The 55444-nt window shown below is 32.1% G+C and overlaps 4 protein-coding genes and 2 long non-coding RNA genes across 11 annotated transcripts; 4 read left to right on the plus strand and 2 right to left on the minus strand.

The window, feature by feature from the left end:
- Window positions 1-2337: 2337 nt before the first annotated feature.
- On the minus strand, window positions 2338-3573 carry LOC122604092 (protein ALP1-like). Its single transcript, XM_043776992.1, has one exon. It carries the CDS (start codon window positions 3571-3573, stop codon window positions 2338-2340), a length of 1236 nt encoding a protein of 411 aa, XP_043632927.1.
- Window positions 3574-4130: 557 nt separating this feature from the next.
- On the plus strand, window positions 4131-11418 carry LOC122606143. Of its 5 annotated transcripts, none has more exons than XR_006324813.1 (5): window positions 4131-4454; window positions 6893-6930; window positions 7573-8184; window positions 9370-9485; window positions 10730-11418. It is a non-coding gene; the product is annotated as an uncharacterized LOC122606143 (long non-coding RNA). The 5 variants fall into 5 exon arrangements; XR_006324812.1 differs by having other exon boundaries at window positions 4131-4450; XR_006324814.1 differs by lacking the exon at window positions 4131-4454 and having other exon boundaries at window positions 4796-6930; window positions 7573-7678; window positions 7777-8184.
- Window positions 11419-30373: 18955 nt separating this feature from the next.
- Window positions 30374-36706, minus strand: LOC122605120. The gene is made up of 4 exons (XR_006324553.1): window positions 36358-36706; window positions 34333-34426; window positions 32116-32300; window positions 30374-31636 (listed from the first exon to the last, which is right to left on the minus strand). It is a non-coding gene; the product is annotated as an uncharacterized LOC122605120 (long non-coding RNA).
- On the plus strand, window positions 30523-32628 carry LOC122605119 (LRR receptor-like serine/threonine-protein kinase FLS2). The gene is made up of 2 exons (XM_043778000.1): window positions 30523-31672; window positions 32016-32628. The coding sequence occupies exons 1-2, from the start codon at window positions 30523-30525 to the stop codon at window positions 32399-32401; spliced, it is 1536 nt and encodes a 511-aa protein (XP_043633935.1). The 3' UTR covers window positions 32402-32628.
- A 4603-nt stretch (window positions 36707-41309) lies between the features above and the next one.
- LOC122604061 lies at window positions 41310-46487 on the plus strand. Its single transcript, XM_043776961.1, has 4 exons — window positions 41310-41681; window positions 44922-45024; window positions 45128-45289; window positions 46157-46487. Exons 1-4 carry the CDS (start codon window positions 41410-41412, stop codon window positions 46316-46318), a joined length of 699 nt encoding a protein of 232 aa, XP_043632896.1. The 5' UTR covers window positions 41310-41409; the 3' UTR covers window positions 46319-46487.
- Window positions 46488-47778: 1291 nt separating this feature from the next.
- LOC122603784 (RGG repeats nuclear RNA binding protein A-like) lies at window positions 47779-53731 on the plus strand. Of its 2 annotated transcripts, none has more exons than XM_043776592.1 (9): window positions 47779-48023; window positions 50091-50221; window positions 50571-50651; window positions 50741-50829; window positions 50936-51010; window positions 51380-51441; window positions 51524-51616; window positions 52455-52646; window positions 53348-53731. In XM_043776592.1, exons 2-9 carry the CDS (start codon window positions 50099-50101, stop codon window positions 53434-53436), a joined length of 804 nt encoding a protein of 267 aa, XP_043632527.1. In that variant the 5' UTR covers window positions 47779-48023; window positions 50091-50098; the 3' UTR covers window positions 53437-53731. The 2 variants fall into 2 exon arrangements, with proteins under 2 accessions (XP_043632527.1, XP_043632526.1); XM_043776591.1 differs by having other exon boundaries at window positions 50099-50221.
- The last annotated feature ends 1713 nt before the right edge of the window (window positions 53732-55444 follow it).

The following is a 55444-nucleotide window of genomic DNA, read 5'->3' on the forward strand; positions in this document are numbered from 1 at the left end:
ATTTGATTATGTTGATCTTTGAAGATTTTAACTACAAGTACGTGAGATACTTTATGTTTAGAATCAAATTTGCTTATGTAAGCTTTACATATCTATGTCTGTGTAGTTTTATGCTTAAAATCAAATTTGATTATGTGCAGCTTTGTAGTTTATAAGGTATCTGTGTTTGTGTAGTTTTATGCTTAAAATCAAATTTGATTATGTTGAGCTTTGAAGATTTTAACTACATATATGTACGATACTTTATGTTTAGAATCAAATGGATTATGTATGATTTACGTATCTATGTTTGTGTAGTTTTATGGTTAAAATCAAATTTGATTATGTGCAGCTTTGTAGTTTTTAAGGTATTTGTGTTTGTGTAGTTTTATGCCTAAAATCAAATTTGATTATGTGCAGCTTTGTAATTTTTAAGGTATTTGTGTTTGTGTAGTTTTATGCCTAAAATCAAATTTGATTATGTGCAGCTTTGTACGTTTCAAGGTATTTGTGTTTGTGTAGTTTTATGCCTAAAATCAAATTTGATTATGTGCAGCTTTGTACGTTTCAAGGTATATGTGTTTTTGTAAGTGTTTATCCGTGTACAATCAAATTTGATTTTGCATTGCAATATGTTATTTACTATAAGAATCAAATTTTATTTTATATATATTTTCATACTTGTTATGCCGATTACTGTTTTTGACATATATACTTTCATACAGTTCCTCTGCTGAAAAAAACACCTAAAACAAATTTTACACAAACATTTAAACACCATATGGATCGCAGTTTTTTATGCCAATAGTTGATTATAAACGATACCCAATGCTTGGAAAAAACTATGAAACACTTGAAAACTGTCAGAGAAATTGCAGCAAGTGCTAAGGTACAAATCACAACAGCGGGACATGTGAAAAGAAGAACCAAAAAGTAGATGAAAACATGGATACTGAAGGAGCTGCAAACAATTACACAAGCATTTTTTCCCGTTATAATACATGTTTGGAAATAAATAATGTTTAGCTATTTGCAGATTTTATACTTGGATGATACTTTTCTATTTGTTTACACATTGTGTTCTTCTTTGACAAATCAAATTTGGCTGTGAAATATTATCAATTGTGTTTAGTTCTATTCCAGATTTAATTTTGTAAAAGGTTTCTTGATGTGGACTCCATTTATTTTTCTAAATGTATGCATAAAATCAAATTTGATTTTGTATAGCTTGTTAACAGTGTCCGTAAAATTTGATTTTGTTTTGGTTTCATGATATTGACCTATTTGTTTTTCTAAATATATGCATAAAATCAAATATGATTTTGTTTAGGTTTCTAAATGTATGCATAAAATCAAACCCTAGCTTTTGAGGGATGATATTAACCAAATTATACATGTTTTGCATATTAATTTCATTGGCTAATATCCTATATGCGAGTTGGATGATTTCGAGATCAAAAGCTAACTAGAATGTGTGAATAACAGCTTGAAATGGTAATCAAGTAAAGTGACAATATTCGGGTTAAAGTTAGTTCAAGAAATATAAGTGGGACTAGTTGCTGATGTCGAGAACTTCATGGTGGACTAATGTTGTTGACGTTGATTGGACCAAAGCATAGAAGCCGAAGTTTTGTGTGGGCTTCCTGGACGAACTACACATCACAGTATCACACAAGCATTTCACAATTCAATTTTTTTGAAAGATCTATTATGTTGACTGGCCAATCAAGACGCCACCCTAATTGTTTTGGAAGACATGAAACACACAGCCACTTCACTTGCATTTGAGCCAGCCCAAAAACGAAATGAACAAGGAGCGCAAGCACAAGAGCGCAACTTTTATATTATTATTGTTTTGCTTTTGAGAAAAAGAACTGAGCAGAGCCAAAATTCATTTGCAAAGTCGAAACTAGTTTGAAAATTTAGTCATGGTTGACCAGCCAATCATCTCTTGCCACAAAGCCATATATTCAATCTTGTTTTGCGGCTGAGAAAGAGGCACCTTAGGGGGGTGGGAGTGGTTTCCCCAACCCCAAAGTTTCCCAAATATCCACATCACCATCTTCTAATAAAAACTCTCCACCTCAAGCTTCCCCAATTCACCCCAAATCATCCCAAAATGGTGGCGCTACTCACCCCAACCCCAATTTCCACATCATCTTTTTTATTTCCATTTATTTTTACTTAACAAAATCACAAATTATTTTAAAATTAAAAAACATACCCTTTTATTATATTAAAACAAAGAAACATTACATAATACTTAAAAAAAAATAAACATTACATAATACTAAAAAACAATAAACATTAAATAAATACTTAAAAAAAAATAAATAACATAATACTAAAAAAAAAAAACTAATCATCGAGATACGCCAAATCTTGAGCCCATACGTGCTCCGTAAGATCATATCGAAGGCGATGGTGAACTTCTTCGTCAATCAACTCCGCATACACACTTTCATCGAACACCGGTTGCACTGGCGGGTCCATTATATGGACCGGTGAGATTGCCCTCCCGTCCCTCTTAATGATCATGTTGTGTAAGATAATACATGTATGAACATACTTTCCAATTTTGTCTTTCGTTAGAGGTCGAAGAGGTCGTTGAAGAATTTTCCATTTACCTTTGAGGACACCAAAAGCTCGCTCGACATCTTTTCTGGCCGCCTCTTGCAATTTCTTGAATCTTTTTTCCTTAGGGTCGGTTGGATACGGGTATGCTTTAACAAGTGTTGACCACTTGTTGTAGATCCCATCACTAAGATAGTATCCACGTTTATAATCTCGCCCATTTACGTGGAATGAAGAATCCGGAGCCGTTCCGTTACGCGCTGTGACATACAAATCGGATTGGTTCAACACGTTGATGTCGTTGTTCGACCCCGGGACACCGAAAAAAGCATGCCAAATCCACAAATCTTGTGACGCGGTGATTTCAAGCATAATAGTTGGACCGTTGTGGTCACCCCTCGTGTATTGCCCTCTCAAACGTCTAGGACATGCCGACCACTCGACATGTGTGCAATCGATGCTACCAAGCATCTCAGGCATATGATGACGAAGCTCGTGGGCCGCGAAGATGCGTGCAACGTCGTGTGACGTCGGCCTGCGTAGGTACTCTCGGCTATACAACCGAATGATGGCGTCACAAAAATAATCAAGGGTCTCTCGTGCGGTTCTGGCTGCCATGCACAAATACTCGTCTGGTGCGTTACCCGTCGCGAGTTGCCTAACGGCGGATGTGCATTTTTGTATCGCCGTAAAACTTTTTCTTCCTCTTGCATCGTAACGTTCTTGGAAATACGGGAAGTTTGCTTCAATGTCGCGCACGATATCTAAAAACATGGTCTTGTCCATTCGAAACTTCTTTCGAAAGTAATCGTCTTCGTATTTTGGTTGTTGAACGAACCAATCGTTCAAAAGAGTATCAAGACCAATTTCCCGATGCCGGTCCGTATACTGTCGAGTTTGAGGAGCACTAGAAGTTGTCGTATCTTTAAGAAAGTGTAACGCGTTAACAAAGAATTCCATAGAGCTATCATTTGACTCGTCGGGAGAGTCGCTCGAATTATCCAAAATACCGGAAGCCATATTTTTTGGTGTTGGGTGTAAGAAATTAGTGATGAAAAGGTTGGGGTGTTTGAATTTTATAAAAATGTAGTGAAAATGAGAGTAGTTGTGTATTGTTTAAAGAAGAAAAAAGTGTATATATAGAGAGAAAGAGGTAAAAGAAAAAAAAAAAAAAGCAACGGTTAGAAACACGCTCCCTCTCGCCACGTGTCCAGCCACCACTGGCTCTTTTCCTGCGCGCGGGCCCCACTCCAATTTCTCTCTCCTCGGTGAAGTCTCTCCGTTTTCTTCCTCCTCTTCCCCACCCCGACCCACCGGCGGCGGTGTGCCCGCGCGGGGCCGGGGTTCACCGCGTCTCACACCGCATGGACTCCCACCCCCCTTACATTTACTCGAGCAATTTTATAATTCCTCTTTTATTTCTTGCGGCTGGGAGTGTGACCACGACATACCCTTTTCTTTATGAGGTGGAGATATTATTTTTGGGAAAATATTAATCACCCTATTCCATATATTTAAAAATTAATTTAAAACTTTAATAATAATTTTAGGTATACCAATTAGATTATTATTGCATATTAGAGATGGCAGAAACATATTTCTGGGGAAACTGCACATTCTATCAGAAAACATACGCAGCAGCAGCTCGAGACACCAACACCATTTCTCTTACTTTTTTTTTTTTTTTTTCATCCTCTATCAACGCCCACATCTACAAAGCCCATATCATTATCATCCATCACCACCACCATTTCTATCCTAAATGTAAACTCACCATTTCCTTTTCCTAAAATTAAAGAGTGACATTTTGATTGGAAAATTTGGAGCTTTTTGTTGGAGTTGAAGATTGAAGATAGTTGCATTATCATTCATTCATCCATCTATTGTTTTTTAATTTGTGGGTTGTAATTTCTACTCTTATTTTCACTATTATAAATATGATTTGCATATGTCTATGTGTGTATATGTGTGTATTTGATTGTTTATGTTATTGATATGGAGTATAGATTTTTATATGTTTGCTTAGACAATTTAATGTTTTTCCCTTGATTGTTTATGCTTGATTAGTTGATAAACATTTATTTGTGGGTTTTGACTTTTTATGGTCAAACTTTAATTAGTTGATAAATTTGGTTAACATGATATGTATTAGTACTTTGCAAATGACCGTTTGATTGAACTTGTATATGTTGGTGATTTTTCACCATGATGTTTATGAAGGTAAAACCATATGTTGCCTTTAGAGTCGATTGATCAAATAAGATTCGTAAATTAATAAGTTATAATTGCATTAAAAGGGTGATCGTCTAAGTGTTTTTATAACTTTTTAGCTTGGATTGGATACATAAAGGGACACCAACTTGTATTTTAATTGAAGCCTCTTAGAGTCGTTTTTCATGTCAAACAACGGGAATGGGGAATACTTGTGATCGCAATACTTATTTCCATTGTTTCCAGTTATTTCAACGTTTGAGTCTTTATCGTACATGACCGTCTAGGCAGTTATTTTAGATTTATGTGTCATGCTGTTGCTCAAGCAAATGTCAAGTCCCACAAACAAGTGTTTGTCAACCCGGTTTCTTTATCTATATAAATCAACAATGAACATTGCATGAAACATGTCTAAATAAACATATATGTTGATATCTGATTTCTTGTTTGTTTTATTTGTTTATTTGCTTAATTTAGTTGTAATTCACATTTTATGCTTTATTTTCATAGTTTAAAAATCAAATCTCAAAAATCCTTTCTTTTCATTAACAAAGTGCATTTCAAAAGATTTTATAGTTCACTTAAGTTTTCAATTCACCACCTTCTTGTCGACACTCGATTCATACTTGCCATATACTTTTGTATTTGGTCGAGTTTTTGACTTTCTTTCCATCATTTCATTTTCCACATCCTCTTTTATTGACCGTGGCCCGTTGACTTCCCGACGACGTCTTTCGGGCCCGCGTCAACGGAAGAATTCTGAAACCCTAAAAAAGGCACCCTTTTGGGAGGAAGGACGCATTCTAAAACGAGGGTTCCCACTATAGGGTTTGGGGTTTGAAAGCCGAGATCGACCTTCAAACCCTAAACACTAGAGTGGGATGTTGGTAGGGGAGGGACGTGCAAAATAAAATTTGGTTCAGAGGGGGAATCATGACAACGGGGCCTTCGGCTAAATTCGGCTACCGCTCCTAAAAAGGGCACCCTTTCAAGGGAAGGACGCATTCGAAAACCCTAAAAAGGGTGAGGGTTCCCATTTTATGGTTTAGGGTAGGCTAACCCTCGGCCTTTAAACCCTAAACACTAGAGTTAGATGTAGTAGGGGAGGGATGTACAAAATCAAATTTGATTCGGAGGGGGGGATCATGACAATGGGTATCCGGCCACCGCTTTAGGGTTTGAAGGTCGAGGGTTAGCACGGCTAACCCTCGAGCTTCCTTTGTTCCGTAAGAAGCTTACAATCATTAATTTTATGGTACGCGTCTATATCGTCTTTACATCATTGCGCTTTCAATGCATATGAAATGTTACCATAGGAGGTGCTGATGGGTCAGATTACGACAAAGAAGCCATAAGTTTTAAAAAAATGTATACCAAGAATGATAACGTTTGTTAAATATTTGTTTCAAATTGTTATAGTATGTAATATACACAAATATATATATATATATATATATACGACATTTGAGACCGGGGATCCCAAACCGGTTCTCATTTCTTGCGCCTTGGACAAATGTCGCATGTCACATCTTCCAGAAAATCTTCTGTACACTCTGCGAGAAAGGGCTTGGCAACCCCGGTCTCAATTTTCAAGTTTGAGACCGGGTTTGGGAATAGCGGGTTTGACCCACTTTTTTTAGATCGGGTTTGCCAAACCCGGTTTACCTTGTTCCACAAATTTTTTTTTTTGCAAAAACTTTTTTAACAAAACATCCGACAAAGATGCCCGTTTCAAAAAAAATATTCATCATACTTGTTCTCCCAAACTAGAAGTCTAGAACGCTTCTCCCCAACTCTGTTGGAAATTTTTTGCTTGAGTAATGTTGGAATCAAAGTTGATATAGGATTTTCCAGCTGAGATTCTACATACTTGATTGTTATTCTTGTATTAGGGGTGGCATAATGGGCGTGTTGGGTAATAAGTCAAAATAGGTATCATTGATCTGTTTGTATTGCCACCTCTATTATGTAACATTGATAGACATAAGCAAAAGATTTGTACTTTCAGGCATCTTAGATTTCATTTAACCTGCGTATCTTGTTTTTGGGCTTGGTAACTAGTCAACTTGGCTGATAAACCACAAAATCTTATTCCATGATGTTCAAGTTTCAAAATATAATGTTGTAGGTTTCATTGGAATAGAAGAAGGAAGAATTGTTTGACAGGTATGTATCAACAGATAGTTATTAGCAATCTTTACAAATTTTCTCTTATGATATCTTGGGAGGGTAGGCATTCCTGCATGGTTCACTGCCGACACTAGGCTTGGGAGCTTGTCTATACATTTGGATACGTCACGGATGACAAGGTGCACATAACTATTGGCTAGTGTATTGCTATATAAAATAATTACTTCATAACATCGAGTGTGCAAAATTATGGAGGTCTGAGTTCGCCTTCGCTTTTGACAACTATGGTTGTGGGTTCAAGTTTCACTTTAGACAGTTGGTGTAAATGAGAAGTGTTAGCCTTGCAAAATAGTATGGTGGACGATAAAAATGGGATGGGGAGAGTATATATTTACAATTCGCAGGGTGCAGTGTTTGTATGTATGAACTAACTTTGTATGTTAACCCATCCAACTTTGTTTAGAAACTTTCTTGTTTTGAAAGATTATTTATCTAATAATTGATATGAAAAATGGCAGTTGCTGTTTCTTATTGCTTCTATACTACTTAGTGTTCCTTTAATGCTTTTGCAAAACTATACCATATGCCTTTAAATGTCTTTGGGTGGGGTATTAAAAACATTTGACCACGTACTTAACTTTGTTCATACAATTGAATAACACTTTGTCTTTTTTGCAGGTCGATTTGGCTCGAGAAAAAACATAAATTTGGGTTCCACCCTCCAGTCATGGAGAACTTACACCTGTCATAGATATATTCTCCAGGAGTATAGAACTTTTAAGAGGTGAGGTAGACGGTGATGCTGACAATAACTCTGTGGTGTATCCACCATTTGTCCATGATTCTAATATATAAGCTTTTTAATTGAATTTATTACATTAGTTTTTTTGTGAAGTTCTCAAAAATGAATCTTTTGGAGCAAACCTGACTGCACGCCTTAGTGACCTGTTAACTGCACGTCTGTTTTGAGGACCTCTACCCTAACAAAAGGGGATCAGATTATCAGGGAAACCTTTGTGCCACCCATCCCATCTTGTTAGAACACACGCAAAATGATAGAGGGAGCATCGTCCAAGCTCAGTTTTTATTTTACTCACATGTGAACGTTGATGCTAAAATTCCGATTGCTACATTTTCTTACCCGCTGTTATTGGAAGATACCTCACTTTAAGCCTTTAAGGTTATCCCTATTTCAGGTGCAGTTTCTATCTACATCCATGTGAAGGTTCAACTGCCCAGATCTTGGCGCAAGGGAAACTGAGTGCATCACGTATTATAAAAATACACAAGGTGTGTTTGTTATCAATTACCTTTTTGTGTGTTATTACAGCTCCAGTACACGAATGCATATATTTGTCATTTTGTTGTGCACAATGCAATGTCTACAGGTGGTAAATCAGGATTGTCAAAATAGTTTAGGTAATGGGTTTAAACAGTTAATTTTTATATGGGCTGGATCAGTTAGACCCCTAACAGTTTTTGTTAATATAATTTGAGTAAAGAGAAATGCTAGACTACAAAAGTCTTGCAAGATTTGTCTTAACAAAACGATGTGAGTATGTGCTCTTATGCACATCATATTGTAAGAAATTTCTTTCATTGTAGCATATCTCTTGAATATAATGATTTAGAAGGACTCTATCATCAAAAAGTTTCAATCCGGTTTAAGTTATTTTTTAGTGGTTTGACCTTTTATAGATAAAACATAACCCGAAACAATATTTAATTAAATGAGTTCAAATTAGGACCTGGTAATAGTCCTTACCTTGCATCCCCACCCTGAATCTTTTGGTCAGCTTCTTTAGTTTCACCCATATGTAGCCCATGCCATCAGTGTGGGATGAGCATGTTTTCAGGTCTTGCCTTCGCCAAATGATATATTTTGATGTCTCTTTTTTAGTTTCTCTCGAGAAAGTCTTTATGAATCCATACAACTTTTCCCATGTTCCTCGAAGGGATCTCTTAGTTGTTGAGAAAGTTGCCCAAAAGCGGTATATAAGGCGTACCCAGTGAAACTTACAAGTAAACCAGATATAAAGATGGCGACTAGGGTTGAAAAATAAAAATTTGCCTGACCAAATAAATACATAAATGTAAAAATGCTAGAACATCCCCTATATCTATGTAATCCAATCAAAAATCCCGGTATCAAAGCAAATCCAACGAACCCATCATTTGAATCAAAAGTAAAAGTAAAAAATAAAAACCTATGGGATGGAAATAAATAGATATGCTTATCGCGATGAATTATATTTGTTAGAGGGAACAGTTTCACCCATTAGTTTTTTTTATTATCTGACCAGTTTGTAGTAGGAACAACTCAGATTAACCAATGAGTTCAAACTTTCCATCTCTAGCTTCATCGACACACTCGATTTATATTAAAAGGATCATATGCCTAATGTCGTTATCTTCAATTATTGATCAACCTCATATCCAATTTCCAGTTCTCATTTATAGTGTTGCTTAATGCAGATCCTAAAACACGACATGGGCTTAGAAACTGTCCGAGTTTGTCCTGTAGACCTGAACTACCGGACTGTCTCAGGAAGATGAATGACTGAGGTCTTGGATGCAAGTACTTTGGCAAGGTCTGTATGTGCTATCTCTAGTCACTTTGATTTTGTTTTTCTTATCAGATTACTCTTATTGCCCTTGAGTTAGTTTCTGATCAAATAACTAGTTTTCTCTTTCAATATATTACTTACCATATGAGCAACAGAACACTTGATTCATCACTGGTAATATACTGGTCTTGTGGACCGGAACAGTTTTCGTGTTTGTGATATTGATTTTTGAGTCTCATGAACAACTCGAATGTTAAATATGGAAATCGTCAAAAATAAAAGTTACCTAAAGTTCCTCCAAAAAAATCTGGTTAAGTCTTTAAAAACAGTTTCTGTCAAATAAAGTCATGATGTATTTTATTTTCCTTCATTTTTTTCTTATTCAAAAGTACATAAATAGTTAGACTCTTAAATTTTTGTTTTTTTCTTATAAACTTTATCTTTTTGACCCAATAGCAAATATAACCAAATTGACTTATATTTCATATTGAAACTACCCCTTATTATGATGGCATTTGAACAATTTGATCTCTCACACAGAACTAGGTCAAACTTGTGCCCCCAAACTCTGTTAGAAAATTTTTACTTGACTAATGATGGAATCAAAGTCAATATTGGATATTCCTGCTGAGATCCTACATACTTGATTATTATTCTTTTATCAGGGGTGGCATAATGGGCGTGTCGGGTAATAAATCAAAATAGGCATCAATGGGCTGACCTTCAAAGTTCAAACGCTTTCAAGTTCTGTATAGTCCGCATAATGGTAGCCTAGTGGTAAAGAAATGCATCATAGAAACGTCAATTCTCGTTCTCATAGTGTTATGCAACTTATCTTCTCTTATGCATGCAGTAGGACTGGTCGGTGGCCCATAATGGGTTGACGATCCATTTTTTTAAAGTGTTATTAATGGTTTTACAGAAAGTTAAGAACACTACTTTTATAATTATAACAATCAACTATATATGTTTTGATGCGATTTAGTACATTTCAGATTACTTTTGCCTATTTGTTCCTGCTCGACCAGTTTGACCTGTTTCATCTCTATTACAATCTTCAAGCTCAACCTATTTTACCGGTTAGATAACCCAAGCCTGTCGCATATAAATGGGTCAAAATTTTGCCGTCCATCTCACATAGAATGATAAATCTGTAATGGAACTTTTGCATCTACATCTATTTGATTCAGTTTTTGTAGCTAGCAATGCTGTGTCTAAGTTTTTAGAGAATACTAAACAACCTCTTACTGATCCTCCTTCGGTTTTAGGTTCAGTAAGCAACCATGAGTGACTTTTGAGGCCTTTAGAATGTCCAGAAGTCGTTATCACACAAGACAGGTGCTGTATTATGTATTGTATCCATACTAATCCGGTACACACAGAACTCGGTTATCAGATTGAAGGCTTGTACTCTAGTTATTGATCATGAGAACTGTTGACTTCAGAGAACGACGAGTGAAAACATAAGAAAACATCTCTCCTGAGTGTTTTCTTGTTTTGTTTTTAACGTTCGATGGTCAGAGCCTGTTCATCCTGTTACGGTCCCTACACCTACAATTTGATATCCATTTGTTAATTTGTACTAATGGGGGGTTATTAATGTAAAACCACAAAGTTTAGCATGGCGAATACAATCAAGTACTTAGGCAAATATATCATTGTCATACTTACCAAACCTATTGAGTTGGTGGTTTAGTACTTTAGTTTTGTTTTGCCTTTTCCCATTTTCTTGTATTTTTAGGATGTGTCGTGTCCACTGTGTGTTGTGTTCGCAACTTATTGACGGTATGATTTTGCTACAGAATAAGTCATGGGTGCAACTTTTTGTAGATAATGTATTCTGGACATTTGATTTGTAGCTTGAAACAGTTTTATTATGTTTTGTAAAGTATAGTGAAAATCGCTATCTAGTGAAAACCCAATTAGATGGTAAATGTTATGATTTTATATCCGTAAATCGCAATCTTTATTAACTAGTGCTATAGTGGACAAAGAATATATGTTTGAACTTTGCAGTGGAGATGTGACCAACTCTTTTGTGATACTAGTAAAATAAAAAGCCAAAGCTTAAGCTTTTGCTTTGTGACTAAAAAATTGTGGATTTTTAGGTAAATGATGTACTGTATTCTCTTAAAGACTTGTCTAAATATAGATTCAATTGTTTTTCTTATCATAACAAATTTATTATACATTGTTGTGGATATGAATGACTATTTAGCATTGTAAGGAATAATAGTATGGGCATCTTGTAATGTTACAATTATGTTTAAAAAAATTAAAGGTTTGTTTTTTTTTTTTTTTAATTTCATTTTGTTGATGAAAGTATGGGAATCTTGTGATGATTACCATTTTCTTTAATTATGGAAATACTAATCCTTTGAAAAGGAAAAAGTAGACATGGTGGCATACAACAAAATTCATTTGAAATGGAAATGCAAAGAAGTAGAAAAGTCAAAACACCATTTTCAAATTGGAAGGAAAAAGAAACCAAGGACATCTTGGATGCTTGAATTTGCCAAACGTTTTGAAAGGACAGAATTGGAGTGCTTAAAGACAAGTAAAATTTATAAACTCTCCATCTAGCTATTATACATCTTCTAAAAATAATTAATTGTTACAAAAACCTAAGGTTTCTAAGAAAATTATCAAGACCATCTTTTGCAAGAACTATTGAACATATTCATTTGGTAAAAATTAAATCACCAAGATACTCGTGAGTGGTATTCTTTTTTGTGTACGGTTACCACTTTGTAGTTTGTACAAGACTTTGACATGCAAAAATTTTTAATTTTTCAATTTCAGGCGGCCGCTTGTGGGGTAGATGGGTCAGGTGCCACGGGTGGGTCGCATGAGTCGTGGGTGGGGTAATTGTCTCAAGAGTACGTACATATCATCTCGCATTCATAAATCTTTGCGGGCAGATTAAGCAGATGACGGGGTAATTGTCTCAAGAGATGTGCTAGTCATATTATCATATTAACGGATGAGTAGATGGTAGTGGAAGGTGATCAGTGATCACACATACCAAATGTAAAATTTGTAATTGATTTTATAAAACATGTTTTTTTATATTGTGTGAATCATATACGAAAAATATCTGTGGGTTAAAAAACTTTTGATGCGTTTATGTTTAATTGAAATTAAATAATAGACAAATCTTGTAGAAAACATAATCTTATAATTGTTTTTTTTTAGATAATCGATATTTTATATATACTAAAAGGCAACTGATATAACTTTAATTAACCAATCACAAGTCTTATTTCTTTTAAAATATCGAAAACATTTGATTTAAATCAATTTATTAAAATTAAGTTATGTTATTTAAAATTAAAATTAATTGTCAATCAAAAAGAACCTTTAGATATATACAACTACTAAGTTATAACTATAGATAGATAAATATCTATAATATAACTAAAAGAGAGGGTTGAGGGTACATTTGACACCCCTAATCTCCTTTCTTTATCCTAATACTCTCTTCTTATTAATCCTTTATTTTTTAAATATTTATTTAAGAAAAATGGCCGAGCTTTAATAAAAAATCTTATAAAAAAATCTTTATTATTATTATCTATATATATACCACCTAGAAAAAACCTTCATATATTCTCAACACTAAGAAAAACATTTACGGCAAAAAAAAAAACTACGATTGACTACCAAAAAAGGTTTTTTTATTTATATATTTTGTTCATATTTAATCATTATTATTATTATTTAACATTTTAATATTGAATTCTACCGTCAATATTTTGGTTTTATTATTTTAATAATTGAATAGACGGAGATGACAGGTGGTGGTGGCGAGCGGCGGTGGTGGAGGCGGAAATGGGTGCCGGTGACGACGGTGACGAGTAGTGTAAAATATTGATTTAATTTGGTTTTGATTAACTGTTAAAATTTAAAATGTTAAATAACAACTATTTACTTTATAAAAGTATACATGTTTAACACTTCTGACAAGTATACATATTCAACACTCTGTTATGACATCTAACCAACCTCCAACTATTGAATTATCTATTCAAACTAACATATGTGGATTTTATATCTAACCAGACAAGCTCCTAGATTATCCTCTGGTTGTCTTTTACTACTCCGTCCTATTTTAACTATCTTATTTTGACTGGTCAAGTCTTTTTTTTCCGACTTTAACCGTAAATATCTTTGTTTGTGTTATATATTATTTGACGAAAGTTATATCAATGAAAAGTACATTTAAAACTCAATCAATTCATATATGTTACATCAAGTGTTATATAACACAAACAAAAATATTTACGGTCAAAGTTGAAAGAAAAAAAAGACTCAAAAAATCAAAATAAGACACTTAATATGGGACGAAGAGTATATAATATAGTTAAAAATGACAAACTATGGATAAGGTGCAATTGGGTTGAATTTTTTTTTACCTTTTATAAGTAAACGCTCGATAGAATGGAACACTCAATATCAATCTTTATGATACCCACAAAAACAAGTTGTTTATAGATTTGCAAAATTACATAAGTGAAATATCTAAACTATAATCATTCATATTTATTTACATAATCTATCTTTTTCAAGTTGTGCTAATGATTGGAATTGTTGTGGTTAAGTGGTGCCAAGTGTTGGGACAATTTACAAATCCTTGAAAAGAGAAGCATTAACTGGAATTGAAAAATTGTACACGGAAAAGTACATAAAGTGAAGGCACAAGAGAATTAACATAGTTAAGGCCGGTGCTTATAACGTCCATAATGGTGCATCCTTGAGCATTTGGACGCAGGACACTATAGACAACGGGAGTTTTTGGAGGGAGTCTTTGGCCAAGAGTCTTCACCAAGAAGTTGAAGGACGCAAGGAGGTGGGGTCGACAACCTTTTTTTTTATATGTGTAGTGTATATATGTGTATTAACCAACTCTTCATAGAAGAGTTGGCTACCAACTGCCACTTTCTAGGAGCAATCTGGGTTCGAATCTTGCCAGATGCGGAATTGAATTTAAGTGGTTGAATTACGTTGACACTATCCCTGCTGGGGGTTATGTGGGTACCAATTCGATACATGGGATCAAGCGGTTCCTATCAATCTACCATTTTTTTTTATATATATGTGTATTTGTTTATGTGAGATAAATTATAAAATAATTGATGATGTGGAAAGAATTTCCAAGAAGCTTTTGTTAGACAGGGAGAATCCTGAAGGAAGTGCTGGGTGATGTGATGCTGATGTAACAGACAAGCAATTAGAAGACTCTCATCTTAATAAGCACCGGCCTTACTAGTGTACTGAATTGGAATTAATAATAATTTAATAAACATTAAAATGATGGATGCTTTGCTCAATGTTATCTTCCATCAATATTTTTAATTCAACAAGAGAAAAGATAATTGCAACAATTGACGAAAAAGTTAACAAAGATTTTCATAATCTAAGTTAGTGCATTACGTCTTCCATTCATAGTTTGATGACTCAACTACATTTACGAGGTATATGAGAAAAATAAAATATAAACAGTCTTATCTTAATTAAAAGTAATGAAAGTATTTTTAAAAAACTTGACTATTTTACAAGAAATAAGAGACCTATGTTTTTAAATCAAAGAATTTTCCAACTAATCTAGTGTTGCTTGTTTTATAACTCAACTTAACATTGCTTGTTTAGCTCAAACTATATATAGTACTAGCAATAGCAATACTAGATATAGAATTACTAAGGTTTCAAGAAACAAATATATTATATATATATATATACATACTAGTCCTAATACCCGTATGATGTAGATAGTTATATAGATTTTATCATAAAGAAATTCAAATATGCCTCACACATGATTCGTGAGTATGAAATAAATTGTGATTAAAGTAATCAATGATCAAAGTTAAATTATAATAAACATTAATGATAAATATAAGATATGTTTTAATTAGAGTTTTGGATTTACCTTAAATTTTTAGAATCACAACAAAATCGGAACTTGCAAGCATAGTGGATGACGACAAATAGCCTTGTGACTACGGAATATAAACTCAAAATTTTGAAGTCTTCATGTTAATTACTTATTATAAGTAATATAAGTAATAGGAGTCGAATAATTGAAAAATAAAAAAAGACAATTTATTAATGATAAAACGATCAATCAAATAAGGTTATAATGTCTTTTGTATTAATAAACCAACAGTTAGAGTTTAATTCCAAGTCTAAGAAGGAAAATGAATTTATATACAATTTAAAAAACTAATTTAATTAAATTAATTAATTAAAAAGACACGTGTCGATCAAAGATTACATCACGTGTCGTTTAAAAAATATCTCAATTTTGTTTTAATTTATTGGTAGATACGGTATATACAATGAACCATTTAATTATATGTTTCCGTATCCTTAGTGGTTAACCAAGTATTGATACTTTACAAGTTAACTTGCAACTAGTATTACTATTGAGTATCTATGTTAAGACTTTTATATAGGTCGTCTACATATGTGTGTTTGTTTTTATAAAAGTGTCCACGAAAAGTATATTGGAGTTCCGTGACACCATAAAAATGTCATTCCTTCTTAGAAATATACACAAATGATATAAGTCACTACTAATTTGAGCAATACATATACTATTTCTTCTCCTTGTTCTTCTAAAATTGCTGTGGATCTTTTTTAATATATATATTTTTTTCTGAAATGTAGATTGTGGATAGAACATTATAATAATATTTCACCAACACTGATTTAGATTGAAATAGTGGTTGTATCATTACTATTACTAAGATAATGTTATTATTGAATGTCCATTGTCCAACAAACAAACAAACATACCCCAGTCCGAAGGAGGATTTAGTTATTATATTAGGATAATTCGAAAGATATTTGAATGGAGTTTCTGTTTAGATCTATGCCTATCCTTGCTCTTCTACAGTTGAAATCTCATCCGCAAAAAAGTTTGTCAATTCTAGAAGAAAAAAAAGTTAGAACCCTATGTATATGTATTAATACAACTTGACAAATGGTTATTCGTCTTTGTTAAGTGCGGATTAGGATCATTGACGAACTACTAGTCCAACCGATTATTTCCACTCCTTACAAGACTCAGCACACCTCTCCTTCCAGACTTCCATTATTAAAGTCATTGGATAACTCACCTCAACCAATTCAATCGGGGGTAAATAATAGGACAAACAGCTAAGTAAATTAGAGGTAGAAAAAGGCTCTCTCTTTGAATCAAATAAAGTTAGTAATTGTAGGATTGTAATTTTTGGGTTAGTTGTGGATCACGTTTGCTGTAAGGTACTTTGATCATATTGTTTGGTTAATAACCAACAATTCAATTATGTTTAGAAGATGGCTAAAAATTATCGTATGCTAGGTAATATTTCCACATAATGTCTCCAAAACTTAACCAATAACTTGGGACATATTCTATTATGTTTTGATAATGAGTTTTGGAGATTGGTATTGAATCACTAACTTTTAAATAAACCCTAGTGCTTCTATCAACAATCAACTTGATTACAAAAAAATTCATATTGTATAGAGACTATGGCAATAAAGATGGTCACCATTTGCAAAGAATTTGAATTTAAAGACCAACTTTCTAATGTGATTCTTTAAGATTATATAATAACAATTGTTTATCGTAGAAATATAGAATCTACCAACAAAAGTGTTTATATGCCGCTATCTGCCTTGCAAGTTGTCCAATTACAAAGTATTTTCCAATTTAATAGCCGTTTTCTTCTTATGTTTTGTTAAACATTTTCATCGAAAGATTATCGTTTATACGCTTTTAGAAAAATTGTTGTTTTATTTTTTTTTTGTAGATACCACATGCCAAAAGTCTACTCGATCAAAGGTTCGCAGAATTGGATTTGTTGGACAAGGGACAATTACCTATTAGGAAACCTTCATGTTAGGGTCCAGCTAGCATTATTATTTGCAATCTTTAAAGTTGATATTAGCAGATCCCTTCTTAATAAGAGAGAGAGGATATGGATGAATCCCTTTTATATCATAAGAGATCTTATGCCCATATATTATATCCATATTTAGATAAGACCCACGACGGGGTTTCGGGTAATTATAGTGTTATTATAGTGTAAGGTGGCTAACAGAGACGGGTCAGGATTTTGGATTGGCAGAGACTGGATTTCTTAATATACTTGTGACGAGTATCATGTGCGTATCGTATAACATAGCCAGGTTGTGATTCTAGGTTATAAACGACTACGTTTTCTAGTTTTAAGAAAATAATCTAAAAGTTTTGTCTAATAATTCAACCTCATTTGTACACTGCAAATTAATAACTCTATGGTTTTGCTCTGATATTTCTTATAAATTTATAAGTTGGGGTTGTCTCATTCATATGACACTCCTTGAATCAGTTAGATACAAAAATATCAATTCCCAATAACACAATGCAGGTATAACGTAAAAAGTTTTATATAACCATGATATAACAATAAAAGAAGGAAACGTGACTAACCAGAGAAGATGAACCAGACGGTTGTTTTCGGCATTAGAACGCAATATATTATAAGAAAATGGTTGTTTAATGCCATTACTTGATTTCCAAGGGTAAAGCTTACTTTTCTAGGTAGCTAATCCCAAAGATAACCTTCGTGTTTAGGAGACCAAGGCTTTATGCCAGCGAGAGTTCGTGGAGACAAAAACGAGGCACATATGTTCAGCCCATTAACATATACAAACTTTTGAATCTTAAATTTGGGTCATGTAATTGTGAAACCAAAATAGTTAAATTTTATATTTGGATAAACAAACTTCTGTTCAAAATTTTGGAAATTTCTATCACAATGGATTTGAGATTAATCCAAAGTTTTCTAGTGGATGAGGACTCTTCAAACATTGGAGCTTACATTTTGATAAGTAGAAGTCATTTACAATAGTATAGTTCTTTATAACAAGAAATATTTGGTAGCCATATCTTTTTGTTTCCGGCAACTTCGTTGGAGCCTTTTTTTTCTCTTTTATCTAACCGTTACCCGAATCTTATATGAGATTGCATCAAAAACACTAGCATAATACGGTGCGAGTATTTTTCTCATACATTAATAATGTATACTCTAGTCAACATGAGTTTTTAGCCTATCTAAGTTTTAACAGTTATATAACCGGAAAGAATCTAGTTTAGGATTTTTGTACCTTTTTCCTTCTAGCATCTTGCTAGTTAGCTAGTTTTTTTTTTAATATATATAATCTGCTGTTTTTACAAATTTTTTGCTATCCATTAAAGTTTTTATCTTGTTGTTTCCCACTACTTGTTCGAGTTACGTCTTAGTTTGCTACTTTTATGTTGTTTAATATGCCCAATATGGTTGCTTTCGTATTTGTATTTGTATTGTAAGATATCGGTAGGACGCATGAGTGATAAACGTTAGACCCGTATAGTAGCCGGACCCAGCAGACAGGTATTTCTTTTTTTCAGATTCTCGGCAGACAAGTATGATTTTCTAAATATTTCTCATTTTCCGTCTTGCACTCCTTTATGGCCGGAGGTCCCTATGGAAGCAGTCTCTCTACCTTTATGTAGAGGTAAGACTGTCTACAGCTTACTTCTCTCATACCCCGCGTAGAGATTAGGTCCTGTTGTTGTTGTTGTTGTTGTGGCAGTCTTTTGTGTTTCATGAGTTACTCGACCCTTCGGAAAACAAAATTCTAACGACTGACACTAACTCGCTATTTCTAATTTGGGAAGTTTTATAAAGGTATTCCATTTCTATTTTTTGACGAAGATTTAAGGATGGGTTCATCAGCTCTTTTAAAAGTTAGTGTTTTCTAAAAATGAAATATCTGCTTTTGGGTAAAAAGTTTCACCCTCTAACGAACTGAATTTATGTAATATAACACTTCTGTCCACAATATACTTATTCTCGTAAAAAAAGGTATTTACGATAACTAAAATTCAAAATTCACTCAAAATATGATTTGTTAAAAATAAAATTACATGATGTGTTAATTTTCAGGTGCATTCACCGAAAACATGAATTAATGCGTAAAATTGGAGCGAATCGTGGTTCTATACTTACGTTGTTGTTTGTATCAAACAATTTATGAAAAATATCATTAATGAATATCAACTCTTTTAAAATTTATTACACAAAAACCATAATCCAAACTGTCATAAATTTATAAAAGATAACGATTAATATGTCTAATTGTTGTGCTTAAAAATATAGGCTTGAGAATAAGATGACGATACATTGCATAATGAAAATACTAATGATACATATATCAAACATTTAGGCATTAGGTACTAAAAGATGATTGATAAACTTAAAACATTACTTAAAGAGTAATGATCTGTACACCACCAATTTTTTACAATACACCACCAAACATGATTCACATTATTATACTGTACAACACCTTAATGCATGTTTGGTGATGTACGGTTAAAAATTAGTAATGTTTTAAGTTTATCAATCTTCTAATTTATAAAAACAATAATCCAAATTCTCATAATTTTTTTAAATGCTCCTAAAAGCTTTTTGTATATCAGTATGTTAAACAATGTAATTTGTGAATTTTAGTTAATAAGAACCATACTCAGATTCTCATAAGTTTTTAAAAGCTCTAAACCAATCATACCTAAATCAGTATCGTTACCCGTTATTCACCCGCAATAATGTTCCTTTTATTAATAAAACAGAAAATAATTTATTTCTAATGAAGATCTAGACATATATAACTGATTTGTTTAAGTCCATTAATTAGTACACCTAATTGATCTAAAAATCAAATCAAAATAATAACAGCATTAAAGCTAAATATTACTCGTACTTCTTTTCTATTTAGATCAATCGTCCTCATAAAACAATAATTACTTAAACTAGTAAATTACTATTTCTTCAAAAGTTAGTTATATTGTTGAGTTCTTTAAAGGAAACGTGCAACAAAATAAAGTTGAATAACTTTCTGACGGTTTTGTAAAGTTATGGATTTTGGTACCTAGTTTTTAAAATCAAAAACGGCTAAAGTCTAAATATATACATAGCTATTTATTATATTTATTTTATGTATTTTGTTTTTTTCCCGACAAATATAGGCTCAATGCTATTTTTAATCTCCAAGACATAAATAACACGTGGTAAAAAACTGTACAAAAAAATTATTTTTTATCATTATGTATAATATTTTACTATTTCTTATATATGGCTTTTAAGGTTATAGATAACAAATTCTTTTATTTTATTTCAAAGTCTTATAAAACTATGTATGTTAATAAAAAGCATCAACTATTCTTTTTTTTTTTTCTTTTTAAATTACTTGTTTAATTTAAAATATCTCTTAACATATATAGTTTATCAAAAATATCTTAATAAAATAATTTACAACAGTTATCCTCCAACTCATAAAATTACTAAACTATCTCATTTTACATCAATTACCTTTACATCAATAACATAAACTACTTGCGACCTTTGTCACCAATAGTCGCCACTACCACTACCAACCGCCGATACCATCAAATCATCACATCGTATTATCATGAATCTATTATTCTAATGCTTATAGACGGTTATTTATTTAATACTTTATATATATTCATGATGTTTACTATTATCATGGCCTCATCCTTAATTAATAGAAAGATGTTCTAATATAATTACTCGACTGATAGTTAAAAGAAAAAAGATTTTTTTAAAAAAAAGTACTAAACATGTGTTTTTTTCTAGATTATCTATATACTCTATCGATAACATCAAGCTCTCATCAAAACTAAGAAAATAAGATGTCAAAATAAAAAATTGTTCAAAAAAAAAAACCAAGAATAGTACTATTATTATAATAATTTTCCATATAATAATTAATACTCCGTAAATACTAATGAATGTTTTTATTTAAGATATTTTTTTTTGTTTTGTTTTTAGTGTTACCTTTTTATGTTTCCGTTAGCCATCATGTTTTGAAAATTTACAAGTTTTTCATTATCTTGTAACTCAAAATCATAAAATAACAGTAGAAACTTGTACACTTGTTTATAAAGGGACATAATTTAACTATTTAAGTGACTTACTTGTAATGCTACTATGTGACTTCTAAAGGATCTAAAAATAAGTCATTAGAGAATTGAATTGTATATAACATCATATATCCTCGTAATGTTGAATATGTCATATTAATTCTTGTAATTTATAAGTAAGAGTACCATAAATAACCGTATAAAATATCGCTATTTTAGATAAATAATTCATAAAGTTATATTGTTATAACTTTTCAATCTTTTTATTTCTTTCTTAATGGCAAGTTAAAAATTCTTTTTATTTATTTATTTATTTTTATCTTTTTCATGCGTCTAAACAACTTATGATGTAAGTGTTCCCCAAGGCAAACTATTACCTGTGCAACACAATGTGTGTATCCGGCTATATGTTACAGTAAATATCCATTTCATTTAACTTCATTTGGACTTCAACACACATCCCTTTCAAAATTTTCAATAATCATTAATTGTTTTGCGACATTTCTGTATTTGTATAAAAAGTCTTCGAATCATGTCTTAAGCAAATATCTTGGGGTTGATTATTATAATGTCTGGAACTAGGTACGGTCCTAAAAAAAGAAAAACAAAAACAATGTCAAAAATGATTAGTTATTTCTGGATAATCTGAGGAAAAAAAATTTTATTTTATGTGTTTAGGGAAAGTTTATCCAAGTACTAATAAGATGTGTATGAAGGTTTGAGAGTGATGACAGAAAATCATGGGCATGTATAAAACAAATGGTTTTTGTTAACGGCTATCGGTATAAGTTATTTGGGTACATTAAAATTTGTACTTTGTTACGTGAAAATTTAGGGTGTGATTTTTTATGTATAAAGTACTCCATCCCATATTAAGTTTGGGGAAAGGTTAGGTAAAACATGCAGTACCTATCTTAGGTAAAGTAGGGGGTGATTATGTAAAATTCAGGGGGAGTTTATGTAAAATTCAGGGGGGGTTATGTATGTTTATTAAATTTAAAGGTTTAATATGTAACTTTTTTTAATGTGGCAACACCTAAGCTTAGGTAAAGTCTGCAGTACGGATCATTTTCCTATTAAGTTTAGTTTGATTTTTTGAGTTTTCTTTCAACTTTGACCGTAAATATTTTTGTTTGTGTTATATAATATTTGATATAACATATATAAATTGATTGTGTTTTAAATGTACTTTTTATTAATATAACTTTCATCAACTAATATATAACACAAACAAAAATATTTACGGTCAAAGTCAGAAAAAAAAACTTGACCAGTCAAAATATGACAATTAAAATGGAAAGGACGGAATACTTTTTATGCATGTAATATAATAAGGTATTAATGACAATCTCTAGTCATTATCATTTTATTAAAAAAAAAAAAAAAACATTTTAATGCTAGAGATTTGGTTTATACAGTATTTCTTTCTAGTTCAATTTGTAGTGAAAAAAAATATTATAATAATAATATAGAGGTTTTTTAGACGGCAAAAATTCATGCTCTTTCATGGCTTTCATGCTTTTTATGATCTTTAAAACAAACTTTTCACAGAAGCTAACAAATTCACTCACTGTCATGTTTTATTTTCCAATAAATTAATAAATAAAAAGTTTTAATTATCAAAGTTCAAGTTTTACGCAAACTTTCTCATTAATTAACATTATAATATATATAAAAACTTATAAAGAACCAAAAATCATCACATTTCAATAGGAAGAAACAGAGCAGTAAACCATTTTTATCATCACATATCGAACATATAAGAAAAATATATGACAATTCTTTTTATTTATAAAAAATAGACCTAACATTAATTTCATTTTTAAAAACGAATTTGAAGAACAAATAATGATCAGATTACCATCTTAGATTTCAGATTGGTAAATGAATGAGACTATTGAAAACCTAAAAAATAATTCTTGAAAAAAAAAAAAAAAAGACTAAAAATGAGAAACAGGGGGTTTTGAAACTACTGATAATCATATTTAGATCATGTACAATCAACAAAGCTACCAAAAAACCTTAAGAAACAAAAAAACAAAAAAAAAACATCTGAAAGGATATATCAAAATTTTCAACAAGGGTTAGTTTCATTCTCGGTAGATTGAAGAAAATCCGGTTCGAGTTTGTTTCGACAAACAGGACAAACCGGGTTTTTGGTGAACCAAGTATCCGCGCATTGTAGATGAAACCCATGGTTACAGCCCGGAACCACTCTCACAATCTGCTCTGGTTCAATATCATCCAAACAAACAGAACATTCGGCATCTGGGCCGAGTTCTTTTCCCATTGTTTTTGGTATTTTATTTAGTTCAGCCGCAGAAAGGCCGGTTCCAGTGGTTGGTTTCATTGGAACCGGCCTTTCAGGTAGGTGCCTCGCGGCGTACCATAGTAAACACATGTATACAAGGAACACTACACTCATGCCTGCGCATGGTAAGAACAGAGCCAGGAATAAAGAAGGCAACATTTTAGTTAAGTTTGTGAATGTGAATAGGCTATTGTGAAAGCCTATGAAATGTGTGCACCCCTTGGGTTGGGTTTTGTGATTTTGTGAAGGATGTTAATTGTTTATATATGAGGTGCATTTTGGTGTGCACTATTTTAAGAACCTTCTTTGGGTAAAGTTATTTATTATTATTGTTTTTTAATGGCAAAAAATCTTAACCATGAATTAATTCGAATGCTTATGATAAAACTTAAAAATTCACGAAAATACTTGAGAATACCTTCATCCCAGGACTCGAACTTGGGAAATTTCAATATACAAATACGTCATCAATGGGCCACCAACTCTGTTAGCTATTTTTTAATATTTGTTTTTGGGACCGGAGATAGTTATTTCTATAGAGATAAACACATTATTACAAAATTTGATGTAATAAATAATTTGATTATAATGATTACATCCTGATTTTTGTTTTTCACTTGCCTTTTACATTAGGTTTTGCATAAAGGTTTATGTTGCATTTCAAATACTTAAAATTATAAGGATAGAAATGAGCCGAAGTGGTTAATAATGTTATCTAAATAAAAATTCATGAAACAGACAAAAAGAATCTCAAGTTATACATTGGACTAATTATAAACGTGACAAGTAACATAAATAGATTGAACTTGGCACCACACAAATCACAAAACAATGAAACGCGAACACCCTGACTCGACGCGATGATTAGACCTAGGAACATCATATATTAATCACAAAACTCTACATACATTTTGCAAATGCCGGTCCCACGCAGCCCGAAATTTGAACACAAAACTCGAACCACACAAATCAATAACAATGATCAATGAACCACATGAGCTAGTAATTACAAACCACACCTCACATGAATCATTGAAATCTATCATTATTATTAAGGGCAAATGATCGAACAGCAGATGTATCATACTGGCTACTGCTGCTTTTATATCTCTTCTCTAATTTTCTTCATGTGATCAATTAAATAAAAATGACCCCATGTATTTAGTGGATGCAGTTCCAGGCAGGCATATTACATCTCCTATTAGGTTATCTCCAATGGGGTGCCCTTAAGCGTCCTTAAATATCTTTTGTCATTGAAACTTGTCCAATGGGGTGCCCTTAGGCATATTACATCTCCTATTAAGAATTTTTTAAGGATGCCCTTACCTAAAGGCATGTCCATACTTGTCCTTAGCTAATATATTTTTGTTTTTATTTGGGGGTAGAGGATATGTAAGGATATTTGTATGGTTTGAGGTAAAATTATAGGATTTGAAGGATTTATAAGGATGTATAATAATTTGTAAGGATATGATGTGGCAGCTCAAGGACGCTTAAGGACATCCTTAGTATTGGATATAGCCTTATTAATCATACAGGTTTTCTATTTTTTGTGAAAATGATAAAATTTACGACATAAATGACCTTTTGGGTTTCTATCAATCATTGAAACCATAATGTATCATGCGTATGGCCTAATTATTTTGTGTACACGCGAAACATTAAACGAAGGATTATAATTATGAAATCCAGCTGTAATCATGTGTTTATCAAATTGGATTTGATTAGGTTAAACATAACCCCCGAAAATAAATAAAAAATAAAAAGTAACCGTTACCTAAATTTGATTGAAAATATATGTTTTGTTGCTATAAGATCTTTAACTCGCATCAGATTACAAATAATGTAATTGAATTCAAATGATAGCCCTATATATGTATGTGTGGGACTAGACCAATAATTTGAGTTCACGGACTTGGACAATGTTTTATGTGTAAGAGTAATGGGGACCCATCTTGATAGCAGTTCGATAAAAGTATACACGTATTTAAGACAGTTTTTTTAATTTTTCATGTTTTTTTTCATCACTCAAAAAAGAACAGAAAAAATGGTAAACAAAAAATTCAAACGTTAATGGTATCCAATGTATTTTTCATGAGGTTAAGGTCTTCGATTATTTCCACATAAAAGTTGGAAAGTGGGTATGAAAATGTTACACATTTAACTCGGGTGAAAAACTTATTGCATGTTATTTTTTTAATATTTTGAATAAATGATTGGACTCTTATGCTTGTTATGTATTAAAAATTAAGATGTGAGAGGTTTTTTTTATTAGCCAAAATAGATGTGTAACACCCTCATATTCACTTCCTCATAAAGTTACACAAGTTTTTTTTTTCCAAGGCAGCATCGGATAAACGGCTAACACCCACATGTGTATGCGCCCACGCCGATTCGACTCCTAACAATGTCCTAAATGGTTTGCTCATCATGTGATAGATTAGTGTAACATTGTTAAGACCCCTCACCACAATTATATTTAGCAGGATTCGAACCTGAGATCAAGAGTAAACCTTAAACCATAAACTCTAATACCTAAACCCTAAACCAATGTGAAAAACCCCTGACTATTGAGTTAACACCCCAATAGCATAAAGTTACATAAATTTCTTCTAAAAAATCTCCGACCATTTTACAGACATTCAGGCTTAAACCTTTGACCATTGTCTCTAAAAATAGTGTATTTCAACTGATTCAAAGTCATAATTAATTATCTAAAAGCTTGCAATTGCACAAAGGAAAATTTTGCATTAATGAAAAAAGTATTCTAATTTTAAATACGTTCTATAGGAAATTATAACACAATGTGTGAGAAAATACCATATAAATTCATGTGAACTGAGTCTACCTTATGTCTTTCACCAAAACAGGTGCAAAGTCACACTTGTAATGTTTCAAACGCTTTGTTTTCTTGTCATGTTGGATAATATACTTCCAAGCTTTCTACCTTCTTCGCCATTGTACAAGTAGGTGGGGCCTAAAGATGCACAGTTTGTAAATTGTATATGTTTATTATCAAAAATTCTTTTTTTAAAAAAATAAAAGGAAAAAAATGAGGACTTGAAGTTTGTCCACCAATTTTTTAAACAAGTTTTAGACGTCATAAAAAAGTTTATTTATATAACTGAATTTGTTTGGGTCATGGCCAGCATTTGAAGTCTCAGGACCGACTATGACTAATGTATATGTCAAATGTGTGTGCTTTTGTACCCAAGTATTCATTTTTTTTAAACAATGAATAAGTAAGAGTTTAGAGTGTACAATTTTGGTAAAAACCCTTCATATACTATCTTTTAAATATTTTTTTTTATAAATGAATAAATGATTGAGTCTCGTGATTATGGAAGAAAAAGTTAAGATGTCAGAGACTTTTCATCGTGCATTTGTTTTGAGATATAATAGCTAGGTTTGGTGTATAGGATTTTTTTTTCGTTTTGAAAGTTCTTACATAACATGTGATACTAATCTCATTAATTATCACGTCTATATGTACTTGTTCAACCTCATTACATAAATTAGGTACATATGCATTTATAAGTTTGGTAATGGTAGGGATCAAATTAGTGTATGTCGTATTTGAATGATTAAAAGCCTATAATCATTTGCGTGCACTCGGATAATAGATATTTTTCTAAATAATTAAGACATCATTAATCAATTCAAAATCAATGTACAGATTTTTAACACACAATTCTAATGTATCTGGTATTACATTTATTAACGTGACAACTCATATAGCATGTGACATTTTATATCGATTTTATGGCAAAAGGTTAGATAATCTGGCACCCCAAACAAGCTCCAATTGATTGACTATTCGTAGTATGAAAGAGATACCTGACTCACTTAGCCGTTGTGGCTATTTAGCTTTCGGAGTTCGAACCTAAGACTTTGTGATTTTTGTTAGAAGTATTGAATACATAATATAGCAGTATTTGGAATTTAAATATTCAAAATGAAAACAGATTAAGTTAGATTTTTGTATGAAAAAACCCATTCGGCCATTTGGGTTGGGTTGGCTTGGCTGATGGACTATGAGTAAACACAAACAAGAAATAGATGGATCATTGTGTACTCCGATGTCCATTATCACTAAACATGTAGGATACTTTAGCACACCTCTAACTGTTTAGGGTCTTCGATGGTCATTGGATCCGATCGAATGCAGCATCGTACTTAGGTTAGAACTTTAGCTGGGTCGGTTCTAAAGGATGTGTCTATGATATACTTCTAAACTATGAAAGCTTATGCAAATTAACGATGGTATTCTCACTTCCGTTTAAACCAAATTGTGTTTTTGATTTTTTGTTTTGGACTTCAGAGTTCAGACTTCTTGTTTCGATATTATCTAAGTTTATGCTTTTAGACTAGTGTCCAGATGACCAGATCGGGCCTCCAATTTTCAGTATCGTTTAGGTCTTATTGGGCATGGACCATTTTGGCCCAGATTTGGGCCTAGCTATGAAGTTTTGTTTCAATGTTTTGGGTTGTCTCTCTCTCTCATGCTTTGTTGTTTTTGTTCATTTTGTCAAGAAAAACTATTGTTAATTAATATTAAAATGCTTAACAGTTAACACTGATTTAACTACTTGTGTGTCTATAAAATACTTTCATGGTGTAGACATTTGTTAAGGAGGTTAAGTATTGAATTAACTACTTCCTTACTTACGAGATCTTTTAATTGCGTTTTTTTTTTCTTTTTCAAAATGAATTATGACTGCTCGGCATGCGAATGAAACTTGGCCAATTTTGTTTTTTCCTTCTCTATCATACATAATTAAATGGGTGTTCAAAATGTTGTTCGGGTTAAAAAATGATGGACAACTAGTTCAAAAATAAATGATGAATAACATGACTAAAATGTACTAAAGTATGTATGGGTTAGATCAGATTAATATAAGCTAGTAAATATGTGGGTATACCGTTCATTAAGGTTTCTATACTTATATTCCGAACAGTAAACATAATATCTTTGGTCAATAATCTTGCACCTCACGATTTATTATTTTTTGGTGGCAATTTTAACTTATTAAGTTATAAATAAAACATACAACTATGAAGCAAATAATATGAAATAAACTAAAGTGTATATTTGATTCTTATTAATTAATTAAGGGTGTTGACCACTCTTATACACCACATAGAGCCCTGTATATGATGTACTCGTATATAATTCACAGTTCAGTCAGTTTTCTATGTCTATGAGTTTATCAGGTCTCAGTGGATATTAACAAGTATATCCTTCAACAAGGAACAATGTCTTGAGAGTTGTAGGGGTGAATGCAATCTCTTTGCTCCGTTTTAGAGGGTGTTTGGAATTGCTTTTGTAAACTAAATTATGTGTTAACCACTCCGTTTTGAAAACGCATGTTCCAACATGCTTTTCAAAAATTGCGTTTTGTCAAGAAAACGCATATAGGGTATGTTTGGTAAAAGTAGTTGTAGCTTGTAGCTGTAGCTTTTAGTTACAACTGTAAGTTATAACTTTTATTTTCTAAAAGTGTTTGATATGATAGCTGTAGCTACCACTTCAAGAGGTATTTGTGTAGTTTTAAAGATTAAAAACTCCTTCGAAAAGCTAAAGCTCCTGAAACGCTACTTGTGTTTCATTTTGGAGCTTTTTCTTTCAAATAAATGCTAAAGCTAGTTGCATCCAAACAAAACTTTTAATATTTTAAGAGCTTTTAGTTTAAAATAAAAAGCTAAAGCTCCTGAAAAGCTCTCAAAACGCTTGTGCCAAACATGGTCATAATCTATTATTTTGCCAGACACTTTTTTTTTTAATTATTTACGTTATGCAAACACAATAATAAAATAATCCGTTCAAAATGCAATCACAAATACCCTCTTACATATTTCAAGTCCTTAATAAAGTTTTTCCAAATTTTTAACCAATTTTTTTATATACCAAAATAATGGTTGCTTTAACAACTTATTAACCAATCACAGTTTCTGATTTTTTTAAGTTGACTTTTCCTTTCGGTCTTGACTCTAATTTACATTTTTTCGTATTCCATCACTAATTTATATTTTTTTAAACAATATTTACAATATAATATGTCAATAATAGTATATGTTTGTTACTCGTATTTGCTATGTATCGTTAAAAATTGTTATGAAAATATCAGTTTAGACTTCTTCATAGTTGAGACTTAAGACGATTCCACATGACAAATCCCTTCCTTCTGTGATGCACTTTACACGTTTTTACTTCTTTGCATTCTCTCATATAGTTGCATTCCTGGTAATTGTTGTGATGCGTACTTTACACGTTTCTTACTTCTTTTTTCACGTAGTTACACACTGACACACATGTGCAATAGCTTCGGTTTATACAGTATATTTTATGATTAAGAAACACGTTTATGGATTTTGAAATAAGTATGTTATCGAACTTGGTTAACTTTGGATCTTAATCTTTAATCCCTTATAAAAGAAATAGCCTCTTCTTATTTTAGGTAATTCTACCATTGAATTACCAGAGTTACCCTTGATTTTTTTATGTTTTGCCCATCGACCCACCCCGTATGTGTCATATAATGCCGGTAAAATAACTCCATCCTAATCTTCACATGATGAGGGCACCCCGATGACTAATAAAGCAAAATTATCCATATATTATTATAAACAGAGTGGGTTGTGATTTGTGAACAAACTGCTTTATTCAATACTCCTAAAGTCCTAATAATAATGTATGGGAAGTTTCTGAGCAGTGAGCTCTGAGGACTTATACTCCTAATAACGAGTTTGTTGCTTAAAGCATTATTAATTCACATTTGAAAAGTCAAACAATGGCGTTGAAAATAAGCCTTGTACTAATAATACTTTTGCCTTACCTGGTTCTTGGTGATCATGATCTATCTATAGAGATCGAGGCTATGAAATTCTTCAAGGATTCGATCACGGAAGACCCAACTGATGCACTTACGGATTGGAATTCCGGTTCCACCCATCATTGTAACTGGTTTGGGATCGAATGTGATCATTTCTCGAGACATGTTGTTTCGATTTCTTTACATGGAAAGAAGCTCAAAGCTGAAGTCTCCCGATTTCTCGGGAAACTTTCCAGCCTTAAGTTTCTTGACTTAAGCCAAAACTCTGGAAACCCGTCTCTTTGTATTAAAAAAACCCAATTATGCACCTTGAGTAGATCACTAAAGAGTTTAGCACTTGAAGAAAAAAGTCCACCAAATCATTCATTTCAAAGAACTGCTGCAATTTCCGGGGCAGTGTCATGTATTGCTGTTTTTATCATACTTACGTTTGCATTTTTGATTTGTCGCGTTGTTAGAAAAAAGAAATTAAGAGATCTAGAGAGTGCAAAACCAGAGCCCTACATACCAAGGTTAGATTACAAACGATTTTATAGGAAAGAGCTGGAAGATGCTACTGACAATTTCAGTGAAGGTAACGTTTTGGGTACAGGCGGATTAAGCACCATGTACAAAGGTAAGCTAGAAAATGGGAGGATGATAGTAGTGAAGAACTTCAAGTTTAAGCAGCATTCGACGGTATCGGTTAAGAGCTTTCAAAGAGAAATGGAAACATTAGGCAAATTGAGACATAAAAATCTATTGAAAGTACTTGGATATGCATGGGAGAGTGAGAGGATAAAGGCCATGGTTCTTGAATACATGGAAAATGGTAATTTGGATACTTTTATACATGAATCCACATTTGACAGGTCAGGATGGGGGCTGTCTAAGAGAGTAGATATTTTGGTTTCTGTTGCTTCGGGATTGGCTTATTTGCATTCGGGATATGATTTCCCGATAATTCATTGTGATTTAAAGCCATCAAACATACTTCTGGATGAAAGATGGAATGCTCATATCAGTGATTTCGGAATGGCTCGAATAATCGTTGGAGTTCATCAGCAGGATGGAAGTTGTGTCTCTTCTGCATCTGCATTTGCAGGCAGCATTGGTTATTTGGCACCAGGTAATGCATCTTAGCTTATGAATCTAAATTCTTATACCACGCGTCTCATTTTAAATGTCCTAGTTTGCCTTTTTGAGTGTTTTTTTCTAACTTTGACCGTAAATATTTCTAATTGTGATATATAATCATCGATATAAAATACATGAATGGATCAAGTTTTAAATGTGTTTTTCAATGATATAATTTTCATGAATTGAACTATATATATAGAAACAAAAATATTTGCGGTCAAAGTTAAAAAAAAATAGTTAAAAAGTCAAAATAGGACATTTACAAATTCTTTTGTAAGACTTCAAGAAGACGACCTTGAATGTCATACTAACAATGTTCCGTTTTCCTCTAGAGTTTTCTTATATGAGAAAGGTGACAACAAAAGTAGATGTCTTTAGCTTCGGCATAATAATGATGGAATCCATCACAGGAAAGAGGCCGACAGAACTTACCCAACAGGCGGGAATCAATCTGACTCTGCCTCAACTAGTAGAACAGGCGCTTTCAGATGGAATTAACGGGCAACTTATGATTGTAGATCCTAATCTGGCTCCAGGTTTCCGAACAAATCAAGTTGTTATAGAACAGCTTCTTAAGTTGGCCTTATCGTGCACTAAAATAGATCCAAAGCTACGACCTGATATGAAGGAAGTCATGTATTTCCTTTCAGACATCACTAAAAAGAAAGTCTTGAACACTAAAGGTACAAATTGGTACATATCAAACCATCAAGTTTGAATCCAAGATTCTGGTGGCATTTGCTTAATTACTTTTTGAGAGTATCAACTCCATTTGAAAATATGAATATTTTACAACAGTAGATAGACCTTTTTTTTTGTTTTCCTAGTTATGAAAGTTACCAAGTTTGTAGTTCAACAGAAATAATAGATGACATGTATGTTGTACAAAAGGTGAATTTCCAAGAAGTGATGCTTTCTTTCACAAATGAAAAAATTTTAGTAGTACATCCTTTCAAGAGATTTTTGGGGGTTGGGGATGAGGTTGGGGTGGGGGTGCGGGTGTTCTATACAACATTCATTAACAAGTGATATCTTAAAAATACTTTTAATTAAATTATTTACTCCGGAGTATTTTAGCCTTTTACGTTACCTGTCTTTATAAAAGGAAGGAGGGTTACTTAATCATTAGACGGTATAGACCTGGTTTTAAAAAGCGCTAAGCGCACAAAAGCGATAAGGTCCATTTCCGAAGCGTAAAGCGCTAAGCAGAAAAGCGGTGAGATTTTCGTACGCGAAGCGCACACATTTATAAAAATATTATAAATTATACATATAGTATTTATAACACATAAATAATACTAAAACACCATTATATATAAAATACCATCAATGCCATTATATATGTATATCAAAAACTCTTTTATGTAGCATAGGCACCTTTAAGTAGCAAAACAACAGAACAACTAGAAACTAAAAATCACAGAAGATGGCCAGATAGGTATTCAAAAGTAGGTTGCTTAAAGGTTCTAAGATTCTAAGGTAAGAGCCCTGCTACTTTTATCTTCACTTTTTACAGCAGCAAGGAGATGAATACAAAAATTAGAACGCTTTTTTACAAAAATCTTACGCTTTTTAGCGCCTAGCGCTTATTGAAAAAGCGCTAAAAATCGCACGCTTTATGTACACTCTACGCTTAATGTACAATAAAGCGTTTAAGCTAACGCTTAACGCTTAATCGCGCTTAAAGCGCGATTTTTAAAACCAAGGGTATAGATAGATAAAGACACTATAACAATACAATGCATCTATACAGATTTCACGATATTGTGAGTATAGAGTGTGTGAACTCCCCTATGTTTGTGTGTTTTCCATCATGAATTTGGGTATTTGCAAGCGAATTTATCCAAGCATTTAAGGGCTATTTGGTTGTTACACCCCTATATTTAAAACCATATTTTTTAGATACTTTAAAAAAATTAAAAATAAATAAATATCATCTCCATACAAATATATTAAACCAATAACTCATAGCCTTCCAAGAATTGCCAAAAATCATTTTTCTTTTTATAACTTACTAGCTAATTAACCCGGATTCAACCCGGGTATATTAATAAAAGTTTTATAAAAACGCTCGCCACTGAATTTGACACAATTCAACGGTACTCATAACCTCGAAATAGTATACTTTAATTAGCTTATTAATTAAGCTGCATAATATGCAGATAATTTAAAAATCTGTTATTACAAAATTAGTTAGATGATGAACTTAAAGATCATGGATAAATTATTAAAGGTTTTAAAAGAAATTAAAACATTTTTTAAAAAAACAACATCAAAAAAAACAAAAATAAAAATAAAGTTTTAAAAAAAAGAAAGGGTTTATGACATCATATGTTAGATGAACTTAAAGATCATGGATAAATTCTTAGAGATTAAAAGAAATTAAAACATTTCTTAAAAAAATAACATCATAAAAAACAAAAATAATAATACAATAAATTTTTAAAAAAGGAAAGGGTTTATGACATCATAAGTAAATTAAATAAAAAAAACTAAATTTTAAGAAAGAATTGAGAGGGGACAAATAAGCATTTCTTATAAAATTATGATGTCATGAAAATTCTTTTATATTTAATATAAAGATTATTCAACATATCATTTTACCAAAAGATTCGGGTGTATACAAAATAGTAGCAAAACATAGTTTACCCGAATTAGCTTAAATCCTAAGCAAATCAAGCTTCCACCTTGCCCAAACAAGCATAATTAATCCATTATCGCCCTTAGCCCAAGTCATTTACTCCTAAAAAGAGAAAACATATAACGGGTAAGCTTCACATGCTTAGTAAGTACGATATATATACGGTTACATTCAAGTTGTCCACTATAATGATGCCATGGGTCGCCTAGCCCAATGGTTTTACACCTACAATAATGATGCCACGAGTCTCCCTACCTGATGGTCTTATACTAACAATAAGAATGTCATGGGTCACACTACCTAATGTTCTTATAACTACAAAAATAATGTCACGGGTCTTACTACCCAATGGTCTTATAACAACAATTATAATAATGTCACGGGTCTCAATACCCAATCGTCTTATAACAACAATTATATAATGTCACGGGTCTCAATACCCAATGGTCTTATAAAGATTATAATAATGTCACGGGTCACACTACCCAATGGTCTTATAACAACAATAATGATGCCACAGGTTTCACTACCCAATGGTCTTACACTAGTAACAATAATGCCATGGGTCACCTCGCCCAATGGTCTTTAACCAACTATAACGATGCAATTGTATATGATGCAATTGTATATACCCCGTACTCACCTTGAATGTTGATTAGCCGCCACAACGAATATATCAATTAACCCAAACATTATCCATGAGCTTTTGACCCATTAATCTCTTTCAGCATTCAAATACTTTAATTCATCAATCTCATTCATTTTTCAATTCAATATTAACTAATCTATGAAATATATGGATCTCTCTTCTATGCATTTCTCTTGAATGTCATCATAACTACCATTACCTATGTTGCTACTTTACCCGACCCGTTTCAATAATACTATCTTTTCACGTCAAAACTTACACCTAAACTTTTTGACTACTTTTACGTTCATATCACATTCCAACAACTTTATATATTTCAATTTTATGCATTCAAACCATTTTAGAGACTAAATTGCCCATTATGCCACTTTTGACCCGTGCAGGTCAAAATTACCAATTTTACAACTTATGCACTTTCAATACATTGTAAGTGGTCTAACAACTCGTACTAACTTGTTTACAACTTAACCAATTCAATTTGAAGTCAAACATCCACTTATACACTAAATGCTTTATAGTCCAATTTAGCCACTTTTCGAGACTTTCTAGTAACTTTATACTTATCATGTAACTTTTCAACTAACAATATTTGATCTCATTTTATCTATTTCTCATTGCATTTTCATTATCACCAATTCATTAAAATGCTCGTCAAGTACTTTGGGGTCAAAATGCACATAATGGCACGTTTGACCAATTTGGGTCAAACTTAGCCAATTCACCAAACCGATACTTCTAATACATTCCAAATGGTTTATATGATATCTCTACTTGTTTTCAACTCACTTCACACCTTTTTAGTACCATTTATTATCTCGTTTAGCGTAATTTGACCTTTTTAGACTATGTTAGCCAAACACTAACTATTATGCATATATAGACTAGTTTTCCTTCTAACCAATTATGTCGATTTTCACACGTTTTTTTTTTACTTCAATACAACATTGTTATCAATATATTTCATCATCTTAATTCAACTCATTGTCTAGCCAATTTTCATATCAATAACTCACTTTAGTCAAACACTACGAAAATCTATCATTTTTGACCAAACATCAAACTAATAATCCATTGTAACTCATTGCAACACTCTTAAACTACATCTTATTACCAAGGTAAATGTTACAACTAGTTCTAGCGAGAATCATAATTTAACTAGTTACTTGATTACTTTTACCATAAAACTCATTATACCAGATTATGCAAAAATTGCTAGAAATCTCTAATAAAGCTAACCAACAACATACCAATTTAACCACATTCAAGTATCATACGAGACTATATTCAAGATTATATCATTTATGTATATTAGTATATAAGTCCCAAAAATCCCATTTTCTATCTATTCACATAATTACAACAACCGAAGGATCCAAGATTATACCTAAAAAATGAGATGATCAAGATAATTAGAAACTTGAAGTGATCACTTGCATAATCATCCTAATTCATTGCATGAGCTTTCCCTATCTTCAATTTTACCCAAAGTCATCATCTCTAAAAACCCATCTTTTACACCTAGTGATTTCACCAAGAACACACACCTACTATGCACTTTTTGAATTGAGATAAAAAGAGGATTTGTTGTGGTTTGAGATGGATTATTATCACTTAGAATGGAGGAATCATTTGAATTGTTACATAAATAGTGAGCTTTTCTTCCTTTTTCTCTTCTTCAAAATCACGCACACACACTACACACACTCACCCACTTTTCTTTTCCAGAAGGTTTGAAAAGGGGTAAAAGGTGGGGGGACGGGTTTTTAATAAAAAAAAGTTAACAAAACATATACCCAATACCACTTAAAACTAAATCTAAGTTTTTATTTAGGAAAATTTACATATATCCGGACTAACTTATAAACGCTTTACAGGTAACCAAATTCTATTCGGGTAGCTTTAAAATATTTTATCATATTAAATGTCTAACAACAACGTTAAATAAATTGAAAAGTTGTAATAAGTTATTATGTAAATGACGAAACTAAACGAAAACTAAATTTGTGTACTTGTGGACACATGTTTGAAACACATACGGGTTGTAAAAACAAAAAAAAATAAAACATATCCTAAAAGACATTATAGTTTTCGACATATTATAACGAAATCTATTGTGAATAAAATGTTACATATATAATAGTGTGAAATTTAATAAAAATCCATATTAATGAGATATATTTAAAAAAGAGAAAAAAAAAGTTAAAGAAAAAAGTCCTCTTTTGTTGATTTATATAAACAACAATCCAAAAGCATAGAACCAAAAGGTGAATAAAAATAACAAAAAGATAAAAATAAAATTTGTATGTGTATGTAAAAGAGAGAGAGGGAGAGAGTGATGATGTTATAAATAATTAAAATGATCTATGGGAGTACATAATTTTTAGAAAATCTTATTTCATCACAATTGTTTTTTTTTTATATATAATAAATTTAATATATATTTTTTTAAAGAAATGCTAAATGTAACTTGGGGCTATAGTTAATTTGTTTAGACATGTATGGTTTATTCACATACATTTTATATCACTAAAAATGAAATAACATTATTACATCACAAATATAATCATATACTTTTAAGTATATTACTTTCGTATTATTTAATACTTTTGAAAAACGGGATGTTATATTGGTACATATGAATTGATACATATAAATGAGAATGTAAAAAAATGAAAATGAATTATTTTCCTTATTCGTGTTGTATAAAGAATGAAAATAAATAATGGTTTTTTATTATTTATTTTCATCCTCTTTTTACTTTTACATGTCTTTGTAAAAACTAAAAGTAGATGAGAATGATGAAAATAAAACTTATAATGATATTCATTGAATGGAGGTGATTCACCACACCACCACCACACTTCATCCCACCACCATTACCTTCCACTTCTGAGTCTCCATCTTTAAAATCCATCGGACATCACAGCCGGTCATCACGAGGAGCCAACTTCACTATGTCAACTTTCTTTTAAAACATACAACATTTGTCTTGTACACTTTAAAATAAAAAGTTTCTAAGTATTTTAGCATATTCATGAAGCATTAATAATAGGAGTATATATATATAATATATATATATATATATATACTAGAGGGATACCCGTGCATTGCAGTGGCACCTCTGGAAAAAAAGGCGGATAAATGTGGGGTATCATGAATAAAAAACAGTAGATTGTATTGAATATAAATTAAAAGACTTGTCTTGTATATCAACTAACCCTTGTCAATCCAGCGGTATAAAGATTAAAATGAAATTGAAAAAAAAAACTACTTACAATCTACATGACTATACATAGTGAACAACCTGCAAACATCAACATACCACAATATCCATTGCCTAAACGCACAAACATTTCTATTCCAAAAAATCAATGATAGATGCGTAGATACATAAGGTTTTTTTAAGGGTATATTAGAAAGTTTAGAAATAAAGTGTTTTGAGAAATATAAATTATAAGGGTAAAATAGAGAATTTAAAGGTAGAGTATTTAATTTGGGGTATAGAGAGTATAGATATATATATTAATATTAATAAATATATATTAATAAAATTATATAAATATAAAATAAGTCAAAATATTCCATATTTGTTTTAAATTAATATTGTTGCTAGAAATAACCCGTGTTATATATACTGGGTGTTTATGATATATCAAAGCAATATGTGATATTGTAATTTCTTGAAATATGATTACGTAATTATTATAATTCCATTCTTTCGTTTTCTTGCATGTACGAGTAGTTGAAATATAAAAGTATACCTTTTCTGTGGTTAAAAGACTTTTTATACCTTACCCGTGGATATCAGGTAGTCGGGAAGCGAGCACCAACACCCTTAGTTTTGACATTACATCGAAACTATGTAACTCATACATTGTACTGCGAGTACAATTCGATAATTATATAGTAACATTTTGAATATCTACTATATCACTTCACATTTTGTACTTCTAGTTATGTATATATATAATCATATAAACTTAATAAAGTAAATTAAATCTCAGTTTTTTTTTTATATTAAACTTTAAGCCTTTGATATAACTAAAACACCGTTACATAAAATTAAAAATCTTCACACATATCTCATCTCTCCAATCCCCCTCTATAGAAATATACACTCTTTCATCAACTACACTACTCTTTTACATTAACAGTCACATCATTAATGTTACCATCACTCATTGCCGCCCCGTTACCACATTACACGAATACCCTTCTCGTAACTATTTGGCAAATACTTTGGAGTTTGGATAAAAACAAGGGCTATTTGATTTAAAAGTATTCCAACTAGTCCCGAATGTCTTTTCTAGGACCGAACCTTTAAAATGTCTATTATGGGGATCAAAACCGATGAAAACTTCTATTTGGGGTCTTTACCAGCTGAGGTATTATGTGAAACCGGTCATTGCTTACTTGTCATCCATATGTCCATCAGGGACCCACTTTATCTCTATTTATTTAGTAATATTAATTATAATTATAATTATATAATATCCATATATGTGTATACGTATATAGCATATATATATCTGGGTAAAACAACAACATTCATCTCCCTCTCTCTATCCTTTTTCTCATTCCGGCCAGCAGTCACCGCCAGTTCGCCGCCCATATCGCCGAAAAAACGGGGAAATGCTACAAAAGTACCCTTCATTAACCATCCAACCCCCGGGGCACCTCTGTCTCTATCCTTATGTCACGTCGTCTCCTCCGCGCCACCCCCGCCGCCGAACCGCCGTCCCACCCCGCCTCTTGAGATCCGGCGCTCAACTTACCAATCGATCTAAAGAAAGAAAGAAATAGAAAAAAAGTATAGAGACATTGTTAATGGCTAGTGGTGGTGATGCCAGATCTATATGGTAAAAAGTTTTTATATATGTATATATTTATTGAGATTTGAGATATATATACATTATGTTGAGATCAAAGTTCATTGATATAATGCTATGTGATAAATATTGATATTGTTATACTCGTAATAGATATAGATATTTACAAGTGATTGATGAATTCTATGATATTAATACTAAACTCTTTTATCTGCATACTTACAGCCATTCGCACAAGACAGATAGTGGAATACATTTTTGGCTCATCCATATATGTTACAGTAGTTAAAGTTGATTTGGGTGGAACATAATAATGATTAAATGACATGGAAAATGATTTAATATGATTAACACTGTATTCTCAATTTTTTTTTAAAGGAAAAGAAAAGAGAAAATTGGATAGAAGAAGAAAAAATAAAAAATTATATTTATAAAATGCATTCTTGAGTTTTATCATTTAAAAAAAAGAAAAGAAATAAAAGGATTTAAATGCATTCTTGAGTTAAAAAAGAAGGATAAAAAAAAATAAAAATATGTAATTTACATTTATAGCCTCATAGTTATTATAATTCATACAGTATAAGGTTTGAATGGTATATTGATAAATTTACAACTTATCCTTTCAAATCTTGCCAAATATGGAGAGAGTTTTTAGGTCCAAAATCCTCAAACTTTTTCTTTCCATCACTTTCCAATCTTTTAATAAAAAAAACTCAAGAATACAAAAATATAAACTTTTCCCTCCTTTCCTTTCTTATCCCATAAAAATAAAACTCAAGAATGCACCCTAAATGATATGGAATATGCCACATAAGCATTAATAAAAAAGAAAATGAATTTAAAAATTAAAAGTAACTGGGTACCTTAACACGGACCCTAAAACACAAGTTTTTACCGGTTTCAATCCTCACAATAGACATTTTAAAAGTTCGGTCCTAAAAAAGACATTCAGGACAGGTTAGAGCACTTTCCAATCAAATAGCCCTAAAAACAAATGAGCTAGAATCCTAGAATCTCTACTACCTAATAAAAGAAATCACACCCCTTACAATAAATGTTTTCTGCCTTTAAAATTACTTATTTACCTTTGGACTTACTTTTTTTATTTTTTTCTTTTAACATTTAATATTAATACAAAAAAACTTATTTTGACAAATAAAGTGGTCACCCATGTTTCTTCAGTATTTACAGTTTAAGATTAATGTTGGTGGATCAATTAATTTTATTAAAGTTACAGTTTTCAATTTTATAATTAAAATGTCTTTTATCTTTTATTTGGTAAGATTAATGGATAATGAAAAGTTTTATTTATAAAAAAATCTGGGCATAAAATATTCTAAACCGCCTTCTCCATCACTACCGCCGCATTGCGCGGGTACCATACTCGTACAATGTAAAGTAACAAATATCCATTATTTGTGGCAATATATTTGCTAAAATTAAAAGGCAAGTAACAAATAAATGGAATAACACGTGGAATGACGATATAAAGCAAAATTCCATACAAAAGCATCACACAATATTATACACCCCTCGTTGACATCGTCCATTTTAACATCTTCCAACTTCACATATTCCCTCCGCCGTATCGCCGTCGTATCACCACCATGTCAACACCCACAATCTCGTTGACCTTCCTACTGCTTATAATTCACGCAACTGTTTTATTAGTTCCATCACAGTCTTCTTCCATAATCCCGTCTAGGTACGATGGCTTCGTGTACAAAAAACGCGCAGCTTCGACTGCCACGGTGATGATCGAGGCGTTCTATGATCCGGTTTGCCCCGACAGCAGGGACTCGTGGCCCCCGCTTAAACAAGCGGTTGACCACTATGGCCCTGCTGTTGTTTCTCTCATTGTTCACACCTTTCCTTTACCGTTAGTATCTCTATTATATATACATTTATACTTTTTCTTTGTATACTTTATATTTAAATGCTTGTCTAATAATTGCATTAGTTAAATGTGAGGTTAGCCCGGTTGACAGAGACTCGTATTTTTTTTAAAATTGAGGTCTTAGTTTTAATCCTAAACTTAGGAGTAGTTTAGATTATTTGATGTATACTTGATTAAAAGTAAGCTTTTTGTTAGCATATTTTATTTTTATTACATATATTAAGGTATTTATATATGTACTCATTGGAAACAACGTGTTCCGTGTACATTACTTGTAGGGTTTAAATAATATAATTAAGACACCAATCAGTAAATTTTATGATAGAAAAAGTTATTGACTGTACAATTAATATATACGTTTTCTTTATAGTTATTTTAAGGAATAGCTTTACAGACGAATTGAACAAAAAATGAACTCTGAAAGGTCTATTTTGTGCTCGTTGTATAACTTGAAAAATATAATGAAACCAAATATAATGCTTTGAAATAGAAAGAGAAACCAATATACGAAGCTTTGAAAGAAGAAAATCAAATAGTGTAAAACTTTGAAAAAAGAAACAAAATTGATGGCTTGAGATAGAAAATAAATAAGGAATAATATCTTCAATAGAAATAGATATGTAGTGAAGTGTTTTCTTATTAGCATAATACTCACGTGAGTTCTTTCTAGGGGTCATTGGTCAAATCTTGTACATGTAAATATGGTAAAAGGACTTTAGCAATGCTATACTCGTCTACGTATACACGAGAAGCAAACCTTTTAAATACGTATACACGAGAAGCAAACCTTTTAAAGTATTGTCATGATTCGAACCCGGCGTAAGCAATGCTATATTCATGTGATTGTAATGAAATTAAATATTTTTCATTGACACACTATTTAATAGTTATTGACTTTAATTTTTGTCAGAACTTCATATGAGGCCTTAGAAGTATAAAAAATAATGTGATACATGTATCACGTGAACTTGTTAATAAATCTTAAGTTATGAATAATAGGAATACATAAGTAATTTGCATAATGAAAGTTTAAGTAATGCATAACAAAATTTTAAGCTCTTGATAAAGCATTATAGATTTAGATATCGATATTCAATCCTTTAATTGTACCGTAATTGAAACATTTGTATCTCTTAATACTTGAGTGATACACGTAGTTAAACTTTTCATTTCTACAATTATCTCATGTGCATGTTTTGTTTGACTTATATAATTTTTTTTTCAATTTTAAAATTCACAAACGTAAACATGCCTTATACTTTAGCGTACATTAAAGTAGCTAGTACGGTATGTTTAGACTTTAGAGTGGACAAGAGCAAGTACCTGCGCGTTGTGGCGGTGAGATGGTAGAGTGGTAGGTCATAGAGTGTGATAGCCAAATGCATTAGCCGTACGGGCTCTGCCCTTAGATCTAAAAATTCGTCGAAAGTATATCGAATGAGATCTCTAATGAAAGAGCATGAAATTTTAAGAACAACCATATAATTATTATGATTTATCGATGTACGGTTTTTGAGATAAAAGATTTTGAATGAATTGGAGGAATAAATGATTTATGGAGGAGAGAAAAAAAATAATTGGTTGATATTTGAGGAAAAAGAAAGGGTATTATAGTTATTTTAGATAAATATAGAATAAATGAGAGAAACATTTTGGGAAATACTTAAAATCAATATTGAAAATTTAAGTTTAATGTTGAAAATCTAGAAGCAAACTTTTTGCTTTATAATATAGTATGAATGTTTGGGTATAAAGCTGATGGTGTAGCAAATTAAGACACATCATAATTAGTTTACTCCATGGACCAAATGTATAACTACTGGAGTAATTACTAAAGTTATATATAGTGTAACACAATCGCTATATGCATTTTTAAGAAGTAAGTGGATTCGGGGGGATTACAAAGCGCTTTTCTCTAGTTGGGGATCCTTTTTGGTGGGATTGATTTTGATTGAGAACTACTTTATTAAAAGCTCGTCTAGATTGATAAAACCGAATAGAAACCAAATGGACCGGAACATATATTTTTTTAAATGGCAATTGTCGAATAGAACATGCCTCCACCATCTAAAGGTAGAGACATATTCAGACCATGTAGTCGGTTGTCTTAATTAATTAAGTCCTACCATATCCTAAGACTTATAAGTAGACATTCAAGAAAAGAAGAAAAGAAAAAAAGAAAAAAAAAAGTAGACACTCAAGAAAAACCACTTAGCTCCCTTTTTTTAGGATTTTTACATTTTGAAGCAACTTTTTTTTAGTGTTGAGTTTAAATTGATTATGATTTTTAGTCATTTAGGACTAATAATTTAATAATTTTAATTTGTAGAAACATGCTTAATGTTGTATAAGAAAAGTAGAAAACTGAAAAACAAAATGAAGGTAACAATATAATCCTTTTATAGTCTTAATCAAGTAATTATTCAGGTTTTGCTGTTCCAAAAAGGAAAAAAAAAAGGAATTATTCAGGTTTAATTGTTGAGAATGCAATATATATATATATATATATATATATATATATATATATATATATATATATATATATATATATAGAGGGTAGAGATCCAGAAAGAAGGTTCTTAAGAAGAGAAAAGAGAGAAGGTCCGTTATTTATTTATTTTTAGCTTATTTTTATAATATTTTTTCATTTTTTCATTCTTTTTTTAATTAACTCAATCCATAAAAAATTTTTAAAAGAATTAGAAAAAAAAATTTTATAACCCGAGTTAGTGAGTTACATGTAAGGGTAGAGTACAGGCTTCGCCCTTAAGGATATTAATAAAGGGTAGCTGGTGGGAGTGATATGTCATTGAGGGTGATAGGTCATAGGGGATGATCGGTGATGGAGTGATCTACATTACGGGCTTTGCCCTTAGCTATCATGGCTCCGCCATAGTCTGAGAGGCTTCGCCTATAGCTTACGGGCTACGCCCTTTGAAAAATAAATATTTTTAAAAAAAATTTAAAATTTTTATATGAAATTGGTTAATTAAAGAGAGATGAAAAAAGTGAAAAACGGAAAAAAAATTCAAAAAAAGAAGCTAAATAAAATAAAAAATGAACTTTCTCTCCCTTCTCTCCTTAAGGTACCTTCTCGTTTGATCTCTATTCTATATATATATATATATATATATATATATATATATATATATATGACTTGTTTCGTGATCATAGTGTTTAATCCCTGTAGATTGACGAACTACGGCGAATTCTTTATTGCAGGTACCATGACAATGCTTTTGTCACCTCCCGAGCTTTGCATATCGTCAATGAGTTAAATACTTCGCTTACATACCATTTGTTGGAAGCATTTTTTAAGCATCAGGTGACAACTCTAACTTAGAAATCTTGCTATTTTGCATAGATAACATTGTACATTAGACATACACTTTGTGACCTTTATGGCGTGTTTATGAACTAATAAACAGGAACAATTTTACAACGCACCAACCATAAACATGTCTCGACAAGCTGTTCTAGATCAAGTTATAGGGTTTGCATCAGGCACTCTTGGGAACTCTCTGAAATCTGCCATTACTTCTGGATTCAAGGACTCGAAAACTGGTACCAAAACTAGAGTGTCATTTAAGGTAATTCTACTAGCCATACTTCATGAATTTTATCTTGTGCATAAAATATACTTAGAAAATTTATAAAAATCAATAAAGTACAACTAAATATTGTTTTTGCCCGTTTCTATATGTCATATGGGTTGAATAATGGGTCAAAGTCAAATCAGGTTTATGTAGAAATGGTAAATAGTGATATAACAACAAATTTCTGTACTCATCTTTAGAGCATCAATTAATTTTAGGAAAAGAATCTGTGTGTATATAACTTGTGTTCAGGTACTATTGTAGGAAATAAACTTTGTTTTGGTTCATTGTATGTAAATTTGTCTCAAAACTGAACGAATTGTGTAACAAATCGGCTGGATACTAACGAGGCACCATCAAATATATGATACGTGGCCCAATGAGAGACCACCACATCAGCATTTAGCAGATTATTTACACGATTCGTTCAGTTTAAAAGGTTACTTACATACAATGAACCAAAACAAAGTTTTTTTTTTTTTACAATAATAGTTAAAGACAAGTTACATACACACACAAATTTTTTCCCCCTATTTTTAAGACAATTATTTTTAAGACAGATAGAAAAGTGTTTGCAAATTACCCTAACTTATGATAAAATATTTTAACGCATCATATATATATAATGTTCTTTAAGCATGATTCGGATATATTTGAGATTTAAGGAAATATGAGATTGCCCCATAAGAACTAAACATATGATTTAAGATACATTACTTACCATATTTTTATTATTATTCTTCAGTTATGATGCTCATAGTGTCATTAATCATTATATTGCCACTTTGTCATCTACAGTGTAAAGTTGCTTAACGATAGATTGAAATTCTGACTCGGAAACTCTTTATGTTGTTGTTGCAGTACGGTTGTTCAAGAGGTGTTTATGGCACCCCATTCTTCTTTATTAACGGGTTTGTGCTACCGTTTAACGATGATGCCCCAATCGACTTTGATGGATGGAAAAAGATCATCGATCCTCTTATCGCTAACAAACATCAACACTATCCTTCGAGTGTCTTTTGATTATGCGATTCTTCTCATTTTGGTTGCCTTTTCTCTTAAAACTGTCTTTGTAGTTGAGGTCCCCGGTGTTGTTTTATATGAATAAAACATCGATGATATATGAACAAGGAAAGTAATTACTGTTGTATTTACCGTTTAGTGATATAAGAGAAAGTTCGGCTTCATTAAATGGCAGCATAACTACTATTAAATGGCATATTTATTGAGACAGAAAAAGAGTGAACCATAAACATACACGAGATTAGTGTTTACATATATGTACCGGCTAAAGAAGCGATTGCTGCACATCTAATGATAAATGCTGATACATTTTTTTAACAATAAATTGTGATTATTGACGCATCCCCACTCTCCAATCTTCATACTTGAACTCATAACCTTTTTATTATTGAACGAAAATTCAAAGATAAAAAACTTGCAAAAGAAATACTAATCAAGAACTTATAACTATCTTAGAGCAAAAAGGATAATGAAGAAAATTAAAATCAATTGGAACGTCCTAAAAACAAAATTTATCCTAACTCTTTGATCATGTGATAGTTTTTCTCCTATCTGTCACACTAGAGTTTGGCAGCACTAACTTGAGGTATCATTAAGTTCAAATGTGTTTGTGTTATAGATGCAAAACATATGAAATATACTCGTATATCCTATACTACTATACGATGGGTTGTGGAAACAAGTGCTGTTTTATGGGCACTCCAATTAGCATGAGGGGAAAAACTATTCGTTATATATCGGTAAAAAAATTTTTTTGTGTGTAGTTATAACCTTGAATTACAAAGCAGTGACGAAGTTAGGATTAGACTTTACAAGAGGTTGGTTGTTTGATTGGAAAGTGTCTATTAAAAAATATAATGTCGATTTAACTTTAAAATAAAAATTTAAATAAAAAATTTTGTTAATTGAAATACACTGACCCTTTATACTCTTACTATCCGTATCGATAAAAAATCAACCATTGGTTAGAACTTCAAATATACCTGACCATAACATTGCCAACATAATTTACAAATACTTGCATATTTAACATTTTTATTCAATATATTATACATGTGGTGTATGTTTTTTATTTTACCACAAATTATGGCGTGTTTGATTTACATAATATTTAGGAGGAATGAAATCTTTCAAAGGAATTGAAATCTGAAAGAATGAAATTTGACAGAATGTTTTTGATTATTTGAGAATTTAAGTGACGGAAGAAATGAAATTCCTTCCTCCATCCCCATCAAATGATGGAATGTTTACACTCTTACGGAATGAGATTTCTTCTTCTTTGAACAACCATACACACTAAGGATTGAAATTCAATTTTAATCCCATCATATTCCTTCAAATTCTGTTGCCTTAGAAAAATCTTCAACTTATATTTGTATATTTTTTTTAAAAATGGATCATAAATAGGGAAAAGCCCAGCCCAATAATAAAAGATGCGAATGTAAACGCAATGTAACTACCAACGGTTTAGATGTGGTGTGAGTGAGGTTAGGGCAAACGCAAAACAGCAGGCAGGGTGTGCGTGCGATGATATATAAATAGCAGAATACTACATGATATGATAGACAGCGAGAGAGGTAGATAGATACGGTTTTAGGGCTTAAACGTATAATAAAAATTTGAAGCCGGAGAGAAAAAAAAGCCTCTTCTTTCACCATCTTATCCTTTTTCTCTTTAATTCCAATCTATCCAAACACCATCACAGGTATACATACTTATGTATTATATGTATATATATTATATATATATTATATTATATCTTCTCACATGCCGACTATTATCCACTGTGTGTACGTGTTGCAGTCACAAATTTATATATATATATATATATATATATGTATATGTATATGTAGCTCCTTATTTTAGGGACTATTAGGGACACTTCTCAATCATTCATTTTTCATCATCTCCGACCACCACCATGATCCTCCGGCGACGGCGGCAACTGCCACCACGACTTACACATGTGTAAGTACAACTTACGATTGTACTTACACATGTGTAAGTTATACAACCACCATGATCTTCTTGCGACGCCAGCCACAGCCACCATGACTTACACATGTGTAAGGTACAAAACTACCTTACACATGTGTAAGTTACAAAACCTTACACATGTGTAAGTTATATGTCCCTAAAATAAAGAGTCCCTGATATAACCCAACCCTGTATATGTATATGTATATATATGATGCACATGTGAGCAAAATTTGTTTATAGGACTTGTGAGCAAAGTTAGTTGTTAATGCTTGAAATATAGTAGTAAAAATAATTCAGGATGGACTAGAGGGAACACATGATCAGTGGTAGGTGAGTTTGTTATTGTATTAGCAAGATTTCAGCGAATCCGAACGATTTGAATCGAAGCAAATCTAAGAGATTTTTCCTGTAGCTTTAGATGGTTATAGAATGTTATTTTTTTGATAGCACATGATCGGTTTGAAAACGCGTATTCAAAATCTATTAAAGTTTGCCGATACCTTCTAAGCTTTGTATGACCATATCAAATAAAACTGTCTTATAGATATAGCCAGCTAAGAAGCGTTAACATTAAATCTACTCCTAATTCATATTACTAGTGTGCACACATTAAATTCATAATTGTATTTACCAAACCGGCCCACACACGATTAAATGGAGATCCCGGTCTAGTAGTGTCAAAAATGAGTTCCTGCTTCTTCGGTTCAATGGTTTAGAAGCCAGTTTAGGGCAAACCTCGTGGATAGCTGCAATAAGCACTCCAAATTTTATGGACATACAGTTTACGATCTAAACAAAGAGGTGATGCCTGAAAAGAGGAACAACATATAGCGTCTGTATTTAGTTCACATTATTTGGTTCTTTATTATTCCCATGCAAGTTATTAGAATCCAGTTTAGATACATCATACATGTTACATTTCTTTCCCCCTTATGACAGAGTAATTCTATCTATGATAGTCATATAAATAAGAGTATTAATTTTTGCTATTTGTTGAAGATTTTACTGTTGAGTCTTGCATGCAAAAATGTTCCTGTTAGTAATTCGGTACCGAATATGAAATGATTACAGCTATCTGATCATTTTTGGCATGTAGTAAGATAAAAAATTTAGGTGAAGGTAAGGAAATTAAGTACATCAAACCCGCGGTAAATAAGAGCCTACATTAGCGTTCCAATGCTATGTCTTAACACAATTATCATTGACCAAAATCCGAAATTTGAGTGAGTTTTGAACCCTTTGTGTAAGATTATTGGCGTAGTACCTAATTAAACTTAAAATTTATATGATTTATTGATTTTGTAAGTTACTTCACTTTGTGTACCCCATTGTTTTTGGTATTCTTAGAAGCAAGAGTTTGTGGTTGGAGTGATATAAATTTGGACCACTGACGTTATACTGTTCTTTGAATGTTTCTGGATTCTCAAGTGCATAAAAGCTCCTACGTTAATTTGCTAATAGTTATAAGAAAAATTATTCTGAGTCTAGTCTTATTTATTTTATTTTATTTTTTCAGTTATTAGGCTTTCTTTTCCGTGACATATTGCTATATTATGTAGTGTGTGTTTTTTTTAGAAGATCTGTGTTATGTAAGCTCTTTTTTTGAGTTGAGAAGTCCAAGTGAATGTGCCCACTAAAGTTCAGTCTAAAAGTTCATGCTACTTACCCATTTCCTTTAAAAACAACTGTCTCGTCGCATTCTCCAATCATCTGCTGTTAGGGAGTTACATAGAAACTAGTTGAGCTTTAATTCATTAGTGATTCTAAATGTATTTGATTTTGTGGGTTTGAGCTTTGAAGATGGACCGGTACCATAAGGTGGAAAAGCCAAGAGCAGAGCAACCAATTGATGAGAATGAAATCCGAATTACCAGCCAGGGAAGGATGCGAAACTATATCACCTATGCTATGAGTTTGCTTCAGGTATTATATCTCTGACTCTGATATCATATACGTGACTATCGATGGGGTCTTCTTTATTTTCTAGAAACCATTTACTTTTTTCTTTATTATTATGATTAAAGTATATTATATTCTCATAAATAGTACAAAGCTACCTTACAAGTCTTCTAATCGATTTGCTTCTGATTGAATGACAATGTTTTTGAATCTTAAATTGGTCTTGTAGAACTGTATGTTACGTGTTAGTTTCCTCTTTTAATTAGGTTGGCAGCTCTCTTTTTGGTGTGTGTATAATTAACTAATTAAGGAAGTGTTAGTATAGTTGTTTCATTTCCACTCTTGATTCTTCATCTTTTGGTAACTTTTATAGGAAAAAGGCTCGTCAGAAATTGTGTTTAAAGCAATGGGCAGAGCGATCAACAAGACTGTAACAATTGTGGAGCTGATAAAGGTATCTAATATTTTTAATTTCAAATGTTTTCATTTTTCAACCATTTATTTGTATATCAGCTCTTGAATTATCAAATTATTGTCTTGCAGAGAAGAATTGTTGGTCTTCATCAAATTACATCCATTGGATCTACAGACATTACTGATACCTGGGAACCACTGGAGGAAGGCTTACTTCCGTATGATCATCGTTATGCTCTTTGCTGCTTATGGCGGCTGTTGAATTTTACAAATTGTTAAAATATGCTTCTTACTTCTATCGGTTTTCATATTGTGCTTCTGCAGTCTAGAAACCACAAGGCATGTTTCAATGATCACTATAACTCTCTCTATGAAGGAGCTCAATACATCATCTATTGGGTGAGTTGCTGGTTATTGTGTCTTCTTCGTCTTTATTGTTACTTCTGGTCCAATGGTGACTGCTACCCTTGGTATTAAGATCAGGTTACTCTGCCTGTCTTTATTATGTTCTTTGAGCTGTAGTTATAACATCTAGTGAGTAGTGAGAGGTTTTGTTTTAATAGTAGTGAACGAAGAGTGTAGTTTATATTTCAAGGAACTTTTTAGTTATTATCTGTTCACTACATGCATTTCTGATAGTTAACGATATGATCTTTCTTTATGTAGTGAGTCTGTGTTAAGACGAATCCATCAAGATTGTAGTACTCGATAATTTTTCTCTCCATTCCTATACTTGTTCATCCATCTGACATGGTAAAATTTTTCCAGGTATCAGCCCCCATTGCCAGCTGACCAAGTTAAGGTGGCAACTGATATTGAGTTTGAAGGAGGTGTGTTATTCTACTATCTCAAACATCTTACATAATTTTTTAATCTTTTTTTAGATCTAACTTGACATACTTGCTTATACAGAGGGGTCACCGACTGCAAGGGGGAGGGGACGTGGTGGAAGAGGAAGGGGAAGAGGAAGAGGAAGAGGAAGGGGAGGCTCCAGAAACTTGCCTGGTATGATTTAATCTTATGAAATTCAGTATCAGTTTTACTTATCTCTTTTAGTCATGGTTGATACATTTTTAATGTGACTTTGGTGTGGGTTTGTAGTTCCTCTCTTGCTAAAGCATAGTTAGTTTTGCTTATGTATTGCTTTGAGTATGCTGCTTGTCTAGCATGTCTTGTTGATTTTAATATGTACTTCTTTGTTATCTTTCCAAGTGATTTCTATTTTATATGGAAACCTAATCGGCTTTTGACTGTTTCCAAAATGGCGGCTGTCCTTGAGTTGTTTCTTGGCAATGGAATGAAGGTTCCACTTTCATGTTTGCTCGACTTTTAAGATGTATGAGCATTCAACATACAAGTATAATGTTCGTTTATACACCTTTGAATAGACTTAATTGGTAAAGAAAATTTAAAACATATAACAAAAATAAATTATCGTGTAAATTGTTGCATTCTAAAGTTTTTATTCCGTTCCATGACGGGAAAAAAATACAACACTTACGACTGGGGGGAATGATGATGTTGAGAATGATTCTTGTCTGTCAAACAAATGGATAGAAATCCTCTAAAGTCAACTTTAGAGGATCCTCATCTCAAAAAACACAAGATTCTGCTCATTTTTGTATATTCTTCTGACCTTCACTAGGATTTATCCCCTGGAGATTAAGATTTGTATCAGTGTATAAAACTGCCTGTCTGTTCATCTTGAATAATCTAATCTTGGGCATCTTTTTTTTTTATTATGTTTTTTTCCATGAGTTTTATGCGCCTTTGTGGTAAATTGCCCCAAAAATCTTCTTCTTTGATGGTCAATGAATATATAATGATTATATTATAATCACAGGAAATGGTTATGCCCCAGGAGAGAACGATGATGAGGGCTGGGATGCACCTCGTGATTTTACAAGGGGTAGGGGCCGAGGAGGAAGAGGTCGCAATATTGGAGGTGGTGGAAGGGGAGGTTACAATAATGGTCCTTATGTGGATGATCAATATGATGGTGAATATAACCAAGAAGCACCCATGCAGGCGCGAGGTACTGCCTTTGCTTCTAGTAGTAATTTGAATACTTGGAAGTTTAAAATCTCGTGTTAATTGGTCAGATATGCTAGCCTGATAAAGTACTAGGGTGCATCTCTTATTCCGTGTCAATGGTATATGGTATATGGTATAGAGGTTTAAGTAAGACTGCATGGGCCGATATGGGTTATGTTACACTTCTGATGGTTAAAACATATAAAATAAAAAAATGGAGGCAAAAACATGTGATCTTGTATAACTTATTACATGTAGTGCATCTAACCTGATACATCGGTTTATTAGAATTTGCTGATGATCATTATAGTCATATGATTCTTGATCTAATTTAACCTATTATTTATACATAAAATATGGGCAAAGAAGTATTTGTGGGTTAAGTCGATTTTAGCTGTTCCTGAATCACTCATTTTTTGACCTAATCCTATTTGACATATTACCTAAATTGCCTGATCATTCTGTATTGTACCTCGAGGATGGAAACTATCCAGATGGGATTCAGTTAGAGATAAGAGTCTGGATCTGTATTTTCTGCTTATGGTAGCAAGAAGAAAATATAATACATTTTCTTAACAAATGGATAGAAGTTGCCAACTCTAGTGGGTCTGGTTAACCTTACATGTGAATAAATGATCTGACCTGTTTTTGGTCTTATTACTCTTGTTTTCTATTATACATGTTTTGATATGTTTTTTGCAGGGCGTGGACGTGGACGTGGAAGGGGAACCCGTGGCAGGGGTCGTGGTTTCAGATCAAATGGGCCGACCTTGACAGCTGTTGTACCTTGAGGTATAAAGAAAAGCTTGTTTCATTATGGCGACGCTGTGCGTGTGGTCTGTTTTATGATTTTGGCAATTTAATATTCAGCCTAGGACATGAGTTTGTATGAGTTTTTAGACAAATTTTCAGTAGCTTTATATTGTCATGTCATGTCATGCCAGCCATTTTTTTAGTGAGCTTGAGCTTTATTTTTCCCAAATTTTTTATTCTTTGGATTTTATTTTGAACTTTACAGTATCCTTGTGGAAAGTGTAGGTCTATAAATACTTATTCAATAAGACTCTTTCTTGAGTTTTGACCAAATTAGCAGTGGTTTTTATACTTCTTTAAATCTACGTTTAGTCATTGGGGTTTTGGTCAAGTGGTCATGGTGTTTTCCCCTAAGAGGTTTCATACTGGGGGCAAGGGTTCAAATCATGCTAGTCAGGGTGGGCACACCAATTCCAGGGGGTGCGCCATCTCTTCTGCCGTTCAAAAGAAAAAAAAAAACTCTACATTTATGGTTTACACATATATGGTGTGATTAGTTCCTCCCAGCATGTAATTTGCATGGCTTGTGGCAACAAAACATTTTGTCATGTGAGGTTAATATATTACTTGTAATCTCGTATCTTCATTGTATCTTAGCAATGTGTGGATGTGTGCTCTCCGTGATACAGCCATTCTATGCATAAATGTGTTATTTTGATGTTCATATGATTTCCATATCCATGGATCAGTTAAAGAAATTTAACTATTGCCAAACTTATAATTTATCGATGCTACGATCAATTCACAGTTTTAGCAAGACTTTGAATATTTATTGTATAAACTATTAAGTAGTAAGCTAAGTATAATATTTAGTGTCTTTTGAATATTGTGTACTTAAACCCGAGGCTTCAAATAGAAACCCATTTTTTATTTGGGTAGTGTGATGTGGCTCCATGCCTCCATCTCGCTGTTTACAAGTAAAAACAAATAAAAGAACAAGTTGCAGTCTTGAATTTTGGAAAAGTAGAGCAAAAGTGGGCATCTCATTTTGAACAACTCATTTTCTTGAATCTTGACCGAGGACACCTATAGGGTGTCTCACCCCTATCAATCTAATTACTCTCAAAATCCATCATAAATGCGATTTAGTCCTCAAGCATAAGTATTTAAGTAATTATAGTACAGGCTTAGGCTAGTTACATGCTGATTGGCTTAGCCGACTTCTTACCTCTGGTAAAGACGTAAAGTAAATCTGTTGTATTATCTTTTAGAAATTAGAAGAAATCAAAAACCATAAAATTAAAAGACATTACCTATTTACCTAATAAAACGAACGCAAGAGGCTCAAATCAAAAACGGCAACATAATGTAGATTTTGAATAGAGAGAGACGCTAAGATAAAAGATACAAATAAGGGGTAAAGGTGTAGAACCAAAGTCGGCAAATTGGCAAGTTTGCTAGCCAATAGAAACACGCCACGTGGCTATGAAAAATTTTACCAAAATTTGCCAATGTTTGCCAAATTTGAAGGTATAGGAGATAAAAGTTGTCAATCAGCAAGTTGTATACCTGGATTTTGATAATTATTTTTGTTGACATGTGGCAATGCCTTTCCCCGTGCTTCCCATGCACCCAACGTCTATTTCAATTGGCCAAATGTAGCCGATCCAACTTGCTGATGTATATGTGCTATAAGCTTGCCAAAGAATTGATGCAAGCCGATCCTCTTTGCAGACTACACCATTGCCCCTAAGAGTAAAGAATTTTGAAAAGAAAATTAGCCATGTACCCTGATGTAATGAATCAATTTTTTTTTTTATTAAAACCCCACAAAAGCACGTGGTATTATAATATAACACCTGTCAACCTAAGCTTTGAGGAAAAAAAAGCCTTGCCAGCAAAGTCGATCCCACAACCTAAGCTATAATACCAGAAAAGCTAAATTAGTCAAACCAAAAGAAGGTATTATCTAATAATTACAAAACAATATATTAATCATCATACTTAGTGAACATTTTTCATTAACTGATATTGTTAATAGAAATT

The sequence above is a fragment of the Erigeron canadensis genome, chromosome 6 (assembly GCF_010389155.1).
Source record: "Erigeron canadensis isolate Cc75 chromosome 6, C_canadensis_v1, whole genome shotgun sequence".
Classification (NCBI taxonomy): Eukaryota; Viridiplantae; Streptophyta; class Magnoliopsida; order Asterales; family Asteraceae; genus Erigeron; species Erigeron canadensis.

What these genes read in the sequence shown, in the direction of transcription:
- LOC122604061 (XM_043776961.1), top strand. Translation starts at nt 41,410, where the DNA reads ATGTCAACACCCACAATCTCGTTGACCTTCCTACTGCTTATAATTCAC. An exon ending in AAGCATTTTTTAAGCATCAG is followed by an intron (nt 45,025 to 45,127) that starts GTGACAACTCTA and finishes ACTAATAAACAG; the next exon opens with GAACAATTTTACAACGCACC. An exon ending in AAACTAGAGTGTCATTTAAG is followed by an intron (nt 45,290 to 46,156) that starts GTAATTCTACTA and finishes TTGTTGTTGCAG; the next exon opens with TACGGTTGTTCAAGAGGTGT.
- LOC122604092 (XM_043776992.1), bottom strand. Translation starts at nt 3,573, where the DNA reads ATGGCTTCCGGTATTTTGGATAATTCGAGCGACTCTCCCGACGAGTCA.
- LOC122603784 (XM_043776592.1), top strand. Translation starts at nt 50,099, where the DNA reads ATGGACCGGTACCATAAGGTGGAAAAGCCAAGAGCAGAGCAACCAATT. An exon ending in ATGCTATGAGTTTGCTTCAG is followed by an intron (nt 50,222 to 50,570) that starts GTATTATATCTC and finishes TAACTTTTATAG; the next exon opens with GAAAAAGGCTCGTCAGAAAT. An exon ending in CTCAATACATCATCTATTGG is followed by an intron (nt 51,011 to 51,379) that starts GTGAGTTGCTGG and finishes AAATTTTTCCAG; the next exon opens with GTATCAGCCCCCATTGCCAG.
- LOC122605119 (XM_043778000.1), top strand. Translation starts at nt 30,523, where the DNA reads ATGGCGTTGAAAATAAGCCTTGTACTAATAATACTTTTGCCTTACCTG. An exon ending in CATTGGTTATTTGGCACCAG is followed by an intron (nt 31,673 to 32,015) that starts GTAATGCATCTT and finishes GTTTTCCTCTAG; the next exon opens with AGTTTTCTTATATGAGAAAG.